This window comes from Dendrobates tinctorius, unplaced genomic scaffold, assembly GCF_039654945.1.
Source record: "Dendrobates tinctorius isolate UK_male_01 unplaced genomic scaffold, ASM3965494v1 ptg000051l, whole genome shotgun sequence".
In the NCBI taxonomy this organism is placed as follows: Eukaryota; Metazoa; Chordata; class Amphibia; order Anura; family Dendrobatidae; genus Dendrobates; species Dendrobates tinctorius.
Genome location: NW_027361719.1, coordinates 24,411,203 through 24,483,291, shown reverse-complemented (window position 1 = coordinate 24,483,291; position 72,089 = coordinate 24,411,203). Strand labels below are relative to the sequence as shown.

The window sequence follows — 72,089 nt, the reverse complement described above, 5'->3', positions numbered from 1 at the left end:
ACCACGCAAGCTTTGATCACCTCGTCCACAGTTTCTGTCTTGAGGTTGATCGCAGTCAATAGGACCCATCATTTGACTGTCAGAATACCAAAGGTACATTCAACCATTCTTCTTGCTCTTGTGAGGCGGTAATTAAAAATGCGTTTTGTTCTTGACAATCCTCTGCTAGAGTACGGTTTCAAAAGGTGTTCTGACAGCTGGAAGGCTTCATCCCCTACACAGACAAATGGCATAGGTGGACCAGATGTTTGCGGCAGCGGTCTAGGGGGTGGGAACTGGAAGGTGTTTCCATACAGTTTACGCCCCATGGCAGACAGTTTGAAAACTTGAGAGTCATTGGAGCGGCCATAGGCCCCAATATCAACAGCAATGAATTTGTATTCCGCGTCAGCGATGGCCATGAGGACAATGGAAAAATATTTCTTGTAATTGAAATATTCCGATCCCGATCCAGCTGGCTTTACAATGCGGATATGTTTCCCGTCCACAGCGCCCAAGCAGTTGGGAAACTGACATATCTGTTGAAACTTTTCTGAAATTTCAATCCACCTCTCTGTTGTGGGCTCTGGTAAAAACTCTTCAGCTAAGGAGTCCCACAGTGCGCGGCATGTGTACTTCACTATTCCAGATATGGTGGAAATCCCGAGTCTGTACTGGAAATGCAGTGACGAAAGGGATTCTCCAGTTGCAAGAAATCTGTGGGGAATTAAAAAACAATCAATTAGTTTAAAATCACAGCATTACATACCAAAACTCACCTATAACACTTGGAGATACAAACTACCACCAACAAGATTGCAGTGAAAGTGTGCTCTGATGCGAGCACATCCAATAAATGTGGCTTACCTTAAAGTCACCATCAGACGCTCTGCGGGTGAAACGGAGAAGCGGCAATAGGTGTCCGCTTTTCTTATGAGGTGTGCAATGCGCTCCACCAAGTAATCAAAATTCTCCATTTTCATCCTAACATATCCAAAAAATTTATCCGGGTTTCGTCTAAGGTCCATGCAGAGTGTAGAATAGACCCCACGCGTCATTCTCTTGGCTGTGATGGGGTGGATCCACAAACGTCGTCTACGATGCCTGATGCGCTGCTGTCTCGCTCTCTCCTTCTCCAGAACAATCACCCTCAAACGATTCGCCTCCGCTGTAAAATCCGCCAAATTCTTCAAAATATTTCCAATCGCAACATCCATCTTCGCCAGTAACTTGCTCTTCTCTCCAACCTGCACTTTCTCCTCTCCAACCTGTCAAAGAAGGGCTGTAGGAACATGCTATATATAGTTTTTCAGTAGCCAATCCCGTTCGGAAGGCCACAAGGGACGATTTTAAAAACCGGATCCGGCGTAATCCGTCGAAAAACGGAACAAAAACCGGATGAACCGGATGAGACGGATCCGGTTTTGTCTGTGAAGAACAAGACGGATCCGGCAGAAAAACGGATCCGTCACATCCGGTTTTACGAAATATTTGCCGGATCCGGCGCTCCGGCACGACGCCGGATCGCGCCTGACGCCGAAAACCTGATGTGTGAAAGTAGCCTAAGAGCGTGCAGTGTCAGCTGCAGCAGCCAGGCTGTCATGTGTGCCCATTACTTAAGAGAAATGAATATTCACCTCTCTCCACTCCCATGGGCACGCAGAAAGGTGATTATTCATCTCTCTTAAGTAGCAGCACATGTGACTGCCCGGCAGCTGACACTGCGCACTACTAAATAGCAATGAATATTCACTGCTCTCCACGCACATAGTTCCGGCATGGGGAGCGGTGAGTATTCCTGCAGCTGTGTTCTGCTTGTGAACAGCACATGATGTCCCTGCCATGCGCTGGTTACAAGCATAAAGCAGCTGCTGTCACCAGAACAAGACCCTGCGAGGGAGCTCAGGAAGGTAAGAATAATGGTGAATTTTTTTATGGTTTTTGATATGGGCCAATCATACCAGGATAAAGGAAGGGGTCATGCATACCAGGATGGGGATGAGGGGACAATGCATACCAAGATGGGGATGAGGGGACAATGCGTACCAGGTTTATACTCGAGTCAATAACTTTTCCCAGTTTTTTGTGGTAAATTTTGATGCCTCGGCTTATACTCTGGTCAGCTTATACTCAAGTGTATATGGTACTGCTCCAAGCCCTGTCCAATGCTTAAATGTGGCATAGTTTAAGGACTACACTATTAAAACTAAGAATTTATTTTGTAAAATGTGGACTCTTGGCTTGAGCACAATACCAGCAAAATACTACAATAGGGCAGCACAGTTGCAGTTCTGGGATCCTAGGTTCAAATCCCACCAAGGACAACATCTGCATAGAATGTGTATGTTCTGCCCGAGTTTGGAGTGTGGGAGGCAACTGGAGTACCAGGCATAAACAGACCCAAAGACATACTGGTAATTTAGATTGTGAGCCCCATTGGGGACAGTAATGGTCATGTATGTAAAGCATTGTGGAATAAAATAGCGCTATATAAGCAAAGCATAAAAAATAAATTCTAGCCCCAAATAAAAGATAAAATGTGGCCTGCTTTATGTAGCACGGTAGTAACATAAAAAAATACTGTTACTGTATACGAGCCTTGGATACAGCAGAATCTGAGCACGAAAAATGACAACCTCAAATGTGGCTAAATTTTTGGAGCATGGTAGTAACAACAGATTTTGATTTTATCATGTGTACCCCTGTATGGAGAACAATATCAGCACCCAAAAAAGACATCTAGCCTACTGTATAATGCTACTAACAGAAATTATTTTTATGGATGAGGCCTGTATACAATCGAATATATGCTCAAAACAATTTCAAACTCAGATCTAGCCTACTGCTTCATGTTTGTATCAGAGAAAAAAAAGTTTGTTTTAATTTGCATGAGCTCTGCAGACACCTTAAATTTCACTGCCACAGAATTATGTGGCAGGTTGTATCACATTTAGCAACCGAAATTTTTTTTTTTTTTTTTATCTGCATGAGCTCTGCACACTGTTGAATTTCACCACCACTAAATAAGGTGAGATATGGCCTGCTGAATCACAGTAGCAACTGCCAAAATAATGATTTTTTTCCTGGCTAACAGCTCAAATCACAGAACAATGTCACCACACTACTAAATGACAAGGTGACATATGCCTTGCTGTATCACATTTAGTAAGTGAAAAATAAGATTTAGAAAGGTCTACTCGTGCATGGTGCACAATAGAAGCAGTGCACAAAACACTTCTATGAAATATGCCCTGCTGTCTTAGTCTGTGGATCTCAGTAATGGCACAAAAAAAAAATAAAAACTGTGCTCACTGTCAGACAGGACACTAGTTATCTAAACTGACTAAGCTACAACTGCCTAGCTAAAATGTAACAAACAGTCAAAGCATCACGAGCAGCCTCTCTGCGCTTAGGCTGGTTTCACATTTGCGTTTTTTTTCGCGGTAATTTAGCGCTAAATAGCGCATGCGTTTTTTTTTCCTATACTTTGCATGGGATGCGCTTATGTGCGCATACACATGCGTTTGTACGCGTTTTACCGCGCATGCGTTTTTTTGCAGTATGCGCTCGGGCGCACAAAATGCAACTTGTTGCATTTTTTGTGCGTCAGATTTGCCTCAAAAAAACGCATGCGCGCGCAATGCGTTTTTTTACAGCAAGACACACAATATAAGTCTATGGGTGCACATATGTGCGTATTGGCATGCTTATGTATGCGTTTTTTTGCACATGCGTTTTTTTTTTGTTAACCATGGAATTTAGGGGTTTGGGTTAGAGTTAGGGTTAGTTAAGGGGGTTTAGGGTTAGGGTTAGGGTCAGGGTTAGGGTTAGGGTTAGGGTCAGGGTTAGGGTTAAGTATGGTTTGGTTAAGGGTTAGGGTCAGGGTTAGGGTTAAGTATGGTTTGGTTAAGGGTTAGGGTCAGAGTTAGGGTTAGGGTTAGGGTCAGGGTTAGGGTCAGGGTTAGGGTTAAGTATGGTTTGGTTAAGGGTTAGGGTCAGGGTTAGGGTTAGGGTTAGGGTCAGGGTCAGGGTTAGGGTTAGGGTTAGGGTTAGGGTCAGGGTTAGGGTTAGGGTTAAGTATGGTTTGGTTAAGTTTTAGGGTCAGGGTTAGGGTTAGGGTTAGGGTCAGGGTTAGGGTTAGGGTTAAGTATGGTTTGGTTAAGGGTTAGGGTCAGGGTTAGGGTTAGGGTTAGGGTCAGGGTTAGGGTTAGGGTTAAGTATGGTTTGGTTAAGGGTTAGGGTTAGGGTTAGGGTCAGGGTTAGGGTTAAGTATGGTTGGTTAAGGGTTAGGGTCAGGGTAAGTCATGGTTTGGGTTAGTGTGAGGGGCCACCTAATGTTGGAAAAAAACGTAAACGCGGTAAAAACGCATACAAACGCATAAAAACGCTGCGTTTTTTCATGCATGCTCATAAAAATGCTTGAAAAAAACGCAGCAGTTGTATGCTTTTGTATGCGTTTTTCAATGCGTTTTTTTGCGGGAAAAACGCGCTGCAAAAAAAAGCAAGTGTAAAACTAGCCTTACATTGGCAAAATGGTGCTAAAACAAGATGTCCACTCTCTATATTGAGAGGTACATGTGATTTCAACAGCCAATGACAAGTCATTGTATCAGGACATTGAGGATGTTTCCTGCACCCTGATTGCGGCTAGCTACATTGTGCACACAAGATTAGAAAAAAAAAGTTTACAAGCGAGCCACTCCTCTGAGCTCTGCCAATCCCCTACCCTCAAACACGTATTCCACTCTCATTATACACCACTATTATCATAGCCAAAGTGCTCAAAATACTTTAGTAACAACGTAAATATTTTCCTGCACTTTTTACCGACTGTTTCCGATTTTATAAAATATTGCTAGTGTTTCCGATGATGAATCTGAATGTGCCATATTAGTGCTGATTTTATGTTTGGCAATAGTTTTTGAACAAATTCACTCGTCATTCGGGTGAGATGACCCATCATATAAGACTACATTGTCAGCCATAAGTCTATAGTCAGATGTGGTAAAACATGGCTCATGTTACCCCCATCATATTACAACTGCAAGCCATCCCATTTCATGTTATTTCCATATCTTATGTAATCTATATGTTGTCTGTTTTGCGCTTTCATCTTATTATTCACAGTACAGGATTTATTTCTATGATATAAAATAGACAAATAATGCCTTCTAGAGATCTGTTCCCTTCACTGGGCTATTTCCAGTGAACATAAATTTCTGGTTTTACATTATGAGATAATAATGATATTTACAACTTTAGAACATTTGCATATGCATACACACAGACTAAATAAATGTACAAAAACTACAGTAAACAAAATGAGCAAAAAACCCTGCTGTAACTAAATAAGTAAAAAGCAAAAGTGCATCTAAATAACACAGAGTTCTTAGTAATACTGTTTTTGATTAAAAAAATAACATAAATAACATAAAAGCCATCTCACCATTGACAAGGTGACTCTGATCGGGATGGTCTTACACTGTCTAATATTAAAAACTTTACCATGTGTCAAAGTTGACCTCAGTGTATGAATAAGGGCAGACAAGTGGACCGGGTCCCAAAGAGTAGACACCAGTCTGGGGAAGCTTTTAAATGTAGTTTCCAGCTCAGGAAAGGGAGGCCACACCCCAGCTTTTACAGAATGCAAAAATACACAGAAAAAAAAATACAAAAATTGAGCTTGCCTTGAGTTGGTATATGTCATGAGGTGACTGGCCCTGTGTGATGCGACCTCACAATCGGTCGGTCACTAAACAGCAAGACAAATAAGGGAACACCAGGGACGCAATGACAATGGTGGGTGTTAGGAGTCAGATTTCTGCCCTCACTATGCAGAAATCTAGACCCTCACGTTCTGCAGTCTCCTGCTCATTGTCTACTGCAGAAGATATTGCAGAGCAGGTTGACTTGCAGCAACTCTCTCTGGAGGCTAAGTCCTTCTTTCCGTCTTCTGAGCATGCTCGTGAAACGAGCTGTCATTGGTGTTCGGGAGTCAGGTGCTCAGGTCCTGCTCCTAATTCCATTGGTTCTGCTCGGAGTTCTGGAGACTTCCGGAAGGTCCCATTTGCTATAAAAAGTGTGCATGGCTGTTCCGCCATGCGCAAGTATAGTCATACTTGCTGTTGTGTGTTTGTTGATGGATGCATGATCTGGTGAATGACTCATTTGAAACCCCATCCCTATGATATTACGATTGTGTGAGGGAAAGAGTTATAGCCAGTATTAGCGCCAGCGCGCCATTGCTCCACAAGCACACCTGCTAGCGTCTACATCGCGCTTGCGTTTTCTGCGGTGGTATCCTGCGGCATTCTCCACGCCGCGCTGCTGTAGCGGCTTTAGTGTGCGTTCGTGGTTGCAACGCTGTTCACACTAGTATTTGCGGTAGGTCCAGACGGATGTAGTGCCGTCAATTATAACTACTCCGGTGACCACTTACCGCTAGTGTGCCACTGAGTCCCTGTGTCTTTAACAGGCTCAGCGTTGCTATAGTTATCATTTATAATAGTAGCTCTGTGTATTCAGCAGAGATTGCTTAAGTGCACTTGGGTGATATCGAACCCTGTGCACACTACCACCTGATTGCTCTGCCTCCACCTAGCAGCGGTTTTTTCAGCTACTGCATGGTGGACCTCGAGTGGCGAACGCACTTTATTTATATTTTTTATTTAGTGCCTTCTGCCACTCCTAACAATGGGCCCTGCGATAGGGAACAGAGAAATGGACACCTCATGCACTCTCCGGAGGCTGTGCCCTGGTCTATCTTGACATCCCTATACGGCTTCTTTCAAACCGTCGCCGAGCAGGATACCTTATCCCTCACTTGCCCTGCACCTATCCCTCAATAGGGAAATGTTAAGTGCGGACACCGGTCCCACCACTGCACTAATATAGCACCAAGGGAAGATATACAAATTAGGTAAGACAAACAACACTTAGCTTTGTCTGCTGCAATGCACCGCACAGCAGAGTTAGGCACCAGATCTCAGAATCCAGCTGAAGCACCACTGCACCCAGCCAGCTCCTGACTCCAGCACGGTTGGTCTCCAAAGAGGAAGTGTATCACCAACAGTTACCTGAAGCATCAGGTGACCATTTAAAGGAAGATGGGGGTGGTCACCACCTGCATCAGCAAATTGACCAGCCATGTATTTACACCAGCGGCCACCGGGGGGAAAACTGATGTTAACCCCCGATGGCCTGAAAGGAAAAAAGTTTATATATGAGAATCCTAGATTTGACTCAGATCCAAAAATGAATCGTGACAGTATACATGCAGCACATAAACGCATGTTCACATCGGCCATAAAACGTACAAAAACTACAAGAAACAAAATGAGCAAAAACCCTGTTGTAACTAAATAGGTGCAAAAGTGCATCTAAAAAACACAGAGTTCTTACTAATACTGTTTTGATTAAAAGTAGCATAAAAGCCATCCCCTCTTGTAATGACAGAAAAACCCACAATGGTGACAGAAATAACTTGAATCAGACAAAAGGAATAATAAATCAAAAATCTATGAAAATGAACAAATTAAATTCAGACATTGCTTTTCAACCATGCTTCCACAGAATAAAAAAAAAATAATACTCATGAAATAGGCCTAGACAGAAATGATGGTACCCTTAACTTAATATTTTGTCCCACCACCTTTTGAGGCAATCACTGGAATCAAACGATTCCTGTAAATGTCAATGACACTTCTGTAACTCTCGACAGGTATTTTGGCCTACTCCTCAAAAGCAAACTGCTCCAGTTGTTTCGTGTTTGAAGGTTGCCTTTTCCAGACGGCATGTTTCAGCTCTTTCCAAAGATTCTCAATAGGATTTAGGTCAGGGCTCATAGAAGGCCACTTCAGAATAGTCCAATGATTTCCTCTTATTCTTGGTTGTTTTTAGCTGTGTTTGGGGTCATTATCCTGTTGCAAGACCCATGACTTGCAACTAAGACCAAGCTTTCTGACACTGGGCAGCACATTTCTCTCTAGAATCCCTGGATAGTTTTGAGATTTCATATTACCCTGCACCGATTCTAGAAACCCTGTGCCAGATGCAGCAAAGCAGCCCCAGAACATAACAGAGCCTCCTCCATGTTTCACAGTAGGGACAGTGTTCTTTTCTTGATATGCTTCATTTTTCCATCTGTGAACATAGAGCTGATGTGCCTTGCCAAAAAGTTCTATTTTTGTCTCGTCTGTCCATAGGACATTCTCCCAAAAGCTTTGTGGCTTGTCAACATGTAGATTGGCAAATTCCAGTCTGGCTTTTTTATGATTTTTTTCAACAATGGTGTCCTCCTTGGTCATCTCCCATGAAGTCCACTTTGGTTCATACAATGATGGATGGTGCGATCCATCTGACACTGATGTTCCTTGAGCTTGCAGTTCACCTTTAATCTGTTTAGAAGTTTTTCTGGGCTCTTCTGTTACCATTCGTATTATCCATTTCTTTGATTTGTCATCAATTTTCCTCCTGAGGCCACATCCAGGGAGGTTGGCTACAGTCCCATGTAGCTTAAATTTCTGAATAATATGTGCAACTGTAGTGACAGGAATTTCAAGCTGCTTGGAGATCGTCTTATAACTTTTACCTTTAACATGTTTTTCTATAATTTTCTTTCTAATCTCTTTCCTTTGCTTCCTCTGGTTCATGTTGAGTGTGATACACACCATGTCACCAAACAGCACAGCGAGTATCTGTAGCCCTCTATACAGGCCCATTCACTGATTTCAATAGGCTGTAAGCAAGATTCTCTACATCCTCTGTGTGTGAACAGTGCCGCATACAGATTATATTTGTTTGCACTGGTGTACCAAACGGCCAATCCCTGATTGTAGGCTGGCTGTCCTATCGGTATTACTGTACCTGTGTAACTGCCATCTTTATTTGGGTCCGCTGCACCCTGATAGTGCATTTGTCTTGAGGCCTAGACAGGTAAGCATCTCTGCCTATTTTTTGGTGTGTTTTTTTCTAGATTATTGGAGGATTTTCAAGTCCTCTTTTTGTGGTTTTGTAGTTAGAGAAGTGTCATGGTCCAGTCCGGAGTTTATCTTCTGCTGTCTTCACTCCGGACTGGTCATGCGGGGGTTAATCTCCTCAGCCTCGTTCTGGAGCTAGCTGGGCTATTTCAGTCTCTCACAGCCTGCTGACCAGTGTTAGTGATAGATCAAGCTTCCAGTTTAGAGCCGCTGACCCTTGTACCTTGGTGATCCTCCTGCCTTTGACTGATATTCACGTGTATGACCCGGACTGATCTCTGACCCCGTCTCTTGGTATTCGTCTCTGCTGTTACGTTCCCTCTTTGGCATCTGACTCCCCGGCTTGTACCCCGACCACGTATTTCGCCTCACGTTTTGGACCCCGTGCTCATGTTCTGGCTTTCTGACTCTCAGCTTGGTATTTTGACTACGTGTATTGCTGCTCCTTCTGATACGTCTGCGCCTGCTAGTTTCTGACTCGGTTCATCTGACTATTCTCTCTCATTATCTGTGGCACCTGTGCTGTTGCTCAGGGTTGCTGCTCTTAGTGTGTAACCTCTCTTCCCTCACCAGCTCCCCCTGGTGGAGGTTTCACTACAAGTAGGACTCACAAGTATGGGGAGCCATGACGTGGGTTGCAAGCCGGGGTGGGCCAGAGGACCTATGATGTCGACAGCTACATGTTGAAATGGTTCTTCAATTATGGGCAGGGATTGCAGGGGTACCTTATGTCGCGCTTCTGGATGCTTCATTCGCTGGCACACATTGCAGGTGCGGCAATAATGGGTTACTGACTGCGAGATACCAGGCCAGTAAAAACTTTGGGTGAGTCTTTTTTCAGTCCTTTTCCTCCCTTGATGTCCAGCCAAGGGAATATCATGGGCCAGTTGGACTAGCTGTGCCCTGTACTTCTGAGGGACAATGAGTTGCCTGGTCGTTGTGTCAGGGTTGCCTTGTCACTGACCTTTGTTGCACGATAATACAGTCCGTTTTCTCGAGTGAAGCCATCCCCATTATCTCCCATGTGCCCAGTTTCTGCCCTTCGCCTAAGGGCTGCTAAGGTAGTGTCACCCTCTATTTCTCTCCTAAACTCCTCTCTGTCCCAAGACACTCCCAATGTAGTAGCAGCGAACGTATTGCTTGCCAACTCTGATGCGGTTTGTGGTGGTTGCTCCCCGGTGAGGTCCGGATGATGTAGTGCTTGAAGGGCCTGTAGTCGGGTGACTGTTCCCACAAATTGGCACTGTAACTTCCCAATGTCGTTCCCAAGGAGGATATCTGCAGGAAGTCCTCCCATAACTCCAATCCAACACAGTTTTTCTCCACAACCATAATCCAAACACACAGAAGCTCACTGTGTATATTTGCAGGCACCCCCTTCCTTGACAATGGGAATTCCCGGACCCTGGTGAATTGCCTCTGGTCGAACCACGCGGGGGTCAGCGATAGTCAGGAATGCCCCCCTGTCTCTAAATCCTGACACTTTGTATCCATCAATTAAGACATCCTGCAGGTGGCGTTGCCATTGGACTGGGTAGCTAAAGGACAAAGGCCAGAGTCTGTACACTACAGGAGGGGTATCTATGGTGCCATGGTCGGTGGTCCACTCTGGTGGGGGTGATGGTAGCTCTTCCTCAGGCAGGATGGTGTGTACAAGATGCACTGGATGAGGTAGGGCTGTGTGGGGCTCCCTCCAAATCCTTGAGGGACAGCCAAGCTTCCAGGTTGCCCACACCCATAACATCTCCTCTCTGTGATACCCCCAGGTCGTGGTCGGAACTGTGGGGGCCCAGGATTGTCATCGGCTTGCGACTAAGTGGAAGGGCAGATATAATAGGAGGGGGATGGGGCGTGGGGGCATGCCGTGGTTCAAGTCCTCCACATCTCCGGAAGCCTCATCAAATGGCTTAAACTCTGTCTGGGTGATCCGTACAGGCTACCGGATCGTTGGGTTTACACTTCACATTGCATTACTCCCTCTTTCAAGCTCCATTGCTTCTTGTCTCCGCTGTGCCCAGTGGGAAGCCTCTTCCTTATACTCCTGAGAGATGCCGGGGCCCAGAACCGCCATCTCTTCTTCGTACCACACCAACTACTGGCTTTTTGGGGTGGGGAATCCCTGTCTCCAGTGCTTGTCCTTCAGACATCTGGGAGGAGGTGGCTGGGCTAGCACCCACCAGTAAGTCAATTAAGGCTTCTTTAGTCAGTCCCTGGTAATTCAGGCCCAGGTCTCTGGCTCTCTCCTGTAAACTGGACACAGTCCAATTTCTGTACTCACTCTGTGGGTGGTTCTCCATTGGGTTACACTCTGTTGATCCCACCGCTACCACCAGTTGTCACGGGTCCTTTTCCAATACCACACAATCAGTGTGCGTGAAGTACGATATGATATGATACCATAATTTCCCTCGGGATCAATAAAGTGTATCACAGCAGCGTTACAACAGCATTACAAACAAAACATTAAGAACAGCATTACTACATTACAAACAGCATTACATAGAGTAATTACCAGACACAGATCTTGCACATGACTAACCACAATATGTAACAAGCAAAGGTACACAAATCTCTCATCATTTCCATTAGTGTTCCAGCCCTAGGTTGTAGCCATCTTTCACCCTTAGTGAATTGTTATACATCCCCATAGCAGTAGGCACAAATGATTTCCTGAATTTCTCCTTCTTGCATCTTAGTAGGATTAGACGGCTGCTGAATGTGCTCTTCTGATTCAAGAACAGCTCGTATAGTGGGTGTGTATTATTGTGCATTATAGCCCTACACTTCTTCTGAATTCTATCCTCCACTGCCTCCTCAAAAGAGTCAAGATGGAGGCCAACAGCTGCACTTGCCTTCTTGATAAGTTTGTTGAGCTTATTAGCATCAGCTACTCGCACACCGCTGCCCCAGCAAATGATAGCAAAAAGGATGGCGCTTGCTACCACGGACTGGTAGAACATTTCCAGCATTTTACTGCACACATTAAACGAACTGAGCTTCCGCAGAAAGTACAGTCTGCTCATTCCCTTCTTTTGAACTTTCTCTGTATGGCACCTCCAGTCAAGTTTGCTGTCAAGGTGAACCCCCAAATATTTGTAGCTCTCAACCCTCTCCACCTCCTGGCCAGCAATAGTGATCGGTAAGTAATCATCATTTCTCCTTCTATAACTCACCACCATCTCCTTGGTTTTCTTTACATTTAGTTCTAGGCAGTTAGTCTGGCACCAATCTACAAAGTCAGAAACCACCCTTCTATATTCCTCCTCACCCCGGTCCCCCACAATACCCCCTACAATCACTGAGTCATCTGAGAATTTTTGGAGGTGACAGAGATCAGATTTATACTGAAAGTCAGCTGTGTACAATGTGAAGAGGAAGGGCGACAGCACTGTACCCTGAGGGGCTCCCACACTGCTCCGTACACTGCCAGATACCACCTCTCCCATCGTTACAAACTGCGGCCTGTCCTTCAGGTAGTCGCTTATCCAGTTCACCATCCCCTCATCCACTGCCATATCAGTCAACTTATTTCGTAATAAGAGCGGCTGTAAGGTGTTGAAAGCACTAGAGAAGTCAAAGAACATGGCGTGCACAGCAGTTCCCTCATTGTCCAAGAATGAATGTATTGTATGTAGCAGAGACACTAATGTGAACAATCCCAAGTCCTTTATTATAGGCAAAACTAAAAGGTCCATAAACAATCCACACACTGAGGATACAATAGTCCAGAACACAAATGCAGTTCAATAACAGGATGAATGTCCAAGGAGATGAGTCCAATAATCCAGCAGACAGAGGATAAAATGGGTCCATATGCTTCCCCTTCTCTCTGACGTGCCGTCTTCACACGATCATCACCACACAGCATCTGACTTGACCAGCTCCTGTCCTCCCCAGCCCCCTCCTTATGTCCAGGGGTAGTCAGACAGGTTGGGGTGGTTTTCAGGCCTCCCAGACCTGGCAAAGGAGCCTTAGGGATTAAAGCACTACAGGGGGTTCAATAAGAGGCATAGATACAGTCAGGCTGCAGACAGTAAGTGAGCTAATTCAATTATCAGACTTTTGGAAGGTAATTGAGACTCTAGACAATATAGGGAATACACGGAATGATACAGGGCAACAAGAGAACACAATGGAAAACCATAAAATATAAATAGACACAAAATGATACCCACACAACACATCACCCGCCCCTTCCAGGCTTTCAGATGATACGGAATAGTTATTCCACCATTTTTTGCATTACAGTCTCCATCTGCTGGGATGGCTGTAGTGGAAGAGGTGTCAGTCCCCGCTATACTAATTCTACTTTATTGCAATTGATGACACTGTGTTGGTGTCTGCCACCAATTGTTGTAAATCTGTAGACTTCTGGTTAGATCTCCTTCATGCGTGTTGCTGTAGGCCTCCGAGACAGTCAGGCCTCCACTTCCTTGAACTCAACTACCCATGTTACTATTCTTAAATTTTTCTGACCGTCATAGTCTAGAAAACTGATATTTGTGCCACTTTGAGTGTGGCTCAGCATGATATCAGGTAGAGGTGTTACATGTGTTAACAGTGCTCCCAGCAAAGGGGCCCTACACTGATCCCTCACCCATCTCGTCTTACTGTGACATTCAATTGAAAGCTATTATTGCTGTGCAAGACCCCATACCTCATGCCTGGCTGATTGCTGCAGTGCCATTCTAAAATCTGTACTGTGGGTGAATTGAGACCACTTTCCTGGTGTTTGTCCCGTATTTAATGTGTTTTGGCAGCATTTGGGGCCGTGCTAAAGGTGTTGTGCATGAGTTTGGCGTTCAGTGAATATTCAAATTAATTGGCAAATATTGCAAATTCAATTAACGTAATCCAAACATTGAAATATTCGCTCATCTCTAGTTGGGTTGATAAAATTACATAGCAATTGAATGCATGCTTCTTGGTTACACAATAAGAGAATGGATGATGCAATAAAGGTAGAGGAGGAAGCGTATGTGTAAGGGGCGTACTGAGATAGTGTAATACTCCGCTCCCTTTCTTAGTGTAAATATTCCATATATATATATATAAATACACCTGAATTGCTATATATAGTAGTTCTGACATAGGGAGAGTGCAGTACTCATGTAGTACTCATGTAGTCCACAAGATGAAGTTCTAACAGTCTTGTTAATTCACACATTGTACTGTACATAGCTTAACTATAGGAGGGGTCAGCTGCAGTTCAGGGAAGGAGGACTTCCTCTAAAAGTTCAGTCGGGCCAGGGTGCCATACCGTACTGACGGGCTATAGAGCCCAGAATAGAAGCAGTGACTGTGTAATGTTTAAAGGGAGAAGCCCAGCCATCCACAAAAAAAAAAAAAAAAAGGCCAGAACCGCAGCAGGTTACTACAGTGTTGGAACAGAGGCTAAGGACAAAGCCAGGACAGTACGGGGACAAAGCTGGCTCCAGAAAGTGGCAACTATCGCATGAGCTGATACCCTCATATCTGGGCCAAAACGGCTGAGGGAACCCCCCCCAAGCGCAGAGAGTTTGGACTGGGAGGATAGTGCATCACCGCAGGAGACATACAGTATAGAAGGGCAGGTTGCTCACCATGTGGCAGTTGACTTTGGAAGCTGATACTCATGTCTGGGGCAAAACAGACTAGGGAACATCTAACCATAGCAGAGCTGAACAGGGAGGACGCTGATGAACCGTATGATACAGTTGGACCCGGGTAAGTGCTGTGTGACAGATCAGTGCAGGGAAAGAGGAAGAAATGCGCAATATGGAACCTGTTAAGGCATGTGCTTGCCTAGAGAAACTAGTAAAGTTGTTCATTTGAAATGGACTGTCTTTTTGTGCAGAACCATCTATAGGGGGGCCTTCAGCAATGCAGAGAGGACCCTGATGGCACAGAAAGTGAAGTCACAGGTATGCGGATTAATGACACTCTTCATGTGATGGAAGGTCAGGGCACGGCTAAACAGCTGGCCTCGGTCATCACTACGGCCCTGACCCTCCCTCACATATGAAAGCAGTAGGTGGTGAGGATTATGGGGCTGATAAGGCATCACATGCAGTTAGACTGGTTACCAGAAAGATGACCAAGGTGTGGAAGGAGAACATTGATAGTGGCTTGTCTTGATTTCTTAAAAAAAAAACAAAAAAAAAAAAAAACACTGATGCTGTTTCATATTCTAATGAAGTGTTGCAGTTACTATTTCATTGTGTGCCAAGGCTTTTTTTTTTTTTCCGTGCATTGCCTGTAAAGGCCCCATCACACGCTAGCGAGATCGCTGGTTGTCACGCATCAGCGATCACTGTGTGACCGGGGGGGGGGGGGCTTATCAGCGACCGGCCCCCCTGCTGGTTATCGCTGATCGTGATCGATCGGCCTGGACCGTTTTTCGATCGCTGGTCTCACGCTGGCCAGCACGCATCGCTGCGCGTGGTAGCAAGAAACCAGCATGTACGCCGGTTTCCAAGGTAAACAGCGGGTATCCAGGAATAGCGGCTCCTGGATACCCGATGTTTTCATTAGAAACCAGCGTCGCTGGTCCTGATTGCTGGAGGGGCTGTCTTGTGACAGCCTAACGATGTCCCAGCTATCCCATCATGTCCGATCGCTGGGACATAGTTATGTTTAATGAGGGCTTAATGTATCACCAATGCCAACAAGCTCCTCTTATGACCACAGCTTGTCACTTTTTTCCAGTTCAGAGTTGGTCAGCAAAGAAACAGTTACCACAGAATTCATCTGACAGGTGTCTGAGAAGTTGCCAGGACTCCTTGTGGCTATGCTACATAATGATTGGATTGCTGCAGGACAATATAGAGAAGCCTGCACTGCAACATCAGATGCCATTAGTCCGCTCACTGCCTGCAGCATGTGTAAAGTGGTTCTGGGCATTTATTTTAATTGCTTACAAATCTCATCATAGATCATTTGGATCTGATCATCTCTAGCAATTAGTATAGCACTAAAGCTGATATGGGGGGAAAAAAAACAAAAAAAAAACCACAAAGTTGATTGATCTATATTTAATGTTCTGCCCCCAAACATGAGAACCAGTTTGTGAAGTCATTCATTAATGTTTGAAGTTAAGAACATGGCGGCTTTGGCAATGGAAGAGCCAATAGGTAATCTGACATTACAGTTGGCAGATATGAGACAGGGAGGTAGAAGAGCTTGGTAATCCATCCCGCAGAATATCTTGTCCAGGGGTATACAGCAGTCAGGGCATGTTCCATGCAGTCAATCACTTGGTGTACATGAGGGTTGCACTTAGAGAGTCTATATTGGATAAATTTGCAATCTAAAAAGGAAAATATCTGAATTAGTATTTAAAACCCTTATAATGGCAAATACAAATTTCCACTCTAATAATAGTTTGCTCTTTAGTAACTAGAGTAGCTAAGAACAGAATATTTTATAATAACGTTGGCTCAGTGGATAGCACTGCAGCCTTGCAGCGCTGGGGTCCTGGGTTCAAATCCCACCAAGGACAACATCTGCAAGGAGTTTGTATGTTCTCCCCGTGTTTGCGTGGTTTGCGAGGTACTCCGGTTTCCTCCCACATTCCAAAGACATACTGATAGGGAATTTAGATTGTGAGCCCCATTGGGGACAGTGATGAAACTGTGTGCAAACTGTAAAGCGCTGCGGAATATGTTAGCACTATATAAAGATTATAATAAAGGCTTAAATACTCACAGACTTCAAAATACTGCTGTCCATATGTTTCCTTGGCCCACTGAGGAGCCCGGGTCCAGAGAGAACGAATGCTTTGTAGTGTCGTCCCCACGTCTGTAGCTGATGTTTTATATGAACATGGTTCAATGAGAGAAACTCTAACCCCAAAGGATCGAAGTTCACGTCTGATGAAGAGACACAGCAATGTGTAATAGTGCATATTCAGTAAGCACATCATTACATAGTTTCAAGAGTAAAATTGAAACCCATTATTAGGTCATTGTATCTGGGATCGTTGACCGACTAGTCATATGACAAGTTGAGTGCCAGATTTCCCCCCTCCAACGCTAGATGTAAACTGAAAAAGGCATTATACAGTGACAGCGTGTACCAAGAATTAGGAGCATTTGGTTTTAAAAAATCTGCACTATTTAAGGGGGTTTTACACATAGCGATATCGCTAAAACGTCACTGATTTTGTGACGTTATAGCGATATTGCTAGCGATATTGCTATGTGTGATACTTACCTCCGACCGGCTCCCCCGCTGTCCATCGCTGATCGCGCGAGATCGGGTGGCTCCATTTCTCGTCGTCCGCTTCCTGCTGTGTGAGACGAGCGACGCGTGGAGGCGGGCGGGAGGACGTCTGGATCGCTGTGTGTGAAAGGGGAGTATCGTGCGCTGCATCGCTGCTGCATCGATGTGAGATCTTCCTGTATGGAAGCTCACTAGCGATCATTTAGCGATGCACCAGCGATCCTGACCGGGTCGGATCGCTGGTGCATCACTAAATGTAAAAGGGCCTTTAGTGTGCAAGAGAAGGAGCTCTTGGAAACTGCCATCAGATAGTGGCGTAAATTATATTGACTCTAAGTGGAGTGAATTATAGCAGAAGTCTACTCCAAATCGGCCATGTTTATCAACTGTGAGTTAGACACCGACATTATGAAATTGATATATATTTTTCAAAGTCTGGGCATCCTGAGGAATTTGGTTCATCTTGCTATGGCAGACATTTGATCATTTCTAGCGTACTAAATGCCAGTCTTGAGTTCCCGAGTGTTGATACATTACCACGAATCCATGGTAGGCTAATGGATAGGGGTTTTTTGTTTTTAACTGTAAATCAATACTGCAAAATCTAAATTGCCCACAAAGAATGTATACAAGTCAAGTCTTTCAGGACTGTCTTGAACCCCCTCGAGCACTTAAACATAGGCATAGCCTTAGGGCCCCGTCACACATAACGACTCACCAGCGATCCCGACAACGATATCAACGTGTCAGGATCGCTGGTAAGCTGTCAAGCTTCTCCAGCAATCAGCACAGCGACGCAGAGCACATAGCGTCGCGGTGTTCGCTACCAGCGCACGCTGATGCAGGGAGCTGGTAACTAACGTACACATCGGGTATCCAAGGGACGCGAGTAAGGAGTATAGATGCGCATTACTAGTGGTTGAAAGATTCTGATGCGCATCAGTTTAAAGCAGACCTTGGCAGTGAGAAGCCTGCGGGCCACATCCAGCCCTCTGGCTGCCTCAGTCCGGCCTGAGAGCCTTGGGGCTGGGAACCTGAGGTCCGATGGCGGCACTGTGCCTGCCCGCTCGCTGTCTCCCTAGGTGCAGAAAGCATTGGTGGAGGAGGGGCCTCTGGTCACTTCCTCCACCAATCAGCATGTGAAACAGCTGATGCCTTTTCATCACTTCAGCTGTTTACCGTCGGAGAGTCAGCACATCGGAGACAACAAAAGCAGAAGTAGGGCGCCTGGGAATGGGATCGAGGCGAGTGTTTTTTATTTTCATGTGTATGAACATGGGGAGTCTATGGGAGGGGTGACATGCTGCACATGGGGAGGCTATGGGAAGGCTGAGTGGGGCTCATGCAGTATATAGAGAGGCAGTGTGGGGCTTGTGCTGTATATGGCGAGTATGTGTGGGGCTCATGCCGTACATGGGGAGACTGGGGCTCTTGCTGCATATGTAGGTAGGCTGTGTGGGGCTCATTCCACATATGTAGGTAGGCTGTGTGGGGGGTTAAAGATATATAGGGGGTATCAGCATACTTCATTCTGCTCAATACTCAATATTAATTCATTATTATTAATTGAGTAGAATTAATTTCAAGCTATTGGTTCGACCCTCAGTCATGGTCTCATGTGGCCCCTCAGGAAAATTGCCCACCCCTGGTTTGAAGCATTAAATTGGGAGTTTGTTCCTGTGGGCTATAGGTGGAGAGTGATAGATGACCATATGAAATGGCCATCAGGCAGATCACTTCGGAATCTACCTAGGTTGGGGGTTCCATTTGCCAAAAGTTTCCATATTTTAAAAAAGAACTGGGTGGGTATGAGAGTTTCCCAAATCAGTGGATTAAACTGATTTTTAGCATCCATTGTGAGTGATTAGGAGGCCTTTCTCATTTCCAAAGTAAGGGGATTAGTTTGGCAGCTCCTAGTAGTACGAACAGGTCATGCTTTTTAGGTTTGAAAAGTTTTGATGAGCATGATCATAAGACTTCTGCCGATGTTAAAGTGACCAATTAGACCTAGTTTTCATAAGATACTTATCTCCATCCAGAGTGTTCTTATCTTAGGACAGAATCAGAATATGGGCACTTTGGATCAAACTAATCTATGCTGCAGATGTAAATCTCAAAGTCTTCCAGAAGTTTTATGGTTTTGTACCAATGGGATAACATTTTGTATGAATTTAAGAAAAGTTAGTTTATTGGAGCATATGGATATTAACGGGGATGGTGGGGGAGAAGGAAACGGTGTTGGGGGAGGAAGCCATGATCAAGGTGGTGGAATGGGCAATGATAGGGGTGGAGGGGAGAACAATGATGAGGTGAAGGGGGTTATATTCTGTCCCCACATGAGGCGAATGGAGGTGTAGTTGATTGGAGCTGGGAGAGATTCCTACCTTCCATTTCCTCAACGCAGAGCAGACAGGACCAATGCTGTTCGGCATCCAGAGATATGATGCACACCAGGGATTGTGAAGTCCAGACTTGTTTTATTTGGAAGTCCGGATATAAAGCATATGATTGGTAATACAGTACTTCTCAAGAAATGCAGGTGTAACAACCAAGGTGGTACAGCAAAGTGGTCGAAAACTGATGCCCTTCACAGCTCTGTGCAAAGCATGTCTCTCCCAGAGAAAGTGAAACTAACAATGGCTGCTAGAAAGAAGAGAAGACCTGAACCTTGACCTGGAAGTGGAAGGCATGCCATGAGGATTAATTAACTGCTATATAGAAAAAAAAAAAAAAAAAAAAAAAAAAAAAAAAAAAAGACCAGCAGAGCACATGCAAGACTAGACTATACACAGCATGAAAAATACATACAATCTATGGAAGCCATAGAAGCACAACTTAGACGGAACAGCACAGGCTGCATTATTCCTTCAGGGGCTACATCATACTATAGGAGTGGGACTGCATTATGCCCCATGATGGCGCTACAGTATATTCTATGGGGGCTGCAATATTTTCTGCGGAGAGGCTGCATTAAACCTTATGAGGATGTTGCATTATATTCTAGGAGGGGGGCTACATTATATTCTATGAGGCGGCTAGCTACCCCAACCCCCTGCTACACAAGACGTGTACTACCTTATATTATACCCTGATATTAGTGCATTTTACCACACAATCGGTGGCCTTGTATTTATTTATTTGTAGCTACATAGTGGGCCCCAAGAATGATTCTCTCTGTTTGGACCAAGGTGCTCCGGTCAGATGCCGCTTCCAGCGCTTGCTTGTTGGTGGAGCGGGGAGGGCACTTTAGTAAATCTGTTCAATTCCTTTCTAAAATGAGAGAATAAATAGTTTAATAATTATAAAGAATTCATCGGAAGGCGATCCGGGCCATGGGTTTTCCCCATTCGGGATAGAGATATACAATTTTTTTTTTTTTTTTTTTTTTTTAAAGGTGCCAAGAATTTCCAGCTGGGCAAGTCAAATTTACACCATCATTGCCATTAAGTTTAGGAAGTGATAAGGGGTTCATTAGTTTTGCTTATTGCTTCAAGTGGATCATGCATGGAGGATGGGTTATCCAAGTTATAAAAGATCATGATGACGTGTTAAAGGTACTGTCACACTTAGCGATGTACCAGTGATCCCGACCAGCGATATGAGGCGGTCAGGATCGCTGGTACATCGCTAAGTGGTCGCTAGTGAGCTGCCACACAGGCAGATCTCACCAGCGACATCGCTGGGGACGGGGGTTGCCACTTACCTGTCAGACGAGGCGATCCTGACGTCCTCCCGCCCGCGTCCACGCGTCGCTCGTCCTCACAGCAGGAAGCTGACGAGAAACAGCCCAGGACGTTCTCACGCAAGTATCAGACATAGCGATATCGCTATAACGTCACAAAAGCCAGTGACGTTATAGCGATATTGCTAGCGATATCGCTTAGTGTGACAGGCTCTTAAGAGAATTAGTTTTCTCCACTGTTATCAACTAGAACATTCTTTGGCAGGCATTTGTGCTTTAATACAAAAAGGAGCACCATGTTTTTTTGCAATGAGGATGTAAGTTTGCTTCTTTTATTGCTGTCTAAATAAGTTCTGTTTACTTCCCTGAGCTGATGTTTATAGTATCTTTAATAGGGATCAGTGACCATGCTCAGTGATACTCAGCTATATTTTGAGTAGTACGGTGTTCTGAAGTGCTAGTTACTAGGCAAGCAGTTGACAGTGATCGATGTAAAACTCAAATCCCCGCTCTGCGTCTTTGGCACCTGTTACGCAGTCAATAAGCATGTGGAGGATTGTCACTAATGCTGTAGCCTTCTAGGTTGTGGCAATACTGTTACTGGCTGGCCATCTGGCATCAGAGATTAAGAAAATGTTGCCGCCCGCCTTGGCACACCAAATACAGAGTGTCAGAGCTGTGCTACGTCATTGATCAAAGGAAATTTTGTGGATGGTTTGTGCGCTGCTGAATGAACCAAGATGTATATCCTGGTACAGGAAAGATGTATATCTTTGTACCGTGTTAGCCAGTGGATAGAAAAATATTCTGAGGACTCTCAATCCTGAATATTTTTCTATCCTGGTACAGGAGTTGAAAAGCTAGTGGTTTATTCAACATGTGTTGAATTGCAAAATTACTTCTTCCTCAGGATTGACCATATGCATGCATGTCTAAAATGGCCACTGGCTTACCCATGGATCTGCTGCAACCGATATCCATTGAAATGCATGGAACGTGGATATGTCAAGTTGCTTTAATCTGCATATAACCTTAATTTGTCTACTGGATAAGATGCCATTTTGGCTGCAATTCCTTTGATTACTGTATTTTTTGGACTTTAAAATGCACCGGACCATAAGACGCACCCGTAATTTTCAGAAGGAAAATAGGGAACAATTAATGTCAAATGGGGGTCCGTCTTAGTCTGACTTCAGCTTACCAGTTGGGGGTTGAAGGATCAGCAGCGCTGGTGGAGGGGGGGGGGGTTAAGGAGATGTTGTGGTCCAGTGATAAGAGTTCCATCCCAGGCTGGTGCTCGGGGCTCTGCTAGCATTTTGTGAAAGCCTGGAGGGCACACATCCATTGCTGCGATGTGGTGGCCTCTGGGAAAATGGCCAAAGGGAGCGACGCATGCTCAGATTGAGCTCTCAGCAACCTTAGCCCTTCTAAGGCCTGTTTCACATTTACGTTATTCCCGTCAGTTGCCAGCTGCCAAAAAGGCAGAGAACGGATCCGTGTCCATCGAGACACCAACAGGTGCCACCGGACCGTTGCTTTGACGGGATCCGCCGATGTAGGAATGTTAAGGAACCGCAGGCATGGGGAAAAAAAAAAAAAAAAAAAAAAAAAAAAAAAAAAGTACCGCCGAGGTAGCAGGGCGAGCCGCAAGAAGAGAGCGGGGCAAGAGATTTTAGCGGCTCCTGGGACGGCATGTATGGGTTAAAATGCCTCCCAGCAGGGCATGCGCACCTCAAAATAGCAGTCCGTCAAAGTAAAAAACGTTGCAGTGTCCGTGTCACCCGTCCGGGAGCCGCTAAAATGTTGGTGGATACGTACAAAAACGGGTGGGACTTTCAAGTCTGATTCCTCATACACTGAGCCCTGAGGTTTATAAATTTTCCTGAATGATTGATCTGGTTTCTTTATCAGAAAAAGAGGGGGGGGGGGGGGGGGGGGGAGAATAGAACCCTCTTCCCTCCTGTGTGTCTGGGACTTCGTAAAGGACCTGCCTGTCTATCAGGTTCAGGATCTCTGCTTCCAAGGCCAACTGTTCTTCAGTCGCCTTTCTGATAGGGGTAATGACAAACACGCTTTTTGGCTGGTGGACAAAGGGGAGTCTCAGGCCTTTTCTTAAGATGCCCAGGATCTAGGTACTGGAGGAGATCTTTTCCCAGGCTTGGGAAAAGTCCCAATCCCCCCCCCCCCCCCCCCCAACTGGAATACTGGCGTCACTGTGGCGATTTCTTTGAGGTGCCCCCACCAAACATAAATCCCGACTTTTTCCCTTTTATCCTCCCATCTTCTCCTGTCGGCCGGAGGATGCCCCCTATTGAATCTTCGCCTCCGAAAGGGCTGTCTTCTCTGTTCTGTCGGGAACCTGGGGAAGCCTTTTTTCCGATCGCTTGCTTTCTCCAGGATAGCGTCTAAGTTCTTCCCGAATAAGAACCGACAATCACAGGGGAGAGAGCACAGTTTAGCTTTAGACTGCAGGTCACCTGGACAGCCTTTAAGCCATAACACACGTCTGACAGCATTTGATAATCCTGCCGCCCTAGCCATCAACCTCATAGAATCTGCCGAGGTATTTGCCAAAAAGTATTAAGTTACGTACCGGTAACGGTATTTTTTGGAAGCCCATGACAGCACCACGAGAGAGGGGATCCGCCCTTTAGGAACAGGAAACCTACAGATACAAAAGGGCGGCACCTCTCCCATGCATCAGTTGGATTACAGAGCTTGAGAGGCTACCATGGTTAGTACACAACCTATCTACCCTATTTACCAGAAATATTTTTATACCATCTCCCTCATACCGTAAATTGTGGACAATCTTCTAAAGGAGTGCACCCCTAGATGTGAACAAGGGAGGGAACTAAGGGTGCTGTCATGGGCTTCCGAAAAATAGTTACTGGTACGTAACTTAATACTTTATTCGGACTTCCATGACAGCACCACGAGAGAATTACAGAGATGTAAAGTTAATTTAGGGAGGGACTACAGCCTGCAGCACCCTTAGCCCAAAGGTGAGATCTGAGGAGGCACCCATGTCTAACCGATAGTGGTTAAAAAAGGTGGAAGGAGATGACCAGGTGGCCGCCTTAAATATCTGATCAATTGACACTCCAGATCTTTCTGCCCAAGATGATGCCATGGCACGAGTGGAATGCGCCCTCAGGTTCTGCGGAGCCAGACCTCCACCTGCTGTGTAGGCAAGAGAGATAGCCTCCCTAATCCACCTTGCTAATGTGCGTTTTGATACCCTACAACCTTTTCTGGGACCTTGGAGGGATAGGAATAATGCATTCTCCTTCTTCCAAGGATCCGTGGCTGCTAAATATTTAAGTAAGCATCTCCTAATATCTAATGCCTGAAGTTTTTGCTCCTTAAGGTTGGTCGGATTAGGGAGGAAGGCAGAACTATCTCTTGTGTCCTGTGAAATTGTGATGCTACCTTGGGAAGGTATGCTGGATCTGGCCTTAGGATTACTCCATCCTGTAAGAACTCTGTGTAAGGGGGCAATCTGGAAAGTGCCTGTATGTCGCTCACTCTACGTGCAGATGTTATCGCTACCAGAAATTCTGCCTTAAGAGATATAATCTTTAATGAGGCAGAATCCAAACGTTCAAACGGACTTTGTCATGGCTGTAAGGACTAAGTTTAAGTCCCAAGGCACACATCTGTCTTTGTGTGTGGGTCTTGATCTAGCCGCCGCTTTGATGAACCTTGCTACCCAATAGTTATTGGCAATATCACATGCAAACAAGGCTCCTAAGGCTGAAACCTGTACTTTTAATGTACTTGTGGAGAGACCCAATTCGAGACCCTTCTGGAGAAACTCCAGAATATGTTTCGTGGGAATTCCGTCTCTGACATCAAACTGAAAGGAGGACAGGAATCGCTTCCAGGTCCTAGCATAGGTGTTAGTGGTAGTTAGTTTTCTGCTTTTTAGGAGGGTATCAATTAAATTCTTGGAGATCCCTCTATCCTTTAATAGTGTCCTCTCAAACACCACGCCGTCAAATTGAGTCCCGCTACTTGCGGGTGGCTGACTGGCCCCTGGTAGAGGAGATCCGGAAGGTTTGGCAGTACCCAGGGATCGCATACCGACATGGTCCTCAACCATGCGAACCAGGTCCTCCTGGGCCAAAAGGGGGCAATTAATATGACTCTTGCCCGATCTTCCCTGATCTTCCTTACTACCAGAGGTAGAAGATTTAATGGTGGGAAGGCGTATGCCAGAGAAAAGTTCCATCTTATCAGGAGGGCATCCACTGCCAGTGGATTTTCCCTGGGATTCAGAGAGCAGAACGATTTTTCTTTCCTGTTTTCTCTGGTGGCAAAGAGGTCTACCTCTGGCTGACCCCATCTGCGGACAATCTGGTGGTAAATATCCCTGTTCAAAGCCCATTCTCCTTGCTTTAGAGCCTTGCGGCTTAGAAAGTCTGCCTTCACGTTGTCCTTTCCTCTGATGTGGAGGGCCGTTAAAGATAGCAGAGGAAAGTTTTCTATCTGAAGGAGACGTTCTGTTATCCGCATCAGGGCGTCGGAGCGGGTTCCACCTTGGTGGTTGACATATGCTACCGCTACCTGGTTGTCCGAGAGTATCCTCACGTGATGGCCCTGTAGGTACATAATGAGCTTTTTGACTGCCCGCTCTATCGCCAATAGCTCTCTCTGGTTGGATGAGATTTCTGCATCAGAATCCCAATGTCCCTGTACCACTATGTCCCCCATATGGGCCCCCCCAACCGAAGGGACTAGCGTCTGTGGTTATAATACGGGTTATCTGCGTTATCCAGGGCACCCCTGAGGCTAGGTTCTCGTCATTGAGCCACCATCTAAGCGATGTAACAGCTGAGGGGCTTAGCAACACTCGACCCTGTAAGGAGCCTTCCAAGGCCCTGCTATTAACCAGGACGTCCTTCTAAAGGGCTCTAGTATGGAATTGTGCCCACCTGACTGCTGGGATGCATGAGGTTAGAGAGCCTAACAGGGACATGGCCTGTCTGAGGGTCATAGGATTATCAATCGCCCAAAGAACCTGCTGCTGTATCTTTTGCAATTTATCCAATGGCAATAGACACTGCCGAGTTTCTGAATTTAATAGTAAGCCTAGAAACTTCTGTATCTTTAAGGGCTGGAGTCGGGATTTCTCGTAGTTTAATATCCATCCGAGGTTTTCTAACCTGGATTTAGCTCTTTCTATCTGGGATATACAATGGCCCACCGATTTTCCCACAATCAAAAAATCATCTAAATATGGAACAATTAAGAGGTCCACTTCCCGTAAATGAGCCATAACCTCGGCCACTATTTTTGTAAATACCTGGGGCGCTGCTGAGAGACCAAAGGGAAGGGCTCTATACTGATAATGACGGACTGTGCCGTCTACTGAAACCGCCACTCAGGTACTGCTGGAAATCTGCATGGATAGGTACATGATACTACGCATCTTTCAAATCTATGACTGCCATAAAACACCCTTTAAACAATATTTTTATTGTTGTATTGATGGACTCCATCTTAAAAGTACGATTAACCGAAAACTCATTAAGGAAACGTAAATTCATAATAGTCCTAAATGTTTTATCAGGTTTTTGGATTAGGAATAATGGAGAGTAGAACCCTCTTCCTCTCAGATTCTGGAACCTCTATCAGTTTTTCTGGCAAAGGCTCAAGACCTCCGCTTCTAAAGCTGCTTGTTTGAGGGGTGAAGATCTTAAAGGAGTTGGTTTAAAGGTATCCCGCGGGACCTGGGTAAACTCCAATCTAAGCCCGGTGGATATTACCTTGCGCACCCAGTCACTATTTGTAATCTGTAACCATGCCGGAAGGAAGGATGACAGTCTACCCCCCACGGGAATTACTAGTCATTGATTCTGTCTCTTTTGATCTCTTGACGAGCGTCTGAACATGTAGCCCGTACCTCTTCTCCTTCTATCTTCCCATCTGGGACGGTCTCTAATAGGCGAAGAATTGCGCCTTCTCCCCTGACCGAATCTCCTTCTACCAAATGGACGTCGGTAGGATGCAGACCAGAGATTTGGGAATTTTTTCTTGTCGTCCCCAGCCTTCTCAAGCAGTTCGTCCAGGACTGCGCCGAACAAATATTCACCTTCACACGGAATAGCACAGAGCTTCGCCCTGGACTGAATGTCTCCCTGCCAGCACTTTAGCCACAGGGCTCTACGAGCCGCATTAGAGAGACCTGCTGCCCTGACGGCCATTCTTACTGCATCCGCTGAGGCATCTGCTAGGAATGCTGCTCCCTCTTGGATTGTTGGTAGGGCCCCAAGAATTGTTTGCCTCGACGTACCCTGTTTTAATTGTGACTCCAACTGGTCCAACCAGACTATCATGGACCTGGCCGTGCATGTTGATGCCACTGCTGGTCTTAAGGACCCGGCAGCCATTTCCCAGGTATTCTTAAGGAAGGTATCTGCCTTCCTGTCTAGGGGATCTTAAAGGGATCCCATGTCCTCAAAGGGTAGCGAGGATCTTTTCGATGCTTTCGCAATGGCTGCATCTAATTTGGGGGCCTTGTCCCAAGTATTCACTGCCGGATCGTCGAAGGGATATCTGCGTTTGAGGGCTGGTGGTAGCGACCCTCTTTTATCCGTTTTTTTCCACTCTGTGGATCAGATCCTGGATTTTCTGATTTAATGGGAAGACTCTACACTTCCTCTGCTCCAGCCCCCTGAACATAACATCCTGCATGGATAACTGGAGCTTAGGCTCCTCCACTTGCATTGTCCCTCTGACTGCTTTGACCAGCTTGTCTACCCAGTCAAGTGGCAAACAAAACCGCCCAGAGTCCTCTTCTCCTGAGGACGAGGGAGATGAAGCCTGGGAGTCTCTAATTCTCCTCCATTCTGCCGAGGAATCGGACTCCACCGGGACCCCATCCCTTAGACTTTCCGGCTGGGACAAAGACTTTAGGGTTTCTTTCATTTCTGCCCTGACTATGTCCCTTAAACTCGCTGCTACCGCGGGCGACTCTTCCGCCACTGTCTGCTGAATACAGGGGGGGCACAATTTTTTGGGGAATGAGTCTGGTAATGGGCATGCGCAGAGTGCGCATTCCCTGTGTTTAGTTTTACTTGTAGCCTTCTTCCCCTAGAATAAGACACAGAAGGGGGGGTCCGGTCACTGAGTGAACTTTCACGAAGATCACTTACCAGTGCCACAATCAAGTACCGGAGAATGAGGGGGATTCTTCTCAGTCGATGCTCCTGTCTGCCTAGAGGAGCTTTTATGAATGGATTGGTCACTTCGTCCCGCACGTTCCTTACTGTCACGGGACTCTTTCTGCTTGCCCTGCCGAAGGTCATCCAGGGGCGGTAGTGATGCTTGTCGCTGCTGCCGATTGCTCTCCATTATTGCTCGCAATAATGTGGCCAAGGCAAGGCACCCTGCCAGGGTCCTGCCTATATACCCCTCCTCCGGACAGCAGTATTCCTGCCGCGCCCCTCCCCCCTTAATAGGGCTCCCTTCCCCAGCTGGCGTCGCACCTGGCCGGAGAGCCGACGCTTATCGGCGTTTACGATGGGCGTCGCCATCTTGGATTCTCATGCCTGCGCAGTGGCGCCGCCGACCCGGAAGCGCATCCTCCGCCCGCCCCCTGACGTCACCGCGACCCCGACGTGACCGGAAGTCACGCGGAACGCTCCGGAATGCAGTGATCCATGGTCTCAGCACCCCGCAGCCGCACCGGCCCCAGTTACCACCGCACTTGCGCCGCCGGAGCCGGGAGCCCCCGGGGGGGGCATACTCACCAGCGGCGGCCTTACCCTGGAGACGGACCTCCTCCGGACGCCGCTCCCTGCTGCATCCGCCACCGCCGTGCCACCCATCCTGGGCCACCGTTGCGTCTTCCAGGAGTTCCGCACCAGGCCGAGGAAGGAGACCCCCTCGCTACCTGTATCAGCCGGCCGACCCTGGGATCCGGTCTTCTGTAGGATCCCATCCCCTCAGGAACAGGAAACCAACTGATGCATGGGAGAGGTGCCGCCCTTTTGTATCTGTAGGTTTCCTGTTCCTAAAGGGCGGATCCCCTCTCTCGTGGTGCTGTCATGGGAGTCCGAATAAAAGCTGCTGCCCCATGCAAGAGATACATATCTGCCAATATCTTCTCTTGGGACTTTTGATGCTAGCTTCTCTTCTAACTGCTGCAGCCAGATCATCAGGGAGCGTGCCGTGCAGGTGCCTGCTATCGCCATCTTTAATCCTCCTGCTGTTGCTTACCATGCATGCCTCAAATATGAATCTGCTTTGTCTAGCGGGTCCCTAAGAACCCCCGAGTCTTCCAGGGGCAGGGACGATTTTTTTTTTTTTTTCCGAAGACCTGGATACCGCTGCATCTATTTTGGGACCTTGTCCCATATTTCCGCATCTTTGTGCTCAAAAGGGTATCATCTCTTAGAGGTGGAGGGAAGGGCCCCTGATCTTTTGGGTTTCCTCCACTCTCTCTCAATAAGCACTTGGATCTTTTTGTTCACTGGAAAGGTCCCTTTTTTCCCCCCCTCTCGAAGCCGCCCAAACATACCCCGTTCCCCCATAAATAGGGCACCCCCCGAAAGTATGGCATGCTAGGGGGAGCACTGTGCCTGCTAATATAAGGCACCCCCCTGAAAATAAGGCATACCTTGTTCTGTGCATGGGGCATGCAGTTGTGTCTCGCTCCCGCTGTCCCCACTGTACGGTGCCCGCCACTGCAGTCGCGCTGTTCGCAGGAGTTAATCACAGCCTCGGAGCGGTGTGCCGATCTCAGCCCATGAGCCCTGCGCCAATCACAGTGCAGGAACCATGGGCCAACTGACGTCATCCATAGCCTCTGTTCCTGGGCTGTGATTGGCCCAGGGCTCCTGCACCACCAAAGCACTGAAAGCAGCACCGAGGAGGAACCCAGTAAGAAAGTGAAAGTGTGTGTCTGTGCATGGGTGGGTGTGTATGGTGCACACATGGGAGGCTGCAGTGGGATACTGTGATAATGGGAGGCTGCAATACTGTACTGTAGAATGATGGGGCTGTAATGGAATGATGGGGGTGCTGTATTGGGGACTGTAAAGGGATGTTGAGGGCTGCAATGAGATGATGGGAAAATTTGGGGCTGCTACAGTAAGCAAACTGCTGTGGGCGATTGTTACGGTAGCAGTACAGTGTCCAGAAAGTATGTGGGAGCCATTTTAGAGCCCTTATGTTTTGTGGCCCTGTGTGGGAGTCAGGCAGTTACAGCACCGTACTGTAGTGTTTGTTACTTTGATTTGTTGTCTGCTTTTCTGCTGAACGGTCTATGTCTGACTACTAGTTTTACACTACAGGACGTTCCTTTTGTAAGGGTAGAGCGCGCTGGAATGTTTCTCATGAGAATAAGACACCCCCGAAAATACAGAGTGCAAATGAAATAACCGTGGAAGGACAAATGTGCAAATAGCAGTGATAAAGTACTACCTTCAGTATGCTGCAATGCCAGGAGTCCCTACGTATGTTTCGGCAGTGACAGCCTTCTGTCATACGTAGGGACTCCTGTCGCTGCAGCATACTGAAGGTAGAACTTTATCACTGCTATTTGCACATTTGTCCATCTGCAGTCATTTCATGTGTGATCCTTTAGTTATGTTATAACTGTGCATATTTTTCACTGTTAACCACTTAAGTGTATTTTGATTTTACCTTCAGTCTATTTATATTTACTAGTCACTGGTCTGTGGCGCCATCTTATGGCTAACTTTAGTATATAATTTTTAAGCTAATTTTGTGCTATGTATCAATAAAAATATATTTTTACACGCTTCATTCTATTGTGGTATAGAAACATTTTTCTTTGTCCTTTATTTTTCACTCAATTTCACATTGCTTGCTTTACCATTCGCCTTTAGGCAAGGTAACTTTAGTACACTGCTCAAAAAAATAAATGGGACACAAATACTACATCCTGGATATCTCTGAATTAAAATATTCCAGTTGCAAATTTTTATTCATTGCATAGTGGAATGTGTTCAGAACAATAAAACAATTATCAGTGTAAATCAAAATGAATATCCCATGGAGGTCTGGATTTGGAATCAAAAAAAAAAAAAAAAAAAAAAGACTGGAAAAATCAAATTACAGGCTGATCCAACTTTAGTGGAAATGCCTCATGACAAGGAATAGATGCTCAGTATTGTGTGGCCTCCACTTGCCTGTATGACCTCCCTACTGTACAACGCCTGGGCATGCTCCTGATGAGGCGGTCGATGGTCTCCTGAGGGATCTCCTCAGACCTGGACTAACACATCTGCCAATTCCTGGACAGTCTGTGGTGCAATGTGACATTGGAGGATGGAGCGAGACATGATGTCCCAGATGTGCTTAGTTGGATTCAGGTCTGGGGAATGGGTAAGCTAGTCCATAGCCTTCATCTTGTAGAAACTGCTGACACTCCAGCCACATGAGGTCTGGCATTGTCCTGCATTAGGAGGATCCCAGGGCCAACTGCACCAGCATATGGTCTCACAAGGGATCTGAGGATCTCATATCGGTACCTTATGGCAGTCAGGCTACCTCTGGCGAGCACTTGGAGGGCTGTGTGGCCCTCCAAAGAAATGCCACCCCACACCATTACTTACCCACTGCCAAACCGCTCATGCTGAAGGATGTTGCAGGCAGATCGCTCTCCACAGCTTCTCCAGACTGTCACGTCTGAAATGTGTTCTGTTGTGAACACTTGACTTCAGAGTTTGGGCTCCCTCTGATGGTTGCTGTGGGTAATGGAGCTGGTCGGGTTGACAGAAGTCAATCACCTGAAGAGGATGATTGGAGGTCAGGTGTTACAGACTGGAAAGATTTAAGTGAGCAAGCTTCCCTCAGTTGTTGCTGGAGATTTGGTTTTCTTCCTGTGCATTTTGAAGTCCGCTTGCCCCCTGCATCATTCAGATAAGTTGTTTGCTGGAATCCTTTTGCCCTTCTCTGCTTTGCTGTGTGGGTTCAGCATTCTTCCCTGCTGGGACCTGTGCTGGACCCCATTCCATATGCCACAGCTCATGTCAGTCTGTTCAGTATTGCTAATCCCCTGTTATATCAGTATCTTTTGTTTTGCTTCCAGTTCACACCAGAATTCTGATCCAGTGGGGTGAGAGGTTGTGTGGCTTCAGTATTTTTGCATATCAGACGTGTTGGATTTTTCTTAGGGTTTTTTTGCACGATTGCAGACAGTATCTTTCCTGCTGTCATATCTAGCCAGTTTGGGCCCCATCATTTACTTACTCTAGTTTCTGCCTGTGTTTGTGCCCCATCTTGTCTCACCGGCAATTTATGTTTGGGGGCCATCTACTCTGGGGCAGTTTAGCTTTCCCCTTTCTTGCTTTAGGCTTAGTTAATTCTTTGGCTGTGCCAAGGTGACAAGGGCATTGTAGGTACGTCCCACAGCAAATTCTAGTAGTGTTAGATTTAGGGGTCTGCAATCCACTAAGTTACCAACCTTTCTGGTTATCTGGTTGCCTAGCTTATTCCCCAGCTATCCTCCTCGGTGACCTAATCATAACAGTGCTCAGTGTGAACCTGCTTTCATCTGTGAAGAGCACAGGTGCCAGTGGCGAATTTGCCAATCCTGGTGTTCTGTGGCAAGTGCCAAGCATCCTGCACGTGTTGGGCTGTGAGCACAACCCCCATCTGTGGACGTCGGGCCCTCAGACCATCCTCATGGAGTCAGTTTCTAACTGTTTGTTCAGATACATGCACATTTGTCACCTGCTGGAGGTAATTTTGCAGTGCTCCTCCTTGCACAAAGGTGGAGGTAGTGGTCCTGCTTCTGGGTTGTTACCCTCCTATGGCCCCCTCCATGTCTCCTGGTGTACTAGCCTGTCTCCTGGTAATGTCTCCAGCCTCTGGACAATATGCTGACACTGAAAGCTTCTTGCCACAGCTCGCATTGATGTGCCATCCTGGATGAGCTGCACTACCTGAGCCACTTGTGGTAGCATGAGATGGACTCTACAACCCACACAAGTGTGAAAGCACAACCAACATACAAAAGTGACCAAAACAACCAGAAAGCATTGGTACTGAGATGTGGTCTCCACCTGCAGAATCACTCCTTGAGGGTGTCTTGATAATTGCCAATAATTTCCATCTGTTGTCCATTTCATTTGCACAACAGCATGTGAAATTTATGGTCAGTTTTGCTTCCTAAGTGGACAGTTATTTCACAGAAGTTTGATTTAAGTGGAGTTTTATTCTGTTTAAGTGTTCCCTTTATTTTTTGAGCAGTATATAATTTAAGCTACTAATTTTATATGTTATGTATCAATAAAATTATATATTTATAAAAGTGGCCTGTAATTTTTTGCAATCAAAATTGTTTCAATTAGTAGCCTATGACATTACAAAAAAAGGGTCAAGGACTAAAATTGTAAAATATTTCGCACAATGAGATGCAATGCGTGTGGTGGACAAAACTTAAAAAAGATGAACTGTTGCCAATTTCTTGGGCAGCTAAATATTTTCGTTGGCAGCAAAATGGTGTCAATTTTATATAACTTCCAAAAAAAAAAAAAACCACACACCACAGTACCACAAAAAAAAGGCCAGAATTTTCTGCGCACTCAGATATGCCTGGGACGGGCAAGGCGATTTAAAATTACTGGACTTTCACTCTAGTATTAAAAAGAGCTGGTTGTAGTCTGCACTGTCAACAAGCAAATTGAGAAAAAACCTCAGGATTGCTTTGGAATAATTTTTTTTTGCACCTTTAATCCTGCCTAGCCAATGATACCTGGAGCTAGGTAACTATGCAATAGGCAGCAGCAGAAAGAAATGGATTATCTTGATGTATGCAATGATATCTATATACCAACATACGCTGCCTGCATGCCTTGCACTGATGTATATACACACCCTGTCTACCTAGCACTGCAATCTGTATACCCCACAATTAGACCTTGGAAGGACTGTTGGTTTAGCTGGATATGTGGATTCAGTAATGGTATACCCACACTAATAAAAGCACAAATCTCAGCATCAGCTCTCCCTACACCCTTTCCAGATGTGAGACGACAAGAGCAGTGGCAGGTCTCAGACCTGATGCTCTGTGGCTATCCAATCACTAATACCACAACAAAAGATGGCTGAGGCATTACAGTGTGTGGCAGACAATCCCTCCATGTTGATTGGTGCTCTTTAGAGTGCCAAACTTGCAGGGCGGAGACCCAAGTTCCTGCCAAATAATCTGTGCTTGCTGAGTACAGCGATACTCTGGCTAGTACAAGTAGTGGCAAACATGCTCGCTCATCACTACACAAGATGTGTGTTAAAGGTCGGGGAAGTGGACAAGCTGATGGTGTATGGAGATGCTAAGGACATAGGACTGGTGTGACTATGCCTGTTGCTGGAGCACAAGAAACATGCCCATCCACAATAAATTAGTTTTCTTGCTTCTAAAATTGAAACCGTTTTGTTTTCACAGAGAAGCGTTTCTTGATGTTTGCCTTCTGGCTTTGGGGGAATTTGCTTTCCCCTGCATTTGACCAATTCTCCTAATTTGAAGCTGGGGAATGAGAAGTTGTCGTTCAGGGTATCCAGTAAGGAACCTCCAATGGTGTTGTTCCAAGCCACTTGAAAGGTCTTGTACGTAAAATGGCTTGCCATCCGTTAGGATTGCTGGACCGAAAGGGAATAGCCACTTGCATGACATCTTGTTTGCATGTAGAACATCCATTAGCAGCTTAACTTCCTCCTCTTCCCTTGGGTGGATGCCGCTACATAAATCTGGCAAAGTCAAAACTGCATTAGACACAGCTCTTCCTGGGCCTCATAACAGACTAAGAATTCCAAGAATGTAGTCTTCCAAAGGAAAAGGAAAAGCTAAATCAGCCTCATCTCAGTAGCAATAGAGTCACCTCCTGTACTCCAGCGGTCAAGTGGGCCCAATTCCACACAAGGGAGTTGCAATGATGCATCATGGTAAACAAGTTAGCCTTACAGAGACAGCTAGAAGGCACCCTGACACTTCCCCATAGAGTAATCCACTCTCTCCTTTGGTGGTTGGGAATATTTTCAGTTTCAAAAGGGGTTATGCAACACTTCCAGGGTGGTAACCACACATGTCAGTCCCAAGGGATTGGGGGTGGGGTCTATTTAAAACAACCATCTGGTGTAGAGGAAATTGTCAAAGGAAGAGAGATTAGCCTCCTCAAACATGTGGGAACTTTCAACAGTGGAATGGCCACTGAGCAGATTGATATCCTTCCATGGAACCACCATGTGAGGACCCCATAGGACAACCAGGTAATAGCCTACATAAATCACCAGGGGGGCACTCGTTCCAGATCTCTAATGTTAGTCGCAAAGCAGATATTTGTGCGAGCAGAAGAACATTTCCTCTCATTATTGGCCCTCCATATCAAAGGGAAGGAAAATTACAAAGCAGATTTTAAGCTGCAATCAGGGAAAGTGGTGGCTGAAATAAATCAGTGTTTGGCCAGATTGTAGACATATAGGGGGTCTTCCAAAAATAGATCTTTTAGCATCCAGACAGAACAGGAAAGTCTAGAACTGCTGTTCACCAAACCTGGTAGATGCTTTAATGACAAGATGGAACTTAAGTCTAGCTTACAAGTTCCCTCCTGTATGTCTGATCCCATCAGTTCTCAAAGTCAGGGCACACAGAGCGAGGATTTTTTATTCCCTTTTGACCAAAGAGGCGTTGGTTCTTCTGGCCAAGAATGATGTTGGTTATGGATTCCTGGGTTCTCCCAGAAGATTCAGATCTTCTATCCCAAGGGCAGTTTCATTTTCCCCAAGTGTCCGGGCTGCATTAAACAGCATGGAACTTGAAAGTTTTAGAATTATAGAATGGTAGCGTTGGAAGGGACCTCTTGGGTCATCTGGTCCAACTCCCTGCTGAAAGCAGGATTCATTAAATCATCCCAGATAGATGTCTGTCCAGCCTCTGTTTGAAGACTTCCATGGAAGGAGAACTTGCCACCTCTTGTGGCAGCCTGTGCCACTCATTGATCACTAACTGTTAAAGTTTTTTTTTTTTTCTTAATATCTAATCTGTGTCTCCTCCCAGTTTCATCCCATTTCTTCTAGTCTTTCCTTGTGCAAATGAGAATAAAGATGATCCTTCTACAATGTGACAGCCCTTGAGATATTTGTTGACAGCTATTAAGTCTCCTCAGTCTTTTTTGCAAGCTAAACATTCTGAAATCCTTTAACTGTTCCTCATAGGACATGGTTTGCAGACCGGTAACCATTCTGGTTGCTGTTCTCTGAACTAGCTCCAGTTTGTTGATGTCTTAAAATGTGGTGCCTAAAACTGGCTACAGTATTCGAGATGAGGTCTGACCATAGAGTGGAGGGCAATAATGACTTCACGTGATTGTATTTGCCTTTTTTTGCTGCTGACACATGTTCAGTCTGATCTATTAGTATACCCAAGTTTATATTAGAAAGTAAGGAATGTTCTTCCAATTTGTTTTCCCACAATGCTTAGCAGTAGAAAACCAGTGACTACACAGATTTATGGTAGAACCTAGGAAGAAAAAAAAAAAAACAGGGTTGGCCCCCCAAGTATAAGAGTACCATTAAATCCATCTTCGAATTCCAGGAGAAGGGACTAGCGGGGGTCTTTCAGTCAGAACCTTTAAGGTTCAGGCTTCAGCCTTAGGGGCATTGTACAATTATAATTTCTGTCAGGCAATAAATGCATTTCTATATTAAAAGCTTGTAGTTGATTTAGACCAGTCCGTTCCTGTAGAGTCTCTCCTTGGGACTTAAATATGGTTTTAACAGAATCACCCTTTGAGACCATAGATTCAGTTTCAATTAAAATAATCTCTAAAAACCATTGTTCGCAGCCTTAACATCAGTCCACCAAATAAGTAACATCCAGGCCTTGTTGTCAAATCTTCCATTTACCCAGGTTCTGGACGACGAAGGCAATTTTGAAATTGCCTTAATGTTCCTACTAAAAGGTAGTTTCAAAATTTCATAGGATTACAAAGGATGGCAACAGTTTCCTGTGTCCTAAAAATCATAAGGAAGAGATTACATACTTTAGGTGTCAGAAGGTGCCTACTAAAATATTTGACAGTCACAACACCTTGGAAGAGAGCTTTTTTATCATTTCAGGGGTCAAGAACAGGACTTAATGTGTCAAATGGGACTTTAGCAAGATGCAACAGGGAGGCCATTAAAATAGCCCATTTGAGTGCAGGTAGGGTTTTTCCTGAACGCCCACTGCACAAGGGAGATGGCTGCATTCTTGGCAGAGAGGTCAGTTGTCTCCCATCAAGCAGATCTTTAAGGTGACATTGTTATTGCGTGTCACCGATTGGTTGGCATGACAGATGTCTCCCACAGACCTCTATAGTAGTCACTCCTTCCCTGTCCCCCTAGCATTAGGGACAGGGAAGGAGTCCCTGGTCCTAGGTCACCTAGACCTCAGGATAGCTGTGCATGCAAGAAGCCCCAAGAATCTCAGAGCTGGAAGAATGGATGAAAATCACTCAAAAAAAAAAAAAAAAAAAAAGTGGAAAGACTCTTGGGCTGGCTACGTAAAGCATTTACAAGTTGATACTTGCAAAACAGGGTGTTACTTGGTACTAAACATGCAGTGTGACCAAACTTTTGAATCAGACCATTTTCCTTTTTATAATTTATGATGTAAACAAAGAATAATATTTCTTTTTGCCTAACATACAAATGTAATGTGTCATCTGCATGACTGTGAAACAATGGTGGCTCATAGGCAGCAAGATTAATACCACCGCTCAGAGATGCACCTCCGATCACAGGAGTTGGCTGATGGGACTACTTCCATCAACCTACACTTGCTGCCAGAGCAGGTGGAGGTTGACGGAGTATTCATCAATCAATGCTAGAAAAAAAAAAAAGCCAAGCAAGACTGACAGCTGTCGACTGCAACTCCCAGATTTAGTAAAGTTTGGATATCAAGAATAGGGGTGTTTTTTCTGACAACCAGCCGAGCTAGAGCAAACAGCTGGGGGATGCAGCTCACAGCCGTCAGTTTTGCTTGGAATAGTTCTCAAAAATACAGGTGAACCTACCCCATTTTTTTTTTTTTTTTTTTTTTTTTTTTTTTTTTTTTTTTTTATAGTGCAGGTTCTGATGCTTCAGCAGGTTTGGTAAATCGTGCCTGGCAAGTTGTCAGAAGGTATAATTGTTGCCAAGTAATGCCTTGCACCATGTCAGACTCATTGCATCAAATAGAATTTTCTATCAAGACATGTAAAAGAAATAAAAAAAAAAAAAAAAAAAAAAAAAAAAGGAATTTTAAAGTTGTTCAAACTTGTACCTCATCGAGTCTGAGAAAGATTCTATGCCAAATCTGGAAATGCTGTATCCTCCTCCCACAAATGCTAGTCTGCCCATCACACTGGACACGTTAATAATTCGTCCTCTGGCTCTTATAATTAGAGGAAGTAGATTTAGGGTCACATCAATCATCCCAAGTAAGTTGACATTGAGCACTTTGGCAAAGTCATCTTTGTTAAGCCATCCATTGGGGGCTATAGGTATAGAAATGCCAGCATTGTTCACAAGTCCCCATAACCCTGTTAACAGAAAGTGGAAAAAAAGAATTTTATAGTTGATAATCATAACAGTACTGTAGCTAAGGTTCTGTTCATGTGGTATTCACATGGACAAAATACTAAGTGCAAAGTGAAGTGCTTTTTGATATTAGAACCACAGTAACAGAAGGAGTCCACATTAAATATTGATTACCAGTAAGTAACTTCATATTTTAAGAAAGCTAATGATCAAGAGTAAAGCCCCCGTTACACACTGCGATATCGCTAGCAATATCGCTGTAAAGTCACCGATTTTGTGACGTTACAGCGATATTGCATGTGATACTTACCTCCAACCGGCTCCCCTGCTGGTTATCGCTGATCGCGCGAGAAGCTGCTGGACCATTCCTCGTCGTCCACTTTCTGCGGCGCTTCCTGTGGCGCCGACGAGCGACGCGTGGAGCTGCGCGGGAGGACGTCAGGATCGCCTCGTCTGACAGGTAAGTAGCGATCCCCGTCCCCAGCGATGTCGCTGGTGAGATCTGCCCGAGTGGCAGCTCACTAGCAACCACCTAGTGATTCACCAGCGATCCTGACCGCGTCATATCGCTGGTCGGGATCGCTGGTGAGTCGCTAGGTGTAACGGTACCCTAATGTGTTTTTTCAGAGCTCATGACTGCGCCAAGAGAAGGAATCCACCTTTCAAGGACAGGAAACCTTCAGGATAAAAAAGGCAGCACCTCTCCTCACATCAGATGGATTACAGAGCATGAGGGGACCTCCAATAGTTTGTATATAAATGTTTGCAATCGCTCTATTCCTTCACCATAAAGTGAAAAAACCCACAAGCCAGAAATTGAAGCAACTTAGTAATGGGAGGGATTACAAGGGTGCAGTCATGGATTCTGAAAAAATGAATTGCACCATGAGAGACTTTTAGGAAGGGACCACAGCCTGTAAACTCCTCCCAAATGTGAGGTCAGAAGATGATAGATCCAGCCTATATAGTAGTTATATAAAGTAGAAGGGGGAAGCCCAAGTTGCTGTCTTACAGACCTGCAGCTAGATCACCAAATCTGACCTCTGCCCAGGATGCTGTCATCATCCTTGTGGAGTGGGCTTCAGACCTTCTTGAACAGCTCTACCTGTCCCAACATAAGCCATCATGAAGGCTTCATGGATCCACCTCAAAGTTCATTTAGATACCATTAATCTCCTCCTAGGGCCCAGAAAGGAGATTGAGAGCCTTATCCTTCTCCCAAGACTGATACTGTAATAGACACCTTCTAACATCTAAGGTATGCAACTTTTCCTCTTTAAAAAAAAAAAAAATCCTAAAGTCTGAACAGAAAGTTGTTCAAACTCTTCTGACCTATGACATTTAAAAACCACTTCAGGAAGATTCTGGGTCTGGTTTCAAAACTACCCCATCTTCCAGAACCTGCGTAAAGGGAGAATCTGTTGACAAGGCCTGTATGTCACTCACCCTAGCTGATGCCAAGGCTACCAGTAGAGTGGTTTTCAGAGATATTATTTTCACTGAAACAGTTCAAAAGGTTTGAAGGGCAATTCTGTTAGAACAAGATTCAAACCCATTGGGTACTTTTGACATAAGGACATGTTTGGACTAAGTACATGCTTTAATAAACTTAGAGACTGATAGGGATGCTGTAGTTATAATCAAAGGCAGAAATTTGAAGTTTTAAAGGGTGCTGACAGAAAGGCCCTGTTCTAGCCCCTTCTGAAGCAACTCCATGATACCATGGAGAGGCACCGTCCCACCTACAGTAGATTTAGTGAAGGTTTGAGACCATAATGAAAAACAGACTTACAGCCACAAGCCGGCTGGCTAACCAGGTTGGAAACCCTCAGTCATGCCAGACATACCTAAGGTCCTTCATGAGGCAATAGGCCCAAAACATAAAGTCGGCAGCCAACCACAACATGCTTTAAGACTTCTACTGAGAAGATGAACTCCAAGCATTGCCAACATCTGAACTCAAGATCTCCTACTCACAAAACCGGTGCCCCAACCAAGCCATAGCAATAGTGCAACCCAAGTGACAAAACAAAGCTAAACACCAGGCCACACAAGAATCGTGGGTAGGTACTGAGCATTAAGTCTAGATTCTCCCAAACATAACATTTCAGCACCCAACTGTGCCCCTGTACTCACTGTCATTCTTAATAAAGGCTGCTATAGAATGCACTGTGATTATGATTTATGTATCCTAAATTCAAGTGACAGGAAACATTAAGTGGGAGTTTTTTTTTTTTATATTGTGCACTTGGCATCCTGTCCAGTGAGAGGGGCATATCCCACTCTTGTGCGAGAGGAAAATTATGCTTTTTGGGATAGGAGGGCTCATGCCCATGTCACATTAATCAATGCAGATTTGATACTTGCATTTGGGTCAAACCAAGCTTAGTTAAAAGCAGCATTACAGTAATTCATAAAATTATATTAACAGATCTTATCATTACCTTCTCCTTTGACTAGCTGTTCAATCCAGTCAGCAGCAGCTCTCACACCCTTGCTGTCAGTGACATCAAAGACAACAGTCTGCACTCTACTAGATGTCTCGCTCTTCAGGTTCTCAGCCCCAGCATCAGTCAGACAAGCCGCTAGAACCTTCATTCCACGTTTGTCCAGTTTCTTTGCCAACAGTTCTCCAAATCCAGTGTCACATCCGGTAATGAAGACATATTTATCCGAGAGATTCTGCAGTATCCGATTCTGTCTGTACCACCTGTACAGGAGGGTTAGACCCACCAGCACCAGCAGAAGCAGCCACATGGTTTACAGAATTTGGAGGTTTAAACCTGTGTAACAATAGAAAATATCACCAAGATGTGTTCATATAATGAAGGAACAGACACTTAAATATTAATCTCTGCTTCATACACAAACCCTTACCTACCTCTTTCATCAATAGAGGGAGCTTAAATGATCAGTGTCATTTAAAAAAATTAGTAGTACAATCAACTATAAGTCATTTGTATTTTATCCAACCTGCATCCTTCTTCCTTAGTACTCAGCCAGAAACACAGCTAAAATGAATTAAAAAAAAAAAAAAAAAAAAAAAAAATAATAATAAACTGCCAGTTCCCTGAGGGATAAGATTCCAGCTGCCCGTTAAAGTCCTTAGAAATTAGCAGAGGCAGGTGGAAGATCAGAGTGAAATTGGCAGAGCGATTGTGTTAGAGCCTGCGTTTTACCTTATCCAGTGATGGATTCTCAGCTACACTGCTCAATGCTGCTGCATAATGTCCTCTAAGTTGTGATTTTTACCAACTATGTGCTACATAGAGAAGAACAGTCTCATGTCCTTCTGTAGTATGTATAGAAGACAAAATAGCCATTCACCACCACTAGCTTACCCAACTAAAACCCTGCATTGTGTTAGTAGTGTTTATTCTGAGAAGTCACCCAAAATGATAGGTAAACTTCAATGAATGCCTTTTCTGGCACCATAATGCCTTGATAATTTTGAATCTTCAGGAGGAGGACAAAAGCACTGCGCTGGAGTTGTAAAAACTCCAGCGCGGTGCTCTTTTTTTGTCCTCCTGTAAATTCCTGACAGCCACCAGCACAGAGGCTGTCCCAGCACCTGCAGCTCTAGTTTGCATTAGGTGGAGCGCTGGTGTTACTTCTAATTTTGAATCTTGTTTCCTAAATGCACAAACTCCATAGCTCTAGAAATTCTTTGGGCCTTCTGTCACTTTCTTCAGCCTTCTGGTTGCTGTTAGTATAGCTATGCTTTTGTAGCTTAAAGGAAAGCTCACTCCAACTGAGCAGCATAATGTAAGGTCCCAATTCCAGCAATATATCACTTTGCTTACTGTGTGCTGCCATAGACAGAAAGCTGGCAATGGTTTGGGAGTGGGGTTACACATAGTTCATTAATAATGGAGACTAGTAAACCTGCTGCTATGTAGTCCTCTAATCTGCTGAAAAAGCAGAGATTTTATAGAAAAATCAATAAGCAGGCCAGTGTTTGATAACTACAGATTGGAGATGTGTACACAACATGTCATGCATGCAATAATAGGAAATTATTAATTTCACTGTCCTAAGTCAATTGTGACAATTTAGATTTGGTAGCCATTGCTAAAGAACTGTTTATATAGAAATTAGCCATTTAAAGTGAACACTACAGCTGACGCATGCTGTTGACAGAGCAGCACATATCAGGCACTGGCTGTATTATCTCAGCCTGGTATGTTTGACTGCAAAACACTGAAACCATTTAAGAGCTGCTGTGGATTGAGACCGTGCTGTAGAGTAGGCAGACCGGCGGGTACTCGGCAGCTTCTCCCTACCCGCTGCCATGGATTGACATCTCTGGCTAATTGAGTGTATGAAATTGGTGGCTCTGCTGGAAAGAAGATCTTCGCAGGTTTTAGTTAGCACTGTTTCAATGCTAAACCAGTGCAAAAAAAAAAAAAAAAAAAAGTGCCCTGGCACTTTTTTTGTTTCACATGAAAGATGTTGGTTCAGTGTCAAAACACAGCACTAAAAGTCCATGGGCAGCATGTATCAGCTGAGAGATTCACTTAATCATCTGCTGAATGTAATTTTACATGGCTGTTGCTGTCAAATACATTTTTGAGAAGCACCTTAAAGTGAAAATAAAGTGCAATATTTATGGTCATTCGTTTATTACTGTGGAAATAAACAGATGTAAAAAAAAAAGTGCATTTTCTTACCTTTAGTCCAAAGCAGCATTACAGAGGGGAGAGTCCTCCTGAAATAGGACAGGTAATTACAATTAGTCAAATGAGTTCATCTTTAGAAAGCCACTACCGAGATGCATTAGGGTTTATTTCCACGGTCCGTAACGGCAGGGCCTTGGACGCAGCTCCGTCCAATGCGGTGTCTGCTTTTGTACGCGCGGGGATTTTGCATGTATTCATTGAACACCTGCAGAATCACCACATCCTATGCATAGACTGATAATTATCTTGTGGAGACTGCTAATAAATAGACATGCTGCCACCTGTGTCTTCCCCTCCACTATGCTGTAACATCTGGATGCTGCAGCTGTATGCAGCAAATGCTGAACGTCAAGATGTACCTTTACGGTGTTCTTACCAGCTAAACTGTGGTGGGGGGGACCCCCAAGACACCAACATCATAGTGTTTGCTGATAAAAGACAAGATATGCCCCATTCCAGGTATAACAAAGTGCTATGGACCAAGGGCCTTGGATTATAAGTTGGTTTCACTTCCATTAGAAGGGCCATGTATAGCGCCTTCCTAACGTATTTCACCATCACAGTCAGACCTCAGTATTTGAAGGTCAACACCAGGAGAGGGTGAAAAAAATGTAGGAGTTGTGCATGAGCTTCTAGTACACTTTTCCACTCCTTTTAGCTTACAAATACTGAGTGTAGTTATCAGGAGGGATATTGCTGCTGTTTTGTACTAAAGGGTTTATTCGAAGAAACTTTACTTTCCTGGTCGATGCACAGCAGCACCAATGGAATTTAGCAGTTTGGGGGGGGGGGGGGGGGTTTCCTAAAGGCAGCTTGTCCAGAGCATCTGATATTCAGCCTATAGCGTGGGAGGAGCGCCATACCTAACAATTTGGAATGCAGTGGCAGACCAATCATTGGTGCAACAGATAGTGGCTTCCTTACCACATGGGCCACTACTATCTCCAAACCAGATTGAAAACAGGGCATGAGCTGATAGACCGCAAAGGGCCCATATACTGTTCTTGTACGTGTCCACCAGTGGTAGTGTGCTTTGCCCATGAACTAAACATGGTTCTGGTCAAATGAGCTCTAAAGGACTGGAGACATGCTTGCTCACAGAAGTTGAGAATCATTTGTTATACATCTGGATAAAGAATCTCTGGACACTTTCCTGAAAGAAAGATACTGACTTTGTTTCATTGGTATGATCTATATAGATCTTTAAGGCTCCTCTTTCTTGGAAGGAGCTGACTAAAATACTGCCAATTCTATCTATTGGTTTAATGTGAAGGAGAGTGCCTTAGTAGTAAGTGCTGGTGATGTGCACTGTAGAATGCACTGTAAGAAATCAGATGTGTCAGCTAGAGTCAGGGCCTGTGTAGGGATGTGTTGATTGTCTTAGGCTAATTTCACATTAGCTTTTTTTGCACAGCGCATTGTGCGCAATAGAAATGCATGCAAAAGTGCATCATGCGTTTTTGCATGCGTTTGGTTTTAACCCCTAGAGAACGAATGCGCACAATGTCTACACATTTTTACGCCAAAAACGCATGTGCACGAAGATGCAGATGAACACACGTCCATGGGCACGCCTGCGTTTCCATAGACTAATGGGATATTTTGTCGCATTCCGTGTGCAAGCGTTGACGCCTTTCGGTGGACCCCAAAATGCAACAGGTTGTGTCTGGCACGCCTAGGTGCACACCTTGAAAAAAAAAAAAAAAAAAACGCATGCGCACAAAAACACATACGAACGCATGACCATGCGCATGCCCTGTTAAACATAGGTACGCATGCGCAGTGCAAAAAAATGCTAATGTGAAACCAGCCTTACCCTTTCCCTACCCCTGAAGATGACACAATATGAATACAGTTGCATCTGTTTTATATGTAAGTAACTTGTGTCTAGTATAATGTAATATGGTGATGGACATTATATAAAGGCGTTAATGCATAATGTGACAATAGCATAAGGTTAAGCTTAGGACAGTATAAGATGAGTGTGTAGCATGTAAGGTAGGAAATTGTTAAGGATAGGATTAGCCCAGTAGGTGGGCACTACTGTTGATAAGTATGGGGGCCCTCCTGGTTAGAGAGTTCAGTATCAATGAAGTGTCTAGTGAAGGCCATGCTCAGGTGCAGTCAGTTGCAAGGGCCAACCATTTGAAGTAGTGGGATGACAAGTGGAGTTCCCTGACGGATATTCCAACAGCATCTGGAGCTTAGGGCTCAGGCCAGGTAACAAGGAGAGAGCCTGGTCTTCTGACATTTGGTCAGTGGGCGTGGGATTACGTGAGGCATGTGGCCAGTCTTGGGTACACTGCCGGAGTAGACAGCGACTGAGGCCGATTCAGCAGGCTTGGAGGAAGTCCAGAATGAAAGGGTAGTTGTACTAAGGAGGAAGGAAGCATGAATTTATGTGTCCTGTCCCACATATATGCACCTAATGAACCTTGACTACTTACTAAAAGTTTGACTGTTGCAAAGAACCTGGTGTCTCATGCATTTTGTGCAGTGGCTCCTGAGGATGGAAACCTGGATGTAGCAGACATCTGCAGATTACAAGCGAGTGTGATGCACCAGACAGAACATTGGGGTACCCTTTGTCTGTAGAGTGCCAGAACACAAACAGCAGCTCGGTCGCAATGACAACTCTCAGACACTTTACATCGGTTACAGTAACCCAGATCTTGAGAGAATGTTATGTCAGCAGACTGAAGTAGCACAAAGGGAAATTTTTGCAGAGCCGATATAGTAGAGGGCAAAGATCCCATCTGGGAACTAGGTCTACAACAAGCAAGTTCTCTGGTCTGCCCTAATAAATCTGTTAAATATGATATCTTGGGAATCAATTTAAAGGCCCATATCAAACCCATCATTCAAGAAGTCTGGAATATCTTAGACTGTAGGAGGTAGTGAGGACACCCGGTTTCTGTTGAGCCAACTAGAGGACATTCTCAATTGTCTGATTGTACTAAGGTGTTCATAACCACCCAAGATAGTCCAAAACTTTTCAGAAGGATGCCATCAGTCTCCATGCAGTTAGCTGAAGCCAGTATGAGGAAGACATATGTTGTCCTGTGTCACTTTGACGAAATGTTGGAAACTTACAATATGTCAATGCTCATGATCAGAACAAGCCAGGCTCTTTTGGGCCAGTATGGGTAGTTGACAATTCAATCGTATATACTTTAAGATGGTTATGCAAATTTGCAGAAATTTGTAAGCTAACTGACCCAAATGTGTTCATGATCAAGGAGAATATTGAATTAGGAATAGTCCAAGAGGCTCAGTTTGATCAAGTTCAATAGAATGTTGAACTCCCTGATGTGCACAGCTGACAGCAGCTGTAAATTGAAATTATCATTTTCCACTTTGTGTAGATGTGAATCAGAGCAAATGCAAATTCCTTTAAGGCAATTAATGTTGAGTGTTGTAATGACATGGTCAGACATGATCTTGACATCTCAACCCCTGCAAGAAGGATGAGTGAGCAGCACTCACCCATCTTCATATCTGAGGTTAAATGATAGGAATGCCTCTGTGGAGGTCAAATCCTACCTGGCCACTAGACCCATCAAATGGGCAAGCCATCTTGTCAAGTCACTCCCTCCCTAAAAGATCAGATATTGCCATCATTTCTAGGCCTAGACAATTCAGGGAGGATTTTTTTAATCTGGGGAGAATTGTTGAATCTTAGAGATTAAGTCTCAGTTGGCATGATTTTGCGCTATCAGGGACACATCTGACATCTTGCTTCTTCCAATAATTTGTTGTATGCTGCTATATTTTAAGCATCTAACAAGATTATTGGTCTGAACTGTGACCAATGACCATGCCTATAATGGTGTTTAGTCTCTCCATTGGAAAAGAGAATCACCATATCACATTCAGTATAAATCTGCAAAGCTGAAATGGAAACCTATGGGATTTCTGGCAATTGAAGTATCCTAGTGCTTGGATGCACAAAGATTGAGTCTAGACGACTTGAGAAATTCTACAAAAATAGCTACATTTTCATTCCCTTTCTCTAAGGCAGCAAAAAACAGCAATCTTGGTGGTGTGAAACAGTGAGGGGAATCATGCAAGTGCAATTTTGCATCTCTCCTGAATGTGTTTAGAATAGTGAACCTCTGGTGTGTATTGCAATCACTGCCACAGCTGTGGTTATCATGCTAAATAAAAAGAAAAGTGTGGACAGGGTCAAGTTGTTTGAAAAAACTCAGTTTAGGAAAACCGGTCTTGGGCTTTTGCTTTTGGAGAGATCTGTAGGTTGGATCTCTCCCTCCAGTCTGTCTTACAAAGTTACCCAATGGCTATGGTTTTCATTTAAACCTGCAGTTAATGTTTGGTTGTGGCAATTTTTGTTTGGATAATGTGGCGCCCCCAGGAGTACGGTCGCCACAGTGGCATTACCTCCCTCCTAGGGAGTGTGATGTCAGGCTTGGGAGCAAGGAAGGATCTCTCTATCAGGTAGTTCCAGCACAGTTCCTACTCCAGGCCAGCAGAGGGAGCTCTGAACCCAACTACTGAGGAGCTGCGCTGTTAGGAGGAAGGAAGTTAGTTGGTGCAGAGAGAGGGAAGAGTGGCGACGAGCTGGGGACTAGAGCAGAGCTAGTCCCCAAGCTGAAGTGCAAAGGCTGGACCCCGAGGCTGTGTGGACGTGAGAGAGTGTGAGAGGAGTTCTAAGTAAGGGCAAGCAAGAGGAACTTGAGTGTAATTCAGAACTACAAGTACTTCAGAATAGTGCTAGAAAGGAGACCTCACAACCCATTTGCATAGAGAGATTCCCAAATTGCTTCCAGGCTGATCCAACTCCTGTAACCATCTGTAATCAGAATCCTGGACTGTACCTACAAAGCACAGTAAAAAGGTAAAAGAAACTGCACTCTGTCGTGTCCTTTGAATTCTCCCTGCATCACCTTCTCAGCACTGCTACATCTTTGCGCCACACTACATCTTCCTCCACCTGTCAACATCTTTCTCATCTTCCCTGGGACAACAGCTCTGCCTGTGGAGAGCTATTCCAACACTGCTGCATCATACCATCTGTCCCAGAGGATCTAAACTGCAGCGCTGGTCCCTTCTGGCCAGATACCACAGGTGGCATCAAAAACTTATCTTCATCAGCCCCTGTAAATAATCCCCTTTCATTGGATGCCCAGGGTCATGGACCGGGTCACCGCCACTGTGACTGTCCCTTTAAGGAAGCGGCCCGGTACCGAATACCCCACAAGCGCTGGCGGGCGCTCCAATTTCATATGTAGCAAAGCTGAAAGTGCTGTGGACATATGCCTGGCTGTGTGAAGCTAATAGATGCAAGAGCCAGCGACGTGGGCAACCACAATAGCACCCGTGAACCTTACAAGGGTGCATGTGTCAGCAGCACTGGACCTTTATATACACACATTCCTGGCTGTGATCCAGAGGTGAGCAATTTCATGTATGTAGTATTTGGACAATAAAGTGTTACTTACTGCCTGGGTCACGATCACTAAATTCACTGGAGGAAAAATGCTGCTGCCTTATAGAATGATGGAGAATGCAGACAATGTGAATATCGGTGATTAGCCTGTAAAATTACAAGTTAGGCCAGTGGACAATATGCTAGGATCTACTAAGGAAGTTGGTCCTTCTCTAAAATCAGCAACTGCAGTTTCAGCATCAACAGCACGATCAGAAGAGCAACAGTACCACCAACAACCTGATTCTGCAACAGATTGTGGCCCTGCGAGAGCCACACCCACCCCCGATTCCGGTTCATCCTGAGGCTCAGGACATGGTCAGGAAGATTTTGGAGATGACATGGAACATTCCTCACCATGTTTGAAAGCACTGCTCAGTGATAGAGCTTGCAAATCTTCCAGTGGGATGAAGTACTGGCTCAGTTCTGGATGGAAGACACCGAGAAGGCTTAGTTTGACCTCAGATGGAAGTATGCCCAGAACCATGGGAACTCAAAAAGGTGAGGTACTTGTGTGGCACCCCAGAATCCAGTTGCCATAGTGACATTGCCTCCCTCTAAGGGGTGATGCCATGCCTGGAGGCAGGAGGGGGTCCCCATGCCAGGTAAGGCCTGTTTCACACTTCCGTTTTTTCAAATCCGTCAAAATCCGTTGGTTTCCGTTAAAAAACGGATCCGCCATTTTTTTTCAGGATCCGTTTTTGTCCCATAGCGGTTACCGCGGATCCGTCAAAAAACGGATCCAGGTTTTAAAAACGGATCCATTTGCATCCGTTTCCATCAAAAAAACGGAAACGGATCCGTTTGGCGGACACAAAAACGGAAGTGTGAAACAGGCTTAACAGTGTACATGACCATTCCTGCTGCAGGCCAGAAAGGAGAGCTTTCTTATAAATTCTGGCCAGCAGGTGGGGTTAGTGATTCAGTAAGAAGACAGCTGAGAGTAAATGAGAGTTGTCATAGAAACGGTAGTTGGAGCTCATGACAAGACAGTTAGAGACAGTGGGACTTGGTCTATGGAGAGGGAGGGGACAGGAGCAGTGACAAGAGGCTCTGGGTCACTAAAATTGTGCATAGTTGACCCCAGAGCAAAGCGCTGATATAAAAAGGGATGTCAGAGTCCTTGGCTGGGCAGGAGCTTACGCCCTGACAGCTGAATCTGGAGTGCAGGGGACTGCAAGTTCCTTGGCCATACTGAACACATGAAGGCACTGCAGCAGACCGAGAGCCCGGGGCTGACCGTGAAGAGGACAGTGCCCGTGCTATAGGCTCACGCTGTCTGCCATATAGGTTAGCAATCATGCAGGAGAGGGCTGCAGCTTAGCTACAAGCAGCAGGGACTCAAAAACAGCACAGAAGGAAGGTCCTCAACCCCACCTGGCAGGAATGCCTCCAGGTGAGCCAGACTCAATCCATCTGTGTGTGGTACCCCAGATTGCAACTATTTTCAAGTAAAAGGTAGAGAAAACTGCACCTCTGTGTCCTTCATTTATTTTCTGCCCTCAAACTTTCACCTCCATCTGATCAAATATATTTGCCCTGTGCCCATGCTCTACCCGTGGGGAGCTGAACCATCTTTGCTGCGTCCCCAGCAGCCCCAGTGGACCAAAACCGCAGCGTCGGCCACTCATTGACAAACACCATGGGTGACATCACATAACTTTCCTCTATTTTTAATTACTGGATGCTCAGGGCCATGGACTGGGTCACTGCCACCGTGACATCCCCTTTAAAGAACCTAACCGGCCTGGTACCAAGTAACCCAAGACCCTGTGGGGTGCTCCACTTGCCTAACTGGGGCTTAATACTTATGTACAGGCACAAAGTGTATGAGTAATCCTTTATGGAGAACAAACACACTGAGTCTCAGATGTCTGACTAAAATTATATAATTATATATTTTATAAAAAGCTCCAGCTTGGAGACCGCAAGTAGAGCCCAAATGCTAGAGCAAGCAGTAGTCGACCAGTTTTTGCAAACTCTGTAGCTAGACAATGCTGGGTATGGCGAGAGGACTTGGGCAACCTAGATCAGGTTGTTAGCCTGATAGAGGGTTATGTGTCAGACTCTATCACACCAAGCCCTACAAGCTCAGGAGTGAGATGTGTGGCGCCCCCAGGAGTATGGTCACCACAGTGGCATTACCTTCCTCCTAGGGAGTGTGATGTCATGCTTGGAAGCAATGAAGGGTCTCTCTATCAGTTAAATACAACACAGTTCTCATTCCAGGCCAGCAGAGGGAGCTCCGAACCCAAAACTGGGGAAAGCTGCTCTCTGGGGGCCAGAAAGGGGAAATTTAGGCAGTTTGTGTGAGGAGGGCAACGTGTGTTGACGTGGAGGAGAGGAGCTGGAAGATTGAGTTGAGTGCTCACTTCTAGCTATAGCGCATGATCTGGAGTCCGGTCGCCAAGGTTGTATGGATACCGATGTTCCTGCAGCAGAAACCGGAGGAATAGGAAGCTGTAAATGCTCTGTTCCCATATAAGACTCAGAGGCACAACAGCAACGGGTGAGCCAGAAGAAGGCTACAGCTGTCTGCCATACGAAGGAGTTCTAAATGAGAACAAGCAAGTGGAACTTCAGTGTAAGTGCCCAAGATAAGCGCTAGAAAGGAGACTACACAACCCATCTGCATAGAGAGATTCCTAAGTTGCTTCCAGGCTAATCAGCTCCTGTGCCATCTGTAATCCTGGACTGCATTTACCAAGCAAAGTAAAAAGGTAAAAAACTGCACCCTATTGTGTCCTTGCCTTCTTCCTGCAAACTCTCCAGCACTGCTACATCTGTGCCAGGCACTACACCCTCTTCATCTACTCTGCCCTGGGACTGCAGCCCTGCCTATGGAGGGCTACAACATCATTGCTGCACCACACCATCTGTCCCAGAGGATCTGTTTGCAGCATCGGCTTAACCCCTTTATTGCTGAGCACCACAGGTGGCGTCACGTATCATTCACTCAAACTTTAACCAGCCACGCTTTAACCCCTTTTTACATGGATGCCCAGGGCCACCGCTACTGTGACACTTGCCTCTGAGATATCAGCCCGGTACCGAGTACCCCACTGCCCTGGCGGGCGATCCATATGACCCTCTGCTGGGGGTTAGACCAAATAGTGGCAAAACTGATGGGACGGTCCCAGTATCCCCTTAACCAGAGGTGCTACCTCTAAGGTGCTTGTGGTACCAAGGGCTAGGCCATTTGGCTGCCAACTGCTGAGCCCATGGACTGCAGGTTTACTCAACAGATAGCCAGTTGACTGTCTGCACCACAGATACACAAAGTGAATCCCATCTGTGCCAGGTACGAGTCAACAGGTATCAGATGGGAGTTGTTAGTACCCAATGGTCAGAAAAAAAAAAAAAGCAGGATTGTTTGTATACATGGGGGGGGGGGGGGGGGTCTCCAAGAGTATCTGACAGTGGAGGTTACCTTTTCCACCATGTGTGGAGAGATTAAACATACAGTAGGAGTGGTAGAGACCCTTGCATATAGGACGGAAGAGACTATGGGAGAGCAGAACTAACCCTCCAAAAAGGTATAGCCGAACACTGAACGTGAAGATCCCGAGTCAAAGATACCTGCCGTGGGGGGGGGGGGGGGGGGGGGAAGCGCTAGAATTACCATTATAGGGAGAGTAATCCTGATGTGTCCTCAACCTCTGGGGAAGCCTGACATCAATTCTGGAGCTGGAAGTATCCCAGGGGACTTGAGACAGCTCAGGATCCCACACTAGCCCCAGCACACAGGAAAGGTAATGAAAAATGTGGTGGCATAGTTTGGGCCAGAGGTGGCTTTTCTCGATGGCAGTGAACCAGGAGTTGACAATAATCAGTATAGAAATAATCTGCCATACCATATGGCTGTGCTTGAGCAGCTGCTGTATCTGGGAGCTTTAAGGAAAAAAAAAAAAAAAAATTTACAATATACAAAATTATATATATATACATATACACACACATACACACTAGATTAAGGCATGATGCTGTTGCATTGGGAAAATTTTATAATCTATATATATATATATATATACACACACACACACACACACATACACACACTAGATTAAGGCATGATGCTATGGCATCGGGAGGATAGTGATGTAGCGTTGACCATGTGTTGTGCAGCACTGTGAGTAGCACACCTTGAGAAGGAGATGTGGTGAACAGCCATCCCGCCCATCTCTTTAGCTTTTCACAAAAACCCGGCCCTGTTAAAAGAGGAAATAACATCTCAGCAGCAAATATGATGCTGGACCTTGACATCTGGGTTTATATCACCAAATGAAAGAATTTTGATGATACACATCTCCCCTTTTATACTTAGTGTGTTACAGTAATATTGAGAATTATGTGTAAATGTATCACACCTATGTTTTTATGTGGATAGGATATTTACATAGTGAGCCTCAAGAGGGACAGTATTACTGATGTATGTAAAGTGCTATTGAAATAATAGTACTCAATAATTAATGTTTCATTCATTTATAATTACCCAAGTTATGTAGGTATGTGTTAGCTATGTAGTTGAAATCTACGTATGTGTCTAAAATTTTTTTGTTTTTGCACTTTTATATCTATCTATCTATACACACCTATACCTATGTATGTTTTTATGGATTTAAATATGTCTATGACATACTGTATGTGAAAGATAACTACCGTAGTGTATGATATATCTGTATATATATATATATATATATATATATATATATATATATATATTATATACACACACATACATACATACACACACACACACACACCTCTATCAAGCTATGTATAGAAGTCTATTATCTATATTTAGAATGCAACTATCATTTATATATCTATCCATTCCAGGACCAACTTAAATAGTTTAAAGTAAGACATTTTTGTAAACAACATTTCTAGTGAAGATTTTTGGGCTATTAGGTAGCAATTGTCCTTGAAGTGGTGTATCCACCACTTTGACCCTAACGTTTCTGCGCGGCTTTACTCGGGAGAATGCAACATACAATTGTCCATGGGCAAATACAGGTTCGGGAAAAAAAATGCCAACTCGATTGAGGGTCTGTCCTTGGGATTTGTTAATGGTCATAGCAAAAGCAGGTTTTAGAGGAAACTGTCAACGTTTTAATTTAAAAGGTAACCCAGTTTCTGAAGGACACAAATCGATGCGTGGAATAAACACAATGTCTCCTTCAGCTGAGCCAGTAATCACTTTAGCCTGTATGATGTTGCAGAGTAAGGCAACGACAATGAGGCGAGTGCCATTGCAGAGACCTTTCTTGGTGTTTAGGTTTCTTAATAGCATCACAATGGTGCCAATTTTAAAGTTTTAAGAGATGTGATGGCATTCCTGATGGTGTGAGAGAGTTTAAAAATTGAACTGGGTAGTTTTCACATTCCTCTGCCTCATCAGCATCGACAGAATCATCGCTTGTATATACAGTATAATCACCACTAATGCGATCCATTACTTTACAGTTCAGAAAATCTACGTCATCATTTTTTGGACATAGTATAGCATGCGATGCAGCAGTGTCGAGGCTTTGCTTGTCATTAACATCAATGCAAATATGGTCTCCAAAGATCTTGGTTGCTATAGAGCCAGTGCAAAGCATGTCTGGAGGAATTTCAATGACAACCTCTCCAAGGTTATGTTCATTAGACAGCTCACCATTTCCAAGTTTAAGCAACCAAGTGCTGTATTCAGGATCAGTGGAGTGCATGTTGTTAATTAGCGGTAGTCTGGTAAATAGTGTTGAGCGATACCGTTCGATACCCAAAAATATCGTATCGGATGGTATCGCCCGATACGAAAAAAATATCGGGTATCGCAGATTCCGGAAGTCCCATTCAAGTCAATGGGACTTCCGGTATCGGAATTTAAAAAAGCCCTTTATTTCCTTGTTGGCTAATTCTACATAATTGAAAACAAATAAGAATCATGTAGAATGTATTGTGGGAGGTGGAGGAGACATTAAAAGCATAGTGGTTTATTCAAATCACATGGCATAGCATTAATTCCAATTTTTTTTTTCAAGACGTTCGGCGTTAAAAAGATATTGACTATGTTAACTTTTTTTATATTTAGTCAGATATGTATGTTTCGCAACTTCCATGCTCTTCACCTTCTTTTGTACTTCTCCCACACTTTCTCCTTCATGATCCGCAGCAGTAGCATTTTTTTCATCAACTTTTTCTTCACCTTATTCATCTTCTTCCCATTAATTTTTTTTTTTCCATTCTTCATAATCTTCTTATTCAGCTATTATTAATTTTCATATGCCATTTCTTCATCTTCTTCCTATTCTTCTTTTTCTTCATTTTCTTATGGTGACAGGCATTCCTGTAGTACTTATCTATAAAAGTTATAAGATTACACCTTACGTTCTGCCTGTCACAAAAGATTTACAACAGGATTTGTCCGCGTTCAGTTTGGCCTGCAGCAGCAGGCATTTTCCAGGGGCACCACGAGGAGGAACGGACTCACCCCATTTACTGCTTAGTCTTCTTCTGCTTATAATTTTGATTTCTTCTATGCTGAATGTTCTTCTGCATCTTGGTGGTTGTCTTCATGTTCTTTGTCCTCTTGGTCTTATTATTTCGGGTCATATTTCTGGTCTTCTTTGGTGTGGTCTTCAGGGTCGTCATCATCAGGGTCATCGTCATGGAGATCAATAAGGATTACCAAAGACAATTTCAAAAAGCTTGATCTTGGAAATGTAGCAGAAGGTACAAGAAGGCTGAGAAACTGGCGAGAACCAGCAGACAGCGCTAGCACCCGGATGGGTAGCAGAAGGAACAAGAGCCAATGGCACTACCGAGGACCAACTGACGGTGCTGGACCACGGTTACTAAGCAGAAGGTACCTGTGCTAAAAAGCACTACCAAGGACCAGCTGACGGTGCTGGACCTCGGATACCGAGATGGAGGCACCTAGGCCAAAGGCTGTGGCGAGAACCAGCAGACAGTGCTGGCACCCGGATGGGTAGCAGAAGGAACAAGAGCCAATGGCACTACCGAGGACCAACTGACGGTGCTGGACCACGGTTACTAAGCAGAAGGTACCTGTGCTAAAAAGCACTACCAAGGACCAGCTGACGGTGCTGGACCTCGGATACCGAGATGGAGGCACCTAGGCCAAAGGCAGTGGCGAGAACCAGCAGACAGTGCTGGAACCCGGATGGGTAGCAGAAGGAACAAGAGCCAATGGCACTACCGAGGACCAACTGACGGTGCTGGACCACGGTTACTAAGCAGAAGGTACCTGTGCTAAAAAGCACTACCAAGGACCAGCTGACGGTGCTGGACCTCGGATACCGAGATGGAGGCACCTAGGCCAAAGGCGCTGGCGAGAACCAGCAGACAGTGCTGGAACCCGGGTGGGTAGCAGAAGGTACCCATTCAAAGCAAAGTAGCCAGGCCGCAAGCCGGCTGCAGTTACCGAAACCCACAGTCCTACAGGGGGTCCATGTCCCATTGGCACTACGGATCCAGCCTTCAGTGCCAGTTACCGCAGCCCACATAGGAGTCACCTAAACTGCAGGCACCGTAGAGTTGGCTAACCCGGCCGCAAGACGACAGGACAACGGATTGGTGGCATAGGGACCTTGACACTACCCGGAAACAGCAGGTGTGCTGGAACCAGGCTGGGCAACAGGGAGTCCCGTGCCAAAGACACTGCCGAGAACCAGCTGACGGTGCTGGAACCCAGATGGGTAGCAAAAGCTACAAGAGCCAATGGCACTACCGAGGAACAGCTGACGGTGCTGGACCATGGTTACTAGGCAGGAGGTACCTGTGCTAGAAAGCACTACCAAGGACCAGCTGACGGTGCTGGACCTCAGATACCGAGATGGAGGCACCTAGGCCAAAGGCTCTGGCGAGAACCAGCAGACGGTGCTGGAACCCGGGTGGGTAGCAGAAGGTACCCATTCAAAGCAAAGTAGCCAGGCCGCAAGCCGGCCGCAGTTACCGAAACCCACAGGCCTACAGGGGGTCCATGTCCCATTGGCACTACGGATCCAGCCTTCAGTGCCAGTTCCCGCAGCCCACATAGGAGTCACCTAAACTGCAGGCACCGTAGAGTCGGCTAACCCGGCCGCAAGACGACAGGACAACGGATTGGTGGCATAGTGACCTTGACATTACCCGGAAACAGCAGGCGTGCTAGAACCAAGCTGGGCAACAGGGAGTCCCCGTGCCAAAGACACTGCCGAGCACCAACTGGCGTTGTTGGAGCCCAGGGACAATTATGGTGTAGGTCGAGGCCTACTTGGTGGTAGTTTTAGATTGTTTGTAGGCTAAAACAGACTGTCAACGTGCTCTAATTAGGCATCTGTCTCCACTCTGTTTCCAGGATTTCACGTGACCAACACCGCCAGTTTATGCGTACAGCAGCCGTCTGCCCAATCCACACGTGTTCCTGTGTTACTGGGGTTCTGTAATGTCAGCAGATCCCCTGATGTGTGTCTGCCACTGTCTCCTGCTCGGTCCACATTCCCACCGCTTGCAGTGGGAAGGTGGACAGCGCAGGAGACAGTGGCGGACACATTGGGGGGGGGGGGGGGGAAATCTGCTGACGTTACAGAACCCCAGTAACACAGGAACACGTGTGGAATGCGTGGACGGCAACTGTGAGCAGGAACTGGCAGTGTTGGAGGTCAGGGGAAATACTAGAGACAGAGGCCAAATCAGAGAATGTTTAAATCTGAAGTAGTTACAATTTGGAGGCAGCAGCAGTTTGCCCTCCACACAGCAGGGGATCAGCTGACGTTACTGACCCCCACTTTCACATGAACGAGTGTGTTTTTCTGTGTGGACAGCACTTCCGAGCACCAACTAGCGTTGTTGGAACCCAGGGACAATCATGGTGCAGGCCGAAGCCTACTAGGAGCCAGGTGTAAAGCTGAGGTATTTTGACTTTGGAGGGAGCAGGACACGTTGCCCTCCACACAGCAGGGGATCAGCTGACGTTACCGAATCCCACTTACACATGAGCGAGTGTTTTGTCTGTGCGGACAGCACTTCTGAGCACCAACTGGCGGTGTCGGAGCCCAGGGAAAATCAGGTAGTAGGCCGAGGCCTACTTGGTGGCAGTGTGCGATTGTTTCTAGACTACTAACTGTCAACGTACTCCAATTAGGCCTCTGTCTTCACTCTGTTTCGAGTATTTCCGCTGGCTTCCAACCACGCCAGTCGCTGCTCTGAAATGCCGTCTGCACAACCCACACTTGTTCCTGTGTTACTGGGGTTCTGTAACAGCAGCTTCTCCCTAGAGGCGAGTCAGGCAATGTCTCCTGCTCTGTCCACATTTCCACTACAAGTAGTGGGAATGTAGACAAAGCAGGAGACATTGCCGTGCTCAACTCTGGAGATGAGCAGATGTTACAGGACCCAGGTACCACAGGAACAAGTGTGGATTGTGCAGTCGGCACTTGACAGCAGAAACAGGCAGTGTTGTAGGCCAGAGGAAATACTCAAAACAGAGTGGAGACAGAGGGCAAATCAGAGGTAGTCAGAAGTTGTAGGCAGCAGGAGAGTTTGCCGTACACACAGCAGGGGGGGGGGGGGGGGGGGGGGCTCAGCTGACGTTACCGAACCCCACTTACACATGAGCGAGTGTTTTGTCTGTGCGCACAGCACTTCTGAGCAACAACGGGCATTGCTGTTGCCCAGGAAATAAAGTTCAGGTCATAGAAACATGACCACAACAGGAGACCTGGATCCTGTTGCCAGCCAATTATTTATTCTGGAAGAGGACTGGCAAATTCAGGTGAGATCCAGGCCTTGTTCATTTTCACAAAAGTAAGCCGGTCAACATTATCGGCGGATAGTCGCGTGCGACGGTCTGTTACCACACCACCTGCAGCACTAAAGACACGTTCCGATAATACACTGGCAGCAGGGCAAGCCAGCACCTCCAATGCATACTGGCTAAGCTCTGGCCATGTATCCAGCTTAGAGACCCAACACTTGAACGGGGAAGAGCCGTCTGGGAGTACACCAACAGGGCACGACAAGTAGTCTGTCACCATCTGACGGAAACGTTGCCTCCTGCTGACTGGAGCCGTCTGTGATGGTGTAGCCGTTTGTGGCGGTCCCACAAAACTTTTCCACATTTGGGCCATACTGGCCTTGCCTTGTCCTGCGGCACTGCCTCTGCTACCTCTTTGTGCAGAGCTTCCTCCACTGCCTCTACCCACATGGCTGCTTTGAAAAGCACTACCAGCAACACTTGTGGGGGGAATGGAGAACATGATGGCCTGCACAAGTGTTTCTTGGTACTCCCGCATTTTTCGCTCCCGGTTCAACTGTGGTATGAGGCTTTGTAAGTTGTCCCGGTAGCGAGGATCTAGGAGGGTGTACACCCAATAATCAGCCGTGTGGAGAATGTTGGCGATGCTGCGGTCATATAACAAGCACTGCAGCATGAAATCAACCATGTGCTGCAGACTGCCAACTGGACCGGAAACGCTGTCCCCAGCTTGAGGCAGCATCTCTGCCTGCTCAGCATCACCCCACCCTCGCTGTACACACTGACTGACTACTAGAGCCTTGTGTACCTCCCTCCTCTGGAGAGATGTGTTCCTCCTCCTCCATTGACTCCTCGTCATCCTCCTCACTAAGTGTCCCCTGCCTGGGCCTTTGTGTGGAAGCATGTTGCGCAGACTTGCCAGAGGCAGATGGCATTTCTGACTGCTCATCCTCGACCTCTTCAAAAACCTCCTCACTTAGTGCTTGTAAGGTTTTTTGAAGCAGACAGATGAGGGGGACAGTCATGCCGATTAGTGCATCATCTGCACTGGCCATCCGCATGGAGTCATCGAAGGCACGCAAAACTTGGCAGATGTCCCTCATAGTGGCCCACTCAGTGGTGGTGAAGTGTGTCCGGCACACAGTGCGACTTGTTTGCGCCTGATGCAGCTGGTACTCTATTACTGCTGCCTGCTGCTCACACAACCGCTCCAACATATGTAACGTTGAATTCCACCTGGTGGGGAGGTCACATATGATGCGATGTTCTGGCAGGCGGAATCGGCGTTGCAGAGATGCAATGCGCGATCTTACCATGCTGGAACGCTGCAAGTGAGCACACTCTAGGCAAACCTTGTGCAGCAGTGCATCAAGATCCGGATAGTCCCTCAGAAAGCTCTGCACGACCAAATTGAGCACGTGTGCCAGACATGGTATGTGAGTGAGGTTGCCTAGGCCCAGAGCTGCCACTAGATTTCGGCCATTGTCACTCACTACCAAACCTGGCTGGAGATTCGCTGGCACAAACCACACATCGCTCTCCTGCTTGATGGCATTCCAGAGCTCCTGTGCTGTGTGGCTCCGATTCCCCAAAGAAATTAATTTAAGGACGGCCTGTTGACGTTTGGCCACACCTGTGCTCATATCTGGCCTAACAGGCTCACGCAGTGCTGATTCCGAGGAACTAGAGTAGGAGGACTCAATATGTACAGACTGCATTCCTGCAATCCTTGGAGTTGGCAGAATACGTACAGAGCCACTCTCCAGATCTGTACCCGGCTCCACAACATTGACACAATGGGCAGTGAGGGAAAGGTATCGTCCCTGTCCATGGCTACTGGTCCACGCATCGGTGGTCAGGTGGACCTTGCTACTGACGGCATTTAGTAGCGCATTTTTAATTTTTCCCTCCACATGCTTTTGCAGGGCAGGGACAGCTTGCCTGCTGAAATAAAAGCGGCTGGGCACATTGTATTGTGGAACTGCCAATGACAAAGTTCCGGAATGTGTCAGTCTCCACCAGCCTGAATGACAGCATCTCAAGGGCCAGTAGTTTGGCAATGCCGGCATTCAGAGCCAGTGCTCAGGGATGGTTTGCCAAGTATGGCCGCTTTTTCTTCCATGCCTGTGCTACCGATTGCTGGTGAGTGGCCTGGGAGGGTTCTGATGACTGCGAACGTGGTTCAGTGGGTGGAATTTCACTGGGTCTCTGGACAACAGTGGCAGTGGTTCTTCCATGGCGTTCCAGTGAGGAAGCCGAACCAGCTGTGTGAGCTGGAGGAAGAGGCCCCAACACGAGCTGAAGAGGTGGTAGGTGCTGCTGAAGGTTGGCCTACATTTTCAGTGTGTGTGTGTGTGTGTGTGTGTGTGTGTGTGTGTGTGTAACTCCACCTCGTGCTTGGTACGCACATGTTTCCACATATTTGTGGTATTGAGGTTGCTCACATTTTTCCCTCGTTTCACTTTCTGATGACACAGCTTGCATTTGACAAAGCAAATGTCATCTGCAACTGTGTCAAAAAAAGACCACGCACTGCAAGTCCTGGGAGCGCCCGTTTTGTGTTTTGGAAGAGGATTGCTCCTCACGGGTGCCAAAGTGGAGGCTACAGGCAACCAAGTCTGCCCCCGCCCTCTCCCTCCTCTTTTGGCCGTTCGGGGAATCTCTTCCTCAGAGCTGCTCCCACCACCTTCCTGTGGCTGACGCCATGATGGGTCAAGGACCTCATCATCTCCACTCCCCTCTTCAAGCACCGGCTGGTCCTGGGTTGTCTCGCCAGCACCGTACGCACCAGAAATTGGCAACTGAGTCTCATCATCATCTGATGCATACTGAGGTGTGCTGACCATAGGCACTGGCCCACCCGCCTCTTCAGATTCAGAGGGACAAAGCAGTTGCGCATCACTGCATACTCCCTCTTCACGCTCTAGAATGCTGCTTGGCTGGCCACCTCTTTCCAAGCCAACAGATTCTGAGAACAGAAGTAAAGATTGAGATGGCTCCTGTCCAGGGCTCTCAGACTGCCTGGGCAATTTGGCAGGTGGTGAAGAGACAGATGGTTGCTCTTCAGTGCTCTGGCCTTGGGAGGATGCGGAAGTCATTGAAGTGGATGCGTTAGCTGCCATCCATCCGACAACAGCTTCAATTTGTTCATCACGCAGCAGTGGGGTACGGCGAGGTCCTACAAAGCTGCGCATGAAGGACTGTTGCCTGGTAAAAGTGGGGGATGCCGGGTCACTGGTGGCCGCAGCAGATAACGAATCCCCACGTCCTCTCCCTGCTGAAACTCCACGACCATGTGCCTTACTCCCTGCCTTCTTTATCTTGGTAGACTGATAAAGATAGGCAGAAAAGTAAAAAAGGGGTGGCTTAGTGTTCTTATTCCTGAACACCTGCTAACCAGTATAAGAAACACTAATTTGGCTAAGAGTGTGTGTACTACACTTTAATATGATCTAATGTGGCCTAGACAACTGTAAAGTGGAGTGTTTGGTGAACTTTATTTCTTTTTTTTTTTTGGGTGGGGGGAAAGGAAAGGATGTGACCAAAGTTTGAAAGCTATAGTATCAAACTTTTTGGAGCGATTACAATGCAGGAAGCTAACCTACAATGCAATTGATGAGGCTCCAAAAAATAGGGTGATTCTAGCCTGGCTGGCCCTGAAGGGCACAAGCCAGCAAAAAGGCTCCTCTATCTAATCCTATATAGTGTTTGCAACCAACCAATGACAATGGATGCGGTTGGAAGCACACTAATATAGGAGCAAAAATCTGGCTAAATTTGCTGCAAAAAAAGGACTATGTATGAGGCAGTGACGCACGCTGAGCAGACTACAGCTAGCGGTGGCTGTAGAACACACTGCAACCTGAGCTGCACTCACACACAGAGAGACCTATCAGACAGCCAAAAACAGTGCAGAGAAATGAGCTATAGCACTGAAAGGCTGCTGAAAGGCTCCACTGTCCACTCCTTTAGTGTTTGCAACCAACGTATATGGATACGTATGGAAGCACACTATACAGGAGAAAAGCCGGATTACTTACCGGTAATGCTCTTTTAATGAGTCCACGACAGCACCCATTGGAGGTATCGGATCCGCCCATTTGGAACAGGAAACCCTACAGGAAAGATAAAAGGGGCGGTCCGCCTTTCCTCCTCAGTTTTACGTTTCAGAGTACCAGAAGGACCGCCAAGGATTAGGCAATGTTCTCTTATTTTAACATCTTTCTTATCCATTATTTGGTTGATATACTTTAACTATTAATATCTTTAGGGAGGGAAGTGAGCGGGTGCTGTCGTGGACTCATTAAAAGAGCATTACCGGTAAGTAATCCGGCTTTTTACTCTTCGCCACGACAGCACCCACTGGAGAGATTCCAGAGACCATCACCTGGGTGGGACCACTGTGCCAAGGACAGTCCTGCCAAAGCTTAAGTCAGAGGCTGATGAAAGATCAAGTCTATAGTGGTTATAGAAGGTAGAAGGGGATGACCAAACTGCCGCCTTACATATAGTTTCAATCGGAACATCTCCCTTTTCCGCCCAAGAAGTTGCCATTGCCCTGGTGGAATGCGCCCTGATGTTCCCTGGAGGATCTTCGTTTTTTGCGGAGTAGGCTAAACGAATGGCCTCTCTGATCCACCGGGAAATGGTGCTCTTCGTGACTCCATACCCCTTCTTACAGCCCTGAAATGAAACAAATAGGGCCCTACTCTGCCTCCAACTGTTGGACCTCTCAATATATTTAGGACAGTTCTTTTGACGTCCAGAGTATGGAACTTCTGCTCTTCCGGAGTAGAGGGATTTATATAGAAGGTTGGGAGGAGTATCTCCTGAGATCTATGGTATTTTGTTGCCACTTTTGGCAGGTAGGGTCTGGTTTTAATACCAATCTGTCTTGGTATTCTTGAAAAAAAGGTGGATCTATTGACAAGGCCTGGATATCACCCACTCTTCTAGCTGAGGTCAGTGCTACCAAGAGGGCCATTTTAAGTGCTAAGTGTTTGAAGGGTATTGTGTCGATCGGTTCAAAGGGGTCTACCGTTAGGGCGTCTAAGACCAGATTTAGATCCCATGTAGGGACGGAGGGTATGTGGATTGGAGCTATTCGTTCACATGCTGTAATGAATCGAGTTATCCACTTGTTGCCTGCTATATTATGGCCATATAGTGCTCCTAATGCCGATATTTGTACTCTTAGCGTATTTACTGCTAAGCCTAAGTCTTTCCCTTTCTGCAGAAATTCTAAGATTGGGATTATCGGAACTTCTGCTGTATGAGGTACTGTATGGAATTGAAGAAATTTTTTCCATATTCTAGTGTAAATTTGGGTTGTGGACTGTTTTCTACTTTGTAGTAGTGTAGTAATTAAAGACTCAGAGAATCCTCTTGTCCTCAATAACTGCCTCTCAAATTCCACGCCGTCAAGTGCAAGCTGACCACTTGAGGGTGGAAAAAGGGGCCTTGGGAGAGTGGGTTGGGAGTCGAAGGAAGGACCCAAGGATCTGTTATTGACATAATTTGCAGCCACGAAAACCACGGTCTTTTTGGCCAGAACGGTGCTATTAAGATTATCCTTGCTTTGTCGTCTCTGATCTTCCGAATTACTTGAGGTAGGAGGATCAATGGAGGGAACGCATACGCCAGGTTGAAATTCCATGGAGCTAGAAGGGCGTCTAGTATGTCTGGGTGGTCTGATGGAGATGGGGAGGCAAATGTTTTTATCTGCCTGTTCTCCTTTGTGGCGAAAAGGTCCACCTCGGGTTGTCTCCATAGGGCTACTATGTCCCTGAAGACCTTCTGATTGAGGCACCACTCTCCTTGCCGTAGAGTGTGTCGGCTTAGGAAGTCTGCCTTTTGATTGCTCTCGCCTCTGAGGGACAAAAAAATAGTTTTCTGCTAAGTTTAAAATTCTTGCCGCTGAAGACATCAGAGTCTCTGATCGAGTTCCTCCTTGTCTGTTTATATAGGCCACGGTGGTGGTATTGTCCGATAGGATCCTGACATGCTTCTGTTGGAGCTGCGGAAGGAAGTTGTATAGAGCATAGAACACTGCAGTCAGTTCTTTTAAATTGGATGAGTATTCGCATTCCTCTCTATTCCACCTTCCCTGATGAAACTCATTCTCCATGTGGGCTCCCCAGCCCTGGGGACTGGCACCGGTGGTTACGATACAGGATGGAACTATAACCCATGGAACTCCTGAACATAAATGGTCATCATCTAACCACCACTCTAGAGAAGTCAAGACTTCTTGTGACAGGGTTATTTTGCTCTGTAAATGCCCACTATGTCGCCTATCCTCCTGGAGGATCTGGTGTTGTAGTGTACGGACATGGTACTGGGCCCACCGGACTGCAAGAATTTAGTGATCCTAATAGTGACATTGCTCCTCTCAAGGACACCCATGGTCTATCTATAGCTGCTCGTATTTTTTGTTTCGTGAGGGTGATTTTTACCTGAGGTAGTAGACATCTCTGGGTCAAGGAATCTAGTTGAAATCCTAGAAATGTCTGGAGAGATTGTGGATCGAGTCTGGACTTTTGGATATTGATGATCCAGCCAAGGCTCTGAAAAGACGAGATTGTGTCAGTCACGCGTTCGGTACATTGACTGAATTCCCAATTATTAGGAAGTCGTCTAGATACGGCACGATCAGTGTGTCCTTTTGGCGAAGGTAGGCCATCACTTCTGCCATCACCTTGGTAAATATTCTTGGTGCCGTGGAAAGCCCGAAGGGCATGGCCGCGTATTGGAAATGACGAATCCTGCCCTCGACTTCCACTGCGACTCTTAGGTATTTCTGGACTCTATTGTGAATAGGGAGATAATAAGCATCTTTTAAATCAATCTCTGCCATTACGCAATTTGGGAACAGAAGCTTTATAGTGGATCTAATTGATTCCATTTTGAAGTTATAATTTTTTATAAATGAATTAAGCTTCTTTAAATTAATAATGGTTCTAAACGTACCGTCTGGTTTAGAAACCAAAAACAGGGGAGAGTAAAAGCCTCTACCCTCTTGTCCCTCAGGGACGTCAACTAAAACTTTAGCTAGTAGGACTCGAATCTCGTCTTCGAGAGCCTTTTGCTGAACTGAGGAATTAAGGCGAGTTATAACAAAGAATTCATAAGGGATCTGAAGGAATTCAATCTTTATTCCTTCCCTGATTATGTTCAAAATCCATGGGCTTAACGTAATTTGTTCCCATTTGGTAACAAAAAAATTTTAATCTACCCCCAACTGGTGGGTCTAAACTCTTAATTTTTATCTCTCCTATATGTTGGCCCTCTGAAGATGGTACCCTTCTGCTTTTCGTCTTTCGTGGCCCATCTATTCGTTCTGTCCGACTGTCTTCTTCTCCCGAATGGCCGTCTCTTAAAGGTTTTCCTATAAAACGGAATGGGAGAATCACTGAAGGCCTTTTTCCTCTCTTTTGCCTTGGCGAGAATTTCGTCTAAGGCTTTTCCGAAGAGGAACTCACCCTCGCATGGGGTTGCACTAATTTTGGATTTTGATTGTGCGTCCCCTTTCCAGCTTTTTATCCACAGCGCGCGTCTGGCGTTATTCACCAGGGCTGCCGACCTCGCTGCCAGTCTTAGGGTGTCCGCTGAAGCATCTGCCATAAAGGCAGCTGCACCTCTTATCAACAGGATGGCTGCACGCAGTTTTTCCCTTGACATTCTTTGCTCGATCTGCTGATCTAATTGATCTAGCCATACCAGCATTGATCTAGCAGTACATGTGCTGGCTATTGCGGGTTTGAATACCCCGGTGGTGGACTCCCAGGACCTTTTGAGCGAAGATTCTGCCTTTCGGTCTAATGGGTCTGCTAATAATCCTGCGTCCTCGACCGGGATCGAGGTCTGTTTGGAAGTGGAGGCTATGATGGCATCCACCTTTGGTATTTTAGTCCATTTCAATAGGTCTTCATCAGTGAACGGATACTTCCGTTTTGAGGCTGATGGGAGAAAACCCCTCTGGTCGTGCTTTTCCCACTCTCTTTTGATGAGGTCCTTAATTGCCGGTATCATCGGAAATGATCTCCTCTTTTTTTCTGCCAATCCCGCAAACATAATGTCCTGCGTGGTTTGGGCTCCCCTTTCCTCTTCACACCCCATAGTATTTCTAACCGCTTTTACTAGGTTATCTACGCTGTCCAGTGGAAAACATGCGCGTCCTTCCATCTCCGAGGATGACGATGAGGACGTGAATACGGAGCCTGAGTTTAACTCCTGTTCCTCTGACTCTGAGCTAACAGCGACCTGTTTCTTATGACTGGACTCTGAGGGAGTGCTTGCGCGGTTGATGGCTTGTATCTCCTCCCTAATTATGGCTCGGATATCTTTAGAAGATATCGTCGACCCCTGCCTGGTCTCTTTCATGCATTGTTTGCAGAGTTTTTTGGGGTAGGAGTCAGGGAGAGGCTCTGAACATAATGCGCATTCTTTGTTTAATTTTTTCTTTTTTCTTTGACTGAAGTGGGAGGTCAAAGGAAAAGAGAGGGGGGAGGTGGTTAGCTTAATAGGTAGAGTATATACTTTGCACACTCACCCAGTGAAGCTTAATACCGGGTCGGATGGCTGAGACGGTCTGGATCTGGTTTCTGCTGCCTCGCTCCTGCGGGCAGTCTCTGTCCTGGCGCTGCAGTCCCTGGTGGAATTGCCCCCAGCTGAATCCCCTGCTGGGGCCTGCGACTCCGTGGGGGACGATATGGTTCCATCGTTGCAGCGCTTATTTATCTTCACTCCTGTCGTGCCCCCGGAAGTCGCCCTGTGTCAGGGCGCATGCGCCGCGTCATCGCCATCCTACCCCGGAAGTTCAACCATTACTTCCTGGGTATAGGAGCGTCGGGCGCCGGCCGGCTCCTGCGCCACCGCTACTCACACGCGCGGTTCGCACGCTCATGGCTTCACCTCCCACGCTGTATCACCACCGAAGGGGGGGGGGGGGGGGGGGGTGTTCTGCCTCCGGATGCCAGACCGGTCCGCTCCCTGGTAAGACCGGGCAGCCCTCCCCGGTCATCACCATTATGCCACCAGACGAGGGGGGAATCGTCAAACGGAATCTCCCCCGACGCTGCTTCCGGACCGCAGCCCCTGCCGTTCCCGAGGAGACCGCACAGGCGGATGCATGGCCCAGGTAAGATCCTGCAGGATCCTGCTCCATTTGGAACAGGAAACCAAAACTGAGGAGGAAAGGCGGACTGCCCCTTTTATCTTTCCTGTAGGGTTTCCTGTTCCAAATGGGCGGATCCGATACCTCCAGTGGGTGCTGTCGTGGCGAAGAGTAAAAAAAAAAAAAAAAAAAAAAAAAAAAGCAGCAATAAAAGAAAAATGTGTATGATGCAGAGACACATGCTGGCCGGCCTACAAGCAGACGTGCCTGCAGGACACACTACACAGCGTGGGTCTGCACTCACACAGCCCTTGCAGACAGCTGTGAAAACAGCGCTGCTAGGGAAAAGCAAGCTACAGTGGTGGTTTATGTAGCCTGGGTTAAGCACTATATGTTTTGTGGAATCGCTATTTCTAACTGTCCCTCACAGTCTTCAACAGCAGCCTGTCCCTAACTGAATTCACAGCAGAGTGACCAGAAATGGCGGCTGCAGCGCTTTTTATAGTGTATCATGACATCATTTCAGCAGCCAATCACAGCCATGCCAGTAGTTAACATGCCTACCAGGATGTGCCCACACTTCTGAGGATCCCCATTGGCTGAATCAAATCGAGCGGGCTCCTAGCATTATGGGAACTTCCGATTCCGGTATTCGATATGAAAAAAGTATCGTAACTAAGTATCGGAATTCCGATACAGCTAATATCAGCCGATATCCGATACTTGCGGTATCGGAATGCTCAACACTACTGGTAAAATGTTGCCAATGTTCTGAATATTTAGTGCAGGAATCTACAATGTCTGTTCTTATTCCATGAGCGATGACTGGAAGATATTGTCTGAAGTCTCCTCCAAGAACAATAACTTTACCTCCAAACGGTGTTTATATTTTTTCAGCAACATTTGTCATCATGATGTCACGTAGAAGTCTATATCACATTCAATGCATGTTCTTGGACCATAGTGCACTCATCATTAATAAAAAGTTTTGTACTCTGTAAATGTTTTCCTGCATTTGTATCGTTTTTAATCCTGGAAACAGATGTTTCGTTGATCGGAATAGGTATGCCATATAGAGAGTGGATTGTTTGGCCTCCTTGTATCAAGTTAGCTGCTATTCCTGTAATCGCTGCAGGTGAGAATTTCTCCTTGTCTTAAAATGATGTGTAAGTAGATGATATAGGTAGGTCTTTCCACTGCCACCAGGTCCGTCAAGAAAAAAAAAAAAAAAAAAAAAAACACAACAACACTTTGGTGTTAAACTGCTATTTTGTAAAGCTTCAGTAATGACATCATAGGCAAAAAGTTGCTCCTGATTAAAAGTTTTTCATCTCTGCAGCTTTAACTCATCCTTATCATATTGTTTAAGAAGGTGTTTAATATTTTTTGCTGGGCGTGGTAAATTGAAATCAGCAAAAGTTTCCATGGACTATGAGGACATCTTTCATAGCATATCCTTCACAATCGATACACTCTTCAGTGTCGCTGTGGTATGTATGACAGTAGTCCTTAAATTCATTCCACAATTCAAGTGGATTAAGGGGGGGCAAGCAAAAAATGTCTAAGTTGGGAAGGCATGTTAAGAATAGTGTTGAGCATTCCGATACCGCAAGTATCGAGTATCGGCCGATATTCGCTGTATCGGAATTCCGATACCGAGTACCGATATTTTTCAATATCGGATACTGGAATCGGAAGTCCCCATAATGCAATGTGCCGACTGCAGGGGGCCTGTGCTGACTGTTGGGGGTCTGTACGGGTCTCTCGGGGGCCGCTGCCGGTGTTCTGTACAGACCTCTCGGGGGCCTGTGCCGGCTGTCGGTGGTCTGTACAGGCCTCTTGGGGGCCTGTATCGTCCGATGGGACTACAAGTCCCATCGGGCGATGCCTGCTACAATGACAGTGATTGACACATTAGCCAATGATGGGACAGTAGTAGTCCCATCATCTGGCTAATGTGCTGAATGTAAAAAAAACACACTACATACTACATGTCACTTTGATCCCCGAAGCCACTGTCATCTATGGGAAAAAAAAAAAAAAAAAAAAAAAAAAAAAAAATAATAATATAATATAATAGGAAAACAAGCCATATACTCCCTGATCCGCAGAAATCCACGAGGGTCCCACGCCGATTTCCTGTGGAGAACAGCAGCATCAGCTGATGCGACCACTCTACGGGGCTGCAGGAATCCAGTGACGGGAGGTAGGCATCCTTCCGCATTGTATTCCTCCGCCACTGAAAAAAAAAAAAAAAAAAAAAAATAATATAAGAAAAATAGTCCCTAGTCTCACTTTTGGCATTGCTGTGTGAGAAAGTTCCCACGCAGCTTTTGCCATAAAGTGAGACCAAGGACTATTTTTTTTTTTTTTTTTACAGTGGCGGAGGAATACAGTGCGGAAGGATACCTACCTCCCGTCACTGGATTCCTGTAGCCCTGTAGAGAGCGGTCGCATCAGCTGATGCTGCTGTTCTCCATGGGAGATCGGCGTGGGACATGCGTGGATTTCTGTGGATCAGGGAGTATATTGTTGGTTTGTTATTTTCATATTTTTCCACAGATGACACTGGCTTCGGGGATCAAAGTGACAAGTGATGGTGAGTATGTACTCTGTTATATGTACTGTATGTCTATGTATGTATTGTATGCAGTATGTATGTATGAATGAATGTAGTATATACAGTATGTAGCATGTATGTTTTTTTTTTTTTCTACATTCAACACATTAGCCGTATGATGGGACTACTACTGTCCCATCATTGGCTAATGTGTCACTGTCATTGTAGCAGGCATAGCCCGATGGGACTTGTAGTCCCATCGGACGATGCCTGCGCACACACACAAGACCCCCGGTAGGCCTGCACAGACCACCGGCACAGACCCCCAAGAGGCCCGTACAGGCCACCGGCAGCGACCCCCCCCCCCCCCCCCGAGAGGCCTGCACAGAGCCCGCCCGCACACAGACAGACATACAGTGTCCGCCCACACTCTTCCCCCCCCTCCCAAACAGGATGTACAAGGCCAGAAAGGGGTTTAATTCCGATACTTCTGTCCCATTGACTTGAATGGAACTTCCGGTATCCGAGATACCGACACCCCTAAAAGTATCGAGCTGATCCAATCCGATATTTTTCAATATCGGATGGCATCGCTCAACACTAGCTAAGAATGCAAGCATCTCTTAAAGTATGTCTCCAGATGCGATCGAATAATAATCCGAGTGCTAATGCAGCATCCTTAAAGGTTTCATGCATAACTCCATTGACGGTTTTAATGCTGTCAAAACTGGTAGCAGCTTTTACATGCAGTAACATAAATAGCATTCTTGGTCTTTCACACTTACAGTATACATTCTTCCAATAACTGGGAGACCCCCTCGTTTTCTTTGTTCCCAAACGTAGTGTTCTGGAATTTCGCGGTAGAAATAGTTATGTGCATTGTGGTCGATCTTAAGGTTGAAATACGCCATAAGTGTAGAACTGGAATTGAGCTTTTGATGGATGTTGTCTGCAGAGTCATTCTCATGAAAATAGAGTGGTTGAGAATTAGGCAGATGTACAGCTAGACGAATGATGGCATGAGATTGCTTTTTCTATGCATAAACAAATATCCGCCACGCAGCCTCAGGTGCACTAACATATCTGGTATCCGTAAATTGGTGTGTTTCATCATGTTGGATGTTATTTTGGGAAATTTCAAGGTTGGCTTTGTCATGTCCTTTGTAAAACGTAGTTAAATAAATATTTTACACTTTGAATGGAAGCATATATTTCTACATTAATATGGCACTTGTATTTGGTGAGTAAAAGTGGGTTATATGGAACTACCCATGAATGGTCAATAGTCTTAGAATGGTGTTCATATGTTTTGCCAGTGGGTCTGCGGTAAGTGGGATAGCCGTCCTTTTCTTTGATGGTATATGGTTGGTATTGTTTTGGGAAACCTTTGCTGCACTTTCCAAGATCCATACAGGGAGAATTAGGATTGTGTTCTCCACAGGGACCATGAATCATGTGTTGAAGAACAATGTTATGGAGCTGAGGGTAGATTGTTTCAGAAGGTATTTCAGACCAGACTATATTGTCTATGTTCGCCTCAGTCCGTAATTTAAACAGGCTGTCAAGAATTAAAAAAATGAGTGTATGGGAGACCACGCTTCTGAAATTCAGTGACGTTTTCAAATAATCCACTGCTAATGTCTTTTAAGAGGGATTCCAGTTTAATTTTAAAGACGCGTGCAGCCAAGTCTGGTCTGTGTTCAACACGCTGCCACGGTTCTAAATGTGTAGTAATCTCACTCCACTTAGGATTACATGTCATGGTGATAAATAGATCTGGTCGACCATACTTCGTAACAATAGCCATAGCATCCTGGTAGCGTTGCTACATGTTTCTTGGACTGCCTTCAAAAGAAGATGGTAAAATGACAGTTTTTCCAATAGGGATGTCCTTTTGAACCGATATTTTGAGTAGATGTTCTTGGAGGCAGTAATCCTCCACTTAAGTCGTTTTGGTGGTTGCGGATGTAATGTAGGCGATTAGCTTCGATTTTGACATAAGCATCTACTAAATATTGCTGTGTTAGCTTACCACCATTGAGGAGTGGATTAAAATTATTTCAGACAGATCACATATAGCAATAGTATTGGAGTTGTGCGATCCTCCTCGGACTTTTGCCTTATTGTTTGAGTCCATCATGCCATCCTTGGTCTCCATAAGGGAAAAATAT

General features: G+C 45.8%; 1 protein-coding gene across 1 annotated transcript; it reads right to left on the bottom strand.

Moving 5' to 3' along the window:
- Positions 1-15,955: 15,955 nt before the first annotated feature.
- Positions 15,956-52,392, bottom strand: LOC141091335 (retinol dehydrogenase 7-like). The gene is made up of 6 exons (XM_073576863.1): positions 52,356-52,392; positions 43,047-43,084; positions 40,821-41,159; positions 38,120-38,378; positions 16,644-16,807; positions 15,956-16,245 (listed from the first exon to the last, which is right to left on the bottom strand). Exons 3-6 carry the CDS (start codon positions 41,131-41,133, stop codon positions 16,031-16,033), a joined length of 951 nt encoding a protein of 316 aa, XP_073432964.1. The 5' UTR covers positions 41,134-41,159; positions 43,047-43,084; positions 52,356-52,392; the 3' UTR covers positions 15,956-16,030.
- Positions 52,393-72,089: the final 19,697 nt, after the last annotated feature.

Bases quoted from the DNA above. Each gene is read 5' to 3' on its own strand.
- LOC141091335 (XM_073576863.1), bottom strand. From the start codon at position 41,133: ATGTGGCTGCTTCTGCTGGTGCTGGTGGGTCTAACCCTCCTGTACAGG. The intron at 16,808-38,119 runs GTACAAGTTTGA...TCTCTTCATCAG, and splicing joins TCTTTCTCAGACTCGATGAG to ACGTGAACTTCGATCCTTTG. The intron at 16,246-16,643 runs GTGAGTATTTAA...TTTCCTTTTTAG, and splicing joins ACAGCAGTATTTTGAAGTCT to ATTGCAAATTTATCCAATAT.